We start from the raw sequence: 72,089 nt of genomic DNA, 5'->3' as shown, positions 1-72,089 counted from the left end.
GTTATAAAAGATACGTGTTAGGGTATCAAACCACTGTGTTAAAAGTCAACATGTTTCGGAGGTCAAAGCCCCCTTCTTCAGGACAAGGGTGAAAGCACTTATCCTCGCCTTACTCACATGTAAGATGTAAAAGTGAAAAAATAAAAATTACCACAATGTGTAATGTTCCTCACAATGTTTTATATGTAAGTGAGTGTAGTTGCGCCCAATTGGCGTAAGAACCTGTGAAAACAAAATCATAGATAAACATACAGGTCTCAAAATCACAGTTTTAAAGGAGAAGAATAATGCTTCTCTAAAGAAAACATCAGGTAGCACCCAAAAAATTAATTGGAACCTGAAACAAAAATAAGAAAAAAAAGGACACTACAAACATACACACACGCAAACCAACACAGCTCTCTGCTCAGATGGAATGAGAGCAGAACAGCAAGGACAGAGAGATCTTACTTTAAGTTCCCAAATACAGGACTTCATGAGCCTTTAACGTATATTGGGGAATCCTTCCTTTCTACTCAGAAACCTAAAAGATCAATATCAGGGTTTTAGTAGAGGAACTTAATCAGCAGAGTGCCAAAACTATAATATGGAACTGCTTCTCATGGTGATCTTATAACTCACGGTTACAGCAACAGCTAATCGCCTGCCTTCCCTCAACGCGGCTCCGATGAAGTGAGCTGCTAAAGGGCTAGGGCCTTTTTATATGCTTGCCTGTGGGTAATTAGTGGGAATTGATTGAATAATGCAAGCCGGTATATGCCCAAATACGGAGAGAAATCTCCTCGCGTCCGGTAAAACGCTAGCGCCATACGCTGATCCCATGCGCATGCGCACAGTAATGCCCGATGGACGCATGCGCGACTGATTCAGCAAACGCGCCTGCGCAGACGGAGACGCTTCGTGAACAACACGAAGCTGACGATGTTATTACAAACGCCTGGGAATGAGTGGCGATCGGGATAGAAATGTCCCGGGGCATGAATCCATGAGCCCAGGAAACATTTATAAGGCACAGAGGTGATTTTTGGTCTAAGCCCCAATAAAAAGAAATAAAATAAAACGGGCGCCCTTAACTGCAGGAGTAAACCAGGTGAATTATGGAGGTGTACCTATAGTTTGACAAGCTACTCTCACGGATGGGTGGAATATATAATAAATCAGAGGGAGCACTAGACCAACTCATGAAGGGGTACAACATATGCCACATTCTGCTGATGAATAGAACCATATAAGTCCAGTAACAAGCATGTGACCATGTGTATACTGCATACAAAAAACGTTTTCACCTGAGAAGGTTCCATGGAATGGAATCATTCAGTCCAGTGGTGTCGGTTCCCAACCGAAACACCCACCGTTGTTCTTTTTCAAGGAGACCAATCTCTGAGGGTAATTGTTCAATTATTGTCCACTGTAGCTCATTCACACAGTGTTGACTTTCAATGTAATGGGTTGACATTTTAGTAGTTTGTTTTCTGCACCTGATGTTACTCTTGTGTTCGTTCAGCCTGACCCTGACAGGTCTGGTGGTCATGCCCACATATTCCTTTCCACATGGGCAGGTGATTAAATAAACTACATTTTTACTATTACAGTTAGTAAAAGCACGCTGTTCCCATGTAGTCCCATTGGTAAAAGTGAGCGCCTGTGTCTTTTTGGTGAGGTGGCAGTTATTGCAGTTACCACATGGGTAATGCCCATGTATGCCTTGTAACCTCGTCTGATCCTTGACAGGAGGAGGTGGTCGAGTATGAACGAGCATATCCCTCAAATTCCTACCCCTTCTGTGTGCAAAGAGAGGTTTCTCCAAAGTTAAGCCACCACTTGTTAAACTGCGCCAATGTTTGTGGACCAATTTCGTCACTTGGTTGCTGACTGGACTGTATGTGGTGACACAAACAGTCCTGTTTGCGGCATCCTCCCTACGCGGATTGTCCTCCAAAAGGGCATCTCGGTTATTGTTTCTTGCTCTGGTAAAGGCTTTGCGGATCACAGTTTCCGGATATTTTCTCTGTCTAAGTTTTTCACTCAGATCCTTGGCTTGAGTCTTGTATCTGGCCACATCAGTACAGTTCCGCCGTAGGCGTAAGAACTGCCCATAAGGAAGGTTCTCTCTCAGATGACGAGGATGAAAACTGTCAAATCTAAGGAGACAATTCTTAGCCGTGGGTTTGAAGTGTGTTTCCGTTTTTAGTATGCCGGCTTCGTGGTAGATATTTAAATCCAAAAACACCATGTTGGTATTGGATGCCTGGAAAGTGAATTTCAAAAAGGCATTCTGATTGTTGAGCCAGTCAATGAAATCAGTTATCATGGTTGCATCTCCATCCCAGATAACCAGGATATCATCTATATACCTTCGCCACGTGCGAATCCTCGCCCTGTGGGGATTGTTGGGGTGCAAGATTTTCGTGGATTCCAAATGGTGGACATACAGTCCAGCCAAGCTCGGGGCAAAAGTACTGCCCATACTGGTCCCATGCTTCTGCCAGAATAGGGTGCCCTCATACTCGAAAAAATTCTTTGTGAGTGCCAGAGAGATGCACTCCATCACTACATTTCGTGGGGTGTGATATTCCCAGTTTGTAGAGTACAGTACCTCTTCAATGATTAGGATGGTTTCATCATGGGGGAGACTCGTATAGAGGCTCTCCACATCCAGGCTTAACAACATCTGGGAAGTTGGGTCAAAAGGCTGATCATTCAGCAGTTGTAATACTGCTTTAGTGTCTCGTAAATAGGTGTCAGTTGCCTGTACAAGGGGTCTCAAGAAAGCATCCGCAAACTTGGATAAAGGTTCCAGGATAGATGAAATTCCCGAAACAATGGGGCGACCGGGTGGGTTCGCCAGGTTCTTGTGCACCTTCGGGATGGTATAAAAGTAAGGGATGCGAGGGTTCCTCTGGGTCAGAAATTCGGACTCCTTTTTCGTAATCCAGTCATGTGTAAGTGCCTCTTCCACCATACCACCTATGTGAACTCTTAGAGATTCAGTGGGATCCTCCGTCAGGATCTGGTAGTTCCTATTGTCCGAAAGAAGCCGCCTGCATTCTTGGTCATAGGCTGCGGTTGTTTGGATAACCACTGCGCCCCCCTTATCTGCTGGCTTTATAATCAGGTTTTTGTTCATCCTCAGTTCCTTAATGGCCTCATTTTCTATTCTGCTCATATTCTGAAAGACCCTCTGTCTGGTTTCCAGTCCTTTCAATTCCAGCATCATTGCTTTTTCGAAGGCCAATACTTCCACAGGAAGTTGATTATCCAGTGGAGTAAATGTAGATTTGGGTTTTAGACCAGTATCGGAAGTCTCTGTTGGTAGGTCCTTATCTTTAAAGAATGCCCGTAGTTTTATAGTTCTTATGAACTCCTGCATTTCCTTATGTAGTAGGAAAATGTCTGGTCTATTGGTGGGAACATAACCCAGGCCTTTATTCAGTACCTCTTTTTGCAAATCTGTCAGGGGCCACGGGGTTATATTGATGACTAAGTCCCCCTGTGGCTTGTCGACGCCTGATTGGCTGCCATGCTCCTGGTTACGACCCGCGGGTCTGCCTCCTCTGCGGGCTGCCAATTCACATTGTTGCCCTTCTTGTTCCGCCCTCTGCGGGATCCCTGGCCCCAAGATAAAAAAGGTTGTTGATTTTGGGGTGCACTGGTTTGCTCTGGGACCCACTGGGGGTACATTGGTCCCATTTGAGGTGGGACAAACTGATACTGCGGGTATTGAAAAGGAGGTTGATAAGGGTTATATTGTGGGCCTTGGAAACCACGCCATCCTCTCTGACGTGGGAATTGGGCTCTTTGTTGACGAAAGCCGCCTCTTTGTTTTCTCTGTTGAAAGCCTCCCGATTTGTTGCTAGAGTTACTGCCATCCGAGTTGACACTATCTGTATCACTCATATTGTCCTTCATGACATAATCTGCACGAGTATACGGGTAGGCTCTCTCAGGGGTAAAGCGGTCTTTGTCTTTTTTCAGTTTGTTGAATTTGCTTTGTTTTAAGCCCGCCTCAAATTCTTTCATCTGTTGGTTCAATTCCTCTAAGCCCTTTTTGAGATCCGCTGGTGAAATAAAAGCCTTAAGCTGTACTTCAAGTCTTTGGATCTCTGCTTTCAGTTCAACTGATTTCCTTGCTGCTGTCTGGACTATAAGTACTAACCAATCCCTGGTGCAGTGCCAAGAGATAAGTGACCATGCCTTCTTAAAAACAAGGTCGTCTTGGAAGATAAACGGTTCAATTTTGACCAATAGACCTTGTGGGGCCATCTTATTTCTCAGGTATTCTCTCATCAGTAAGCCGTGAAGGGCCGTCCTGATTTGAATCTTGCGGGTGTTCATTAGTTCATCCCAATCAGCTACAGCGGGCCCTGGATCGCTACTACTAAGGCCTTCAAAGGGTTTATCATCTGCGAGAATGCGGTCAATATCATCCTCAGTAAAAGTCAGTCCGTGTTCATCCTCCATGTTGGCAGATGAGGAGGACGGGAAGGTATTTCAAAGGTAAAGTGGTTGCGTGTGAAAAATTTGCGTGTAGGTCCAGAGGGGAAGGGGACTCCCACAGCTGTACGCTGTCTATAAACAAATTTTAACAGGAGGGGGGAGAGAGAGAGAGTCAGTGGATTCAGTCTCCCAAGTCATGTAAATAAACAAAGTGGAATCCACTCGGGTGATAGTGATCCCTAGAGTGATGGGGAACACACAGTGTTGTTTAAATGCCCCTCACACACCAACAGGCCCCTTGGTGTCATGCTTCATCATCGGGGCCTTCGCACCCCTCTACGGGATGCGGCGTGCTACGACTCGCGAATACGCAGGAGCACTTGAAGTGAACTATGTGTGGGGGTGTGTGTTATATACCAAGATGTGAGTGAGGTGAGGTGAAAAAAGTGGTTAAAAAATACCTGGCACGTGGGAAGAAAAAAACTTTATTAAATCCCCGGCTGGTATTGTTAAAATTAAAGTGCAGGGCGTGGTTATAAAAGATACGTGCTAGGGTATCAAACCACTGTGTTAAAAGTCAACATGTTTCGGAGGTCAAAGCCCCCTTCTTCAGGACAAGGGTGAAAGCACTTATCCTCGCCTTACTCACATGTAAGATGTAAAAGTGAAAAAATAAAAATTACCACAATGTGTAATGTTCCTCACAATGTTTTATATGTAAGTGAGTGTAGTTGCGCCCAATTGGCGTAAGAACCTGTGAAAACAAAATCATAGATAAACATACAGGTCTCAAAATCACAGTTTTAAAGGAGAAGAATAATGCTTCTCTAAAGAAAACATCAGGTAGCACCCAAAAAATTAATTGGAACCTGAAACAAAAATAAGAAAAAAAAGGACACTACAAACATACACACACGCAAACCAACACAGCTCTCTGCTCAGATGGAATGAGAGCAGAACAGCAAGGACAGAGAGATCTTACTTTAAGTTCCCAAATACAGGACTTCATGAGCCTTTAACGTATATTGGGGAATCCTTCCTTTCTACTCAGAAACCTAAAAGATCAATATCAGGGTTTTAGTAGAGGAATTAATCAGCAGAGTGCCAAAACTATAATATGGAACTGCTTCTCATGGTGATCTTATAACTCACGGTTACAGCAACAGCTAATCGCCTGCCTTCCCTCAACGCGGCTCCGATGAAGTGAGCTGCTAAAGGGCTAGGGCCTTTTTATATGCTTGCCTGTGGGTAATTAGTGGGAATTGATTGAATAATGCAAGCCGGTATGGTGGTATGGTGGTATGGTGGAAGAGGCACTTACACATGACTGGATTACGAAAAAGGAGTCCGAATTTCTGACCCAGAGGAACCCTCGCATCCCTTACTTTTATACCATCCCGAAGGTGCACAAGAACCTGGCGAACCCACCCGGTCGCCCCACTGTTTCGGGAATTTCATCTATCCTGGAACCTTTATCCAAGTTTGCGGATGCTTTCTTGAGACCCCTTGTACAGGCAACTGACACCTATTTACGAGACACTAAAGCAGTATTACAACTGCTGAATGATCAGCCTTTTGACCCAACTTCCCAGATGTTGTTAAGCCTGGATGTGGAGAGCCTCTATACGAGTCTCCCCCATGATGAAACCATCCTAATCATTGAAGAGGTACTGTACTCTACAAACTGGGAATATCACACCCCACGAAATGTAGTGATGGAGTGCATCTCTCTGGCACTCACAAAGAATTTTTTCGAGTATGAGGGCACCCTATTCTGGCAGAAGCATGGGACCAGTATGGGCAGTACTTTTGCCCCGAGCTTGGCTGGACTGTATGTCCACCATTTGGAATCCACGAAAATCTTGCACCCCAACAATCCCCACAGGGCGAGGATTTGCACGTGGCGAAGGTATATAGATGATATCCTGGTTATCTGGGATGGAGATGCAACCATGATAACTGATTTCATTGACTGGCTCAACAATCAGAATGCCTTTTTGAAATTCACTTTCCAGGCATCCAATACCAACATGGTGTTTTTGGATTTAAATATCTACCACGAAGCCGGCATACTAAAAACGGAAACACACTTCAAACCCACGGCTAAGAATTGTCTCCTTAGATTTGACAGTTTTCATCCTCGTCATCTGAGAGAGAACCTTCCTTATGGGCAGTTCTTACGCCTACGGCGGAACTGTACTGATGTGGCCAGATACAAGACTCAAGCCAAGGATCTGAGTGAAAAACTTAGACAGAGAAAATATCCGGAAACTGTGATCCGCAAAGCCTTTACCAGAGCAAGAAACAATAACCGAGATGCCCTTTTGGAGGACAATCCGCGTAGGGAGGATGCCGCAAACAGGACTGTTTGTGTCACCACATACAGTCCAGTCAGCAACCAAGTGACGAAATTGGTCCACAAACATTGGCGCACTTTAACAAGTGGTGGCTTAACTTTGGAGAAACCTCTCTTTGCACACAGAAGGGGTAGGAATTTGAGGGATATGCTCGTTCATACTCGACCACCTCCTCCTGTCAAGGATCAGACGAGGTTACAAGGCATACATGGGCATTACCCATGTGGTAACTGCAATAACTGCCACCTCACCAAAAAGACACAGGCGCTCACTTTTACCAATGGGACTACATGGGAACAGCGTGCTTTTACTAACTGTAATAGTAAAAATGTAGTTTATTTAATCACCTGCCCATGTGGAAAGGAATATGTGGGCATGACCACCAGACCTGTCAGGGTCAGGCTGAACGAACACAAGAGTAACATCAGGTGCAGAAAACAAACTACTAAAATGTCAACCCATTACATTGAAAGTCAACACTGTGTGAATGAGCTACAGTGGACAATAATTGAACAATTACCCTCAGAGATTGGTCTCCTTGAAAAAGAACAACGGTGGGTGTTTCGGTTGGGAACCGACACCACTGGACTGAATGATTCCATTCCATGGAACCTTCTCAGGTGAAAACGTTTTTTGTATGCAGTATACACATGGTCACATGCTTGTTACTGGACTTATATGGTTCTATTCATCAGCAGAATGTGGCATATGTTGTACCCCTTCATGAGTTGGTCTAGTGCTCCCTCTGATTTATTATATATTCCACCCATCCGTGAGAGTAGCTTGTCAAACTATAGGTACACCTCCATAATTCACCTGGTTTACTCCTGCAGTTAAGGGCGCCCGTTTTATTTTATTTCTTTTTATTGGGGCTTAGACCAAAAATCACCTCTGTGCCTTATAAATGTTTCCTGGGCTCATGGATTCATGCCCCGGGACATTTCTATCCCGATCGCCACTCATTCCCAGGCGTTTGTAATAACATCGTCAGCTTCGTGTTGTTCACGAAGCGTCTCCGTCTGCGCAGGCGCGTTTGCTGAATCAGTCGCGCATGCGTCCATCGGGCATTACTGTGCGCATGCGCATGGGATCAGCGTATGGCGCTAGCGTTTTACCGGACGCGAGGAGATTTCTCTCCATATTTGGGCATATACCGGCTTGCATTATTCAATCAATTCCCACTAATTACCCACAGGCAAGCATATAAAAAGGCCCTAGCCCTTTAGCAGCTCACTTCATCGGAACCGCGTTGAGGGAAGGCAGGCGATTAGCTGTTGCTGTAACCGTGAGTTATAAGATCACCATGAGAAGCAGTTCCATATTATAGTTTTGGCACTCTGCTGATTAAGTTCCTCTACTAAAACCCTGATATTGATCTTTTAGGTTTCTGAGTAGAAAGGAAGGATTCCCCAATATACGTTAAAGGCTCATGAAGTCCTGTATTTGGGAACTTAAAGTAAGATATCTCTGTCCTTGCTGTTCTGCTCTCATTCCATCTGAGCAGAGAGCTGTGTTGGTTTGCGTGTGTGTATGTTTGTAGTGTCCTTTTTTTTCTTATTTTTGTTTCAGGTTCCAATTAATTTTTTGGGTGCTACCTGATGTTTTCTTTAGAGAAGCATTATTCTTCTCCTTTAAAACTGTGATTTTGAGACCTGTATGTTTATCTATGATTTTGTTTTCACAGGTTCTTACGCCAATTGGGCGCAACTACACTCACTTACATATAAAACATTGTGAGGAACATTACACATTGTGGTAATTTTTATTTTTTCACTTTTACATCTTACATGTGAGTAAGGCGAGGATAAGTGCTTTCACCCTTGTCCTGAAGAAGGGGGCTTTGACCTCCGAAACATGTTGACTTTTAACACAGTGGTTTGATACCCTAACACGTATCTTTTATAACCACGCCCTGCACTTTAATTTTAACAATACCAGCCGGGGATTTAATAAAGTTTTTTTCTTCCCACGTGCCAGGTATTTTTTAACCACTTTTTTCACCTCACCTCACTCACATCTTGGTATATAACACACACCCCCACACATAGTTCACTTCAAGTGCTCCTGCGTATTCGCGAGTCGTAGCACGCCGCATCCCGTAGAGGGGTGCGAAGGCCCCGATGATGAAGCATGACACCAAGGGGCCTGTTGGTGTGTGAGGGGCATTTAAACAACACTGTGTGTTCCCCATCACTCTAGGGATCACTATCACCCGAGTGGATTCCACTTTGTTTATTTACATGACTTGGGAGACTGAATCCACTGACTCTCTCTCTCTCCCCCCTCCTGTTAAAATTTGTTTATAGACAGCGTACAGCTGTGGGAGTCCCCTTCCCCTCTGGACCTACACGCAAATTTTTCACACGCAACCACTTTACCTTTGAAATACCTTCCCGTCCTCCTCATCTGCCAACATGGAGGATGAACACGGACTGACTTTTACTGAGGATGATATTGACCGCATTCTCGCAGATGATAAACCCTTTGAAGGCCTTAGTAGTAGCGATCCAGGGCCCGCTGTAGCTGATTGGGATGAACTAATGAACACCCGCAAGATTCAAATCAGGACGGCCCTTCACGGCTTACTGATGAGAGAATACCTGAGAAATAAGATGGCCCCACAAGGTCTATTGGTCAAAATTGAACCGTTTATCTTCCAAGACGACCTTGTTTTTAAGAAGGCATGGTCACTTATCTCTTGGCACTGCACCAGGGATTGGTTAGTACTTATAGTCCAGACAGCAGCAAGGAAATCAGTTGAACTGAAAGTAGAGATCCAAAGACTTGAAGTACAGCTTAAGGCTTTTATTTCACCAGCGGATCTCAAAAAGGGCTTAGAGGAATTGAACCAACAGATGAAAGAATTTGAGGCGGGCTTAAAACAAAGCAAATTCAACAAACTGAAAAAAGACAAAGACCGCTTTACCCCTGAGAGAGCCTACCCGTATACTCGTGCAGATTATGTCATGAAGGACAATATGAGTGATACAGATAGTGTCAACTCGGATGGCAGTAACTCTAGCAACAAATCGGGAGGCTTTCAACAGAGAAAACAAAGAGGCGGCTTTCGTCAACAAAGAGCCCAATTCCCACGTCAGAGAGGATGGCGTGGTTTCCAAGGCCCACAATATAACCCTTATCAACCTCCTTTTCAATACCCGCAGTATCAGTTTGTCCCACCTCAAATGGGACCAATGTACCCCCAGTGGGTCCCAGAGCAAACCAGTGCACCCCAAAATCAACAACCTTTTTTATCTTGGGGCCAGGGATCCCGCAGAGGGCGGAACAAGAAGGGCAACAATGTGAATTGGCAGCCCGCAGAGGAGGCAGACCCGCGGGTCGTAACCAGGAGCATGGCAGCCAATCAGGCGTCGACAAGCCACAGGGGGACTTAGTCATCAATATAACCCCGTGGCCCCTGACAGATTTGCAAAAAGAGGTACTGAATAAAGGCCTGGGTTATGTTCCCACCAATAGACCAGACATTTTCCTACTACATAAGGAAATGCAGGAGTTCATAAGAACTATAAAACTACGGGCATTCTTTAAAGATAAGGACCTACCAACAGAGACTTCCGATACTGGTCTAAAACCCAAATCTACATTTACTCCACTGGATAATCAACTTCCTGTGGAAGTATTGGCCTTCGAAAAAGCAATGATGCTGGAATTGAAAGGACTGGAAACCAGACAGAGGGTCTTTCAGAATATGAGCAGAATAGAAAATGAGGCCATTAAGGAACTGAGGATGAACAAAAACCTGATTATAAAGCCAGCAGATAAGGGGGGCGCAGTGGTTATCCAAACAACCGCAGCCTATGACCAAGAATGCAGGCGGCTTCTTTCGGACAATAGGAACTACCAGATCCTGACGGAAAATCCCACTGAATCTCTAAGAGTTCACATAGGTGGTATGGTGGAAGAGGCACTTACACATGACTGGATTACGAAAAAGGAGTCCGAATTTCTGACCCAGAGGAACCCTCGCATCCCTTACTTTTATACCATCCCGAAGGTGCACAAGAACCTGGCGAACCCACCCGGTCGCCCCATTGTTTCGGGAATTTCATCTATCCTGGAACCTTTATCCAAGTTTGCGGATGCTTTCTTGAGACCCCTTGTACAGGCAACTGACACCTATTTACGAGACACTAAAGCAGTATTACAACTGCTGAATGATCAGCCTTTTGACCCAACTTCCCAGATGTTGTTAAGCCTGGATGTGGAGAGCCTCTATACGAGTCTCCCCCATGATGAAACCATCCTAATCATTGAAGAGGTACTGTACTCTACAAACTGGGAATATCACACCCCACGAAATGTAGTGATGGAGTGCATCTCTCTGGCACTCACAAAGAATTTTTTCGAGTATGAGGGCACCCTATTCTGGCAGAAGCATGGGACCAGTATGGGCAGTACTTTTGCCCCGAGCTTGGCTGGACTGTATGTCCACCATTTGGAATCCACGAAAATCTTGCACCCCAACAATCCCCACAGGGCGAGGATTCGCACGTGGCGAAGGTATATAGATGATATCCTGGTTATCTGGGATGGAGATGCAACCATGATAACTGATTTCATTGACTGGCTCAACAATCAGAATGCCTTTTTGAAATTCACTTTCCAGGCATCCAATACCAACATGGTGTTTTTGGATTTAAATATCTACCACGAAGCCGGCATACTAAAAACGGAAACACACTTCAAACCCACGGCTAAGAATTGTCTCCTTAGATTTGACAGTTTTCATCCTCGTCATCTGAGAGAGAACCTTCCTTATGGGCAGTTCTTACGCCTACGGCGGAACTGTACTGATGTGGCCAGATACAAGACTCAAGCCAAGGATCTGAGTGAAAAACTTAGACAGAGAAAATATCCGGAAACTGTGATCCGCAAAGCCTTTACCAGAGCAAGAAACAATAACCGAGATGCCCTTTTGGAGGACAATCCGCGTAGGGAGGATGCCGCAAACAGGACTGTTTGTGTCACCACATACAGTCCAGTCAGCAACCAAGTGACGAAATTGGTCCACAAACATTGGCGCAGTTTAACAAGTGGTGGCTTAACTTTGGAGAAACCTCTCTTTGCACACAGAAGGGGTAGGAATTTGAGGGATATGCTCGTTCATACTCGACCACCTCCTCCTGTCAAGGATCAGACGAGGTTACAAGGCATACATGGGCATTACCCATGTGGTAACTGCAATAACTGCCACCTCACCAAAAAGACACAGGCGCTCACTTTTACCAATGGGACTACATGGGAACAGCGTGCTTTTACTAACTGTAATAGTAAAAATGTAGTTTATTTAATCACCTGCCCATGTGGAAAGGAATATGTGGGCATGACCACCAGACCTGTCAGGGTCAGGCTGAACGAACACAAGAGTAACATCAGGTGCAGAAAACAAACTACTAAAATGTCAACCCATTACATTGAAAGTCAACACTGTGTGAATGAGCTACAGTGGACAATAATTGAACAATTACCCTCAGAGATTGGTCTCCTTGAAAAAGAACAACGGTGGGTGTTTCGGTTGGGAACCGACACCACTGGACTGAATGATTCCATTCCATGGAACCTTCTCAGGTGAAAACGTTTTTTGTATGCAGTATACACATGGTCACATGCTTGTTACTGGACTTATATGGTTCTATTCATCAGCAGAATGTGGCATATGTTGTACCCCTTCATGAGTTGGTCTAGTGCTCCCTCTGATTTATTATATATTCCACCCATCCGTGAGAGTAGCTTGTCAAACTATAGGTACACCTCCATAATTCACCTGGTTTACTCCTGCAGTTAAGGGCGCCCGTTTTATTTTATTTCTTTTTATTGGGGCTTAGACCAAAAATCACCTCTGTGCCTTATAAATGTTTCCTGGGCTCATGGATTCATGCCCCGGGACATTTCTATCCCGATCGCCACTCATTCCCAGGCGTTTGTAATAACATCGTCAGCTTTGTGTTGTTCACGAAGCGTCTCCGTCTGCGCAGGCGCGTTTGCTGAATCAGTCGCGCATGCGTCCATCGGGCATTACTGTGCGCATGCGCATGGGATCAGCGTATGGCGCTAGCGTTTTACCGGACGCGAGGAGATTTCTCTCCGTATTTGGGCATATACCGGCTTGCATTATTCAATCAATTCCCACTAATTACCCACAGGCAAGCATATAAAAAGGCCCTAGCCCTTTAGCAGCTCACTTCATCGGAGCCGCGTTGAGGGAAGGCAGGCGATTAGCTGTTGCTGTAACCGTGAGTTATAAGATCACCATGAGAAGCAGTTCCATATTATAGTTTTGGCACTCTGCTGATTAAGTTCCTCTACTAAAACCCTGATATTGATCTTTTAGGTTTCTGAGTAGAAAGGAAGGATTCCCCAATATACGTTAAAGGCTCATGAAGTCCTGTATTTGGGAACTTAAAGTAAGATCTCTCTGTCCTTGCTGTTCTGCTCTCATTCCATCTGAGCAGAGAGCTGTGTTGGTTTGCGTGTGTGTATGTTTGTAGTGTCCTTTTTTTTCTTATTTTTGTTTCAGGTTCCAATTAATTTTTTGGGTGCTACCTGATGTTTTCTTTAGAGAAGCATTATTCTTCTCCTTTAAAACTGTGATTTTGAGACCTGTATGTTTATCTATGATTTTGTTTTCACAGGTTCTTACGCCAATTGGGCGCAACTACACTCACTTACATATAAAACATTGTGAGGAACATTACACATTGTGGTAATTTTTATTTTTTCACTTTTACATCTTACATGTGAGTAAGGCGAGGATAAGTGCTTTCACCCTTGTCCTGAAGAAGGGGGCTTTGACCTCCGAAACATGTTGACTTTTAACACAGTGGTTTGATACCCTAACACGTATCTTTTATAACCACGCCCTGCACTTTAATTTTAACAATACCAGCCGGGGATTTAATAAAGTTTTTTTCTTCCCACGTGCCAGGTATTTTTTAACCACTTTTTTCACCTCACCTCACTCACATCTTGGTATATAACACACACCCCCACACATAGTTCACTTCAAGTGCTCCTGCGTATTCGCGAGTCGTAGCACGCCGCATCCCGTAGAGGGGTGCGAAGGCCCCGATGATGAAGCATGACACCAAGGGGCCTGTTGGTGTGTGAGGGGCATTTAAACAACACTGTGTGTTCCCCATCACTCTAGGGATCACTATCACCTATGTATTATGCCACCCATGGGAGCCCATGCAAACTGTGTCTGCAGAGCTGCCATTGCAGTCTGCGTGAAATGGTGCTTGCACCTTTAACATTGGATATAAGGTGCCCTTATATCCCGGTCACTGCACTTTTAACCTATAAGTCACCCCTAAGGTAGTCCCTTCAGTCCAAGGGCAGGGTGCTTGGATCTAAGTGAGTGGGTACCCCTGCATGAGCAGAGGTACCCCTACAACCCCATACTGCATGCTCTAGCAAGTTGTGATGTCTAACTACATAATGGCTGCCCCAAATCTGGTCATGTTTGGTATCAAACATGTTGGAATCCTGCCACAACACCGATTTCAGCATTAGTTGCATGATGCCATGTACTGGGGTCTCCTTAGAGGACCTCCCAATACCTACCTGTGTAGCCTTACAGGGTCTAACTGCCAGCCCGCGCTGCTGCCGACCCAAGACAGTGTTCTGCCCCCCTGTTGATGAGCTAAACTCGGGCAGGGGAAGCTGAACACAAGTTTTACTGTGAAAGCGAGGTGTGACCACCTCTCCTTTAGAATGAGCTAGGATGGGGCGCTTCTGTGCGCCACCAGACTGCATTGAAGGGCACATTTGCTGCCCTCCTTGCATAAACCAGTATTGACCAGTTCAGGAGCCCTTGGCTCCTGCTCTGGCACAAAGTTACACAAAGGACAGGTAGTGTCCACCCCCTGCCCAGCTTCTCCCTTGGGAGGTGCCCCAAGCTCCTTTAGGTGGCCATATGATTCTGCCATGTTGAATATTGGCCCTTGGGAGCATCTGACTGGCTAGGCCAGCTGACTAGCGTTTCTGACCCCCTCTGATAGGTGGGTCACTACAGAAGAGGTCCTTCCGATTTCAGGGTTACTTAAAGGCTCCCCTGAGGGTAAGTCCTTAGATTTGTCCTGACAATAGCTTCAAGATCCGACTGCCTGTCGTCTGAAGACTGTCCAAAGACTCTTCTGTTGGTGGACACTGGAACTCTGCTGTTCTTCAAGATAGGACCAAAGACAAGACTGCTTCAGTGGGAATATTCCTGCTCCATTTTCATCCCTGTGCTTCTTCAAGTTCTGCAACTCTATGGCCGTGCATCCTCCAAGTCACCAAGGACTCAGCCTTGCATCCCAGCCAGAAAGAATCTCCCTTGAAGCGAAGGAGCCACTTCCTCGAATCCGCAGGCACCTCTACAACGACTGGTTTGCTCACCCTGTTGTCTCACAGACATCACCCGCCTCCTCAACCCAGGTGGTGGTTTGTTGGTTCTGCAGAGGTCTGACCAGTCTTCCCTTCAAGTGGAGTGACTGCAATCCCTCTCCATCCGACATGAACCGCCTTCCTGTGGCCCGCATCTGTTTGCTGTTGCTAAGGCTTGTTGAGTCTCTTCACAAAAGATCTTCAAGCTATAAGAGGCCCCAGTCTCCAGCATCGCACAGCTCCAAGAACGACGTCCTCCCTGCATCCTCTGCATCCTGGGCCTTAATATCCTGTGTGCTGTTGAGGCTTCCTTGCTACTCCCTGTGCCTGGTACCAGAGGGTCCTCGAGGCGGCTCCATCGTTTCCTGCTGGCTCTCCTGCATGTTGAGGGCCGGCCCTGACCTACCCCTGCTGGGTTAGTCCTACAGACCTTGCTGGTCTGCAACGCAGCATCTTCACCCGCCATCAGTTGTTTGCATCTGCAAGGCTTGTTGGTGATCCTGTCAGCCAATGACCTACCTGCACTTGTCGACCAGCGTGGGGCAGCTTGTAGAAGGCTCCTGTGTTCCTGCATCTTCACCTGGGCTCCACAGCTGCTGCTTCAACCTCACCGTGCTACAGCAAGAACCAAAGACAAGGGCTGGTATTGTGCTCCTGTGCCTGCTGGTCTCTTCTGGGTGGTTTAGACTCTGTACCCACTGCTTTCACCTTCTTCTCATCTGGATTCCACGCCCTGGTTCCACCGGCCCGGTACACAAGACTCTGTAGCTGCTGAAGTTCCACAAACCTTCATTGGTGTCTACGGCCAGTTCCAATACCACTTCATCCCTATGCACCTGGGCTCCCTGGTATAGGTTTCCTGATTCCTGGGGTTTTGAGGGGTGGCTCTCCAACCTTCCTTGATCCAAGTGGTTCCTTCAGGGTCCCTTGGTAAGGGTCCTAGAACTGTAAAACTCAAACTGCGATTTAACCTGTGTTATCCTATGACCGTTCGACCCGGTGTAACCCCTCTGCACCCGAGCACCTTGGGGTCCCTGGCGACTGACCTTGGGTGGCTCCGTGTTTCCCTTGGGGTCCTCCATCCTTGGGTACTAGTCCTGTTTTGGTGCTTATCTCACATCCCACTATTTTAGTATGTGGTTTGGCCCCCTGGTTGGGCTCTATGCGTTTTCCTAGGCTACTTACCTATGTCTGAAGTATTTCTTGTGTGTAATTGATATCTCTGGGTAGGAGATATACCACGTTAGTGTATAGTGTATTCTTATAGATACAACGTTTTTTTTATACTTACATGATATGGTTCTTTCTTGTGTGAAAAGCTTACTGACTGACCATAGTGGTGAATGCACCTGCTTTACATCCTCCAGGATAAGCCTTGGCTGCTCTCCACAGCCACCCCTTGAGAGCTCTGGTTTTCAGGGACCTCAACACTACCGCCGAGGGGTTCCCTGAACTCAGTGCCCTGAGGCTTCACAAAGGACGACACTGTAAACCGAGCCAGCCTCCTGCGATTAGTAACTAGGTTTGTTTCTAGGGAATCCACAACAAGGGTCCACCTGAGAGGGGGGGGGGGGGGGGGGGGGTGGCAGGGTGACTCTGTTTGACTCCTTAGAGCTGCTTTTGATTCTAACATGGGAATGATTCGACTCCCAACTTATTGACGCTGTTAAACTCGACTTCCCAGACAATGCGTCAATGTAGAAGTTATGATGTCATTAATAAGTCATTGATATATTTTGAAAATGACGTGTCGGATATGTACTGTATCTTTAAGGAGATATATTTGCATACACACCAATAAAACATGGTTTAAAACAAAGGGTGGACAGGAACTCAGTATGGTGCCCTTTCTGCCAAGGTAAAACCTCAAAATGAACCCTAGAACCCATGCCCGCCAACCCTATGTGGGAACCTGTAGGAAGAGGTCGACCTACAGAAAAAACAATGGGAAACCCAAGGTGCCTGGAACACCAAGGGGGCAGATCCCTCCCTTCTGTCCTGCACCAGGTCAGGCCAGGTTGCTGCTGGGTCTCAGGGGGCATTGATCACCGAGGCATGAAGTTACCTGTGTACCTTTACAGTGATTGTAGAGCGCCTAGACATAGGTTCAGACATCACGAGGAGCCATGGTGTGGTTAGAGTGGAAACAGCCTGTGAAAATTGTATACTAAAGCTTGAAATCATGCATCCATAACTCACCTTTGCCAATTCACCATTGCAACCAATTGGAGAGAACACCGACCCAGTTTACAAGGATGGGTAGGTACCAAAGTCATCATAGCTGCAACTTTTCCCTTGTACTCGTGTTCCCCATCACTGGGATATATTACCAAGCATCAAAGAGAAAAGGGTGTTGGAAAGCAACATCAGTCCACCATACGCGAAAGCAAACGTAGGAATATTTTGTCCAAATCAGGCATCATTTCTTAAGAATGTGTCTCTCACATGACAATGACAGTGTGTATGAAGGGTGGACATGCAGCTGTTTATCTATGTCCTTGCCTGGAAAATGGCATGGATGCCACAGCAGCACGCATACACTCCCCAGATGTGCAATCTGTGCAGCGGAACCAGTGGCAAGCATGGGCAAATGACCCGTCTTGCAATGATGACTTTCAGAGCTATTCTCCCCTCCACTGCACTCTTCTCCACTGCACTCTACAGCATTCTAGTCTAGGCTGCACCGATCTACTCTGCACAATTCCACTCTACACCACTGTACTCTATGACACACTGCAACACTGCACTCTACGCCACTGCACTCTTTGCCAATACACACTGCACCAATACACTTTACTCTGTAACACTCAACTCTATGCCCCTGCACTCTATGGCAATCCACTGTACGCTACTCTAATCTACTCCACCACCGCACTCTATGCCACTCTATTCAACTGCACTCTGCCCTGCACCACTCCGTTCTACACCACTTCACTCTACTCTGAAAGAATTTACTCTACGTCACTGCGCTCTGTGCCACTCTACTCAACTAAGAGCAGCTCCACTCTGTACCACTACACTCTACGCCACTCTACTCTTAATCACTGCACTCTACTCTGCATCACTATACTCTATGTCCCTGCACTGTATGCCACTGCACTCTGTCACTGCACTCTACGCCACTCTACTCTTAACCACTGCACTCTACGCAAATGCATTCTACACAACTGCACTCTATGTCACTGCACTCTAAGCCACTACATTCTACTCTGCATCATTATACTGTACACCACTGCTCTCCACTGCAATTCTACTCCACTTTACACCACTGCACTCTGACACTCTACTCTGTGAAACTGCACCCCCTGCCACTGAACTTTACGCCACTCTACTCTGCACTACTCCATTCCATTCCACTGTACTCTGTCACTGCACTCTACACCACTGCACTCTACTCTGCATCACTATACCCAGTGCCACTGCTCTCTACGGCACTCTACTCCACTATACACCATTTACGATACTTCTACTAAAGCAGTTCAAACTGTTTAAGCCCCATTCACTGTCAAGATCAGATCTCTTCTCACAGAAAATGCAGACAGCTTCTAACAGTATGCTGGAACGCTTGCTTTTATTACTTAGTTGTGTAAAGAAGATGCCTTAGCCTTAGAAGGTTTGTGGTATTTCCTATTTCTGCCTCAGTACCTTTTGCACTCTGTAGGCATTATCAGATTGATTTTTCAACTTAATCTATTTGGTCATTATGATCAAATTCTAAATGTTGGATTAAATATTGAACATTAAAAATAAAGTTAATATACAAGAGTTATGCTATATTTCACTACTAAACAGTCAACCACAAGTGCAATTACCTTGCAGACAACAGGGTCATGATTTGAACGGTGCAGCAGGTGCAGTAGCACCGGGTCCACAAGTTGTCAGAACTCCTCTAAACACATAATATTGCTATATTTGACTACTAAACCGGCAGTCACAATTGCAATTATCTTGCAGTTAAAAGGGACATGACTTGAATGGTGCAGCAGGTGCGGTTGCACCAGACCCAAAAGTTGTCAGAACTCCTCTAAGCACCTAATATTGCTATATTTTACAAGTAAACAGCCAGTCACAAGTGCAGGTATCTAGCAGGCGCTAGGGTTAGGATTTCGAAAGTGCAGCAGGTGCAGTGGAACCGGGATCAAAAGATACAGGCACCGCACTAAACACTATTTATTGCTATATTTTACTATTAAATAGGCAGTCTCAAGTGCAGTTATCTTTCAGGCACTGGGGGCATGGTTTGAATGGTGCAGCAGGTGCAGTAGCACCAGGACCAAAAGCTCTAGGCACCTCGCTAAACACCTAATATTTATATATTGTACTACTAAACAGGCAGTCACAAGTGCATTTACCTTACAGACAGCAGGGTCATGATTTGAATGGTGCAGCAGGTGCAGTGGCACCAGGCCCACAGTTGCCAGAACACCTTTAAACACCTAATATTGCTATATTTTCCTATTATACAGGCAGACACGATTGCAGTTATCTTGCAGTTAAAAGGGGCTTGATTTGAATGGTGCAGCAGGTGCAGCGGCACCGGGCCCACAAGCTCTAGGGACCCCACTAAACACAGAATATTGCTACATTTTACTACTAAACGAGACAGTCACAAGTGCAGTTACCTAGCGGGCACTAGGGCCATGATTTCAATGGTGCTGCAGGTGCCGTGGCACAAGGCCCAAAAAATGTCAGAACTCCTCTAAAAACCAAATATTGCTATATTTAACTACTAAATAAGCAGCCACATTGCAGTTACCTTGCAGGCACTAGGGTCATGTTTTCAATGGCGCAGCAGGTGCAGTGACACCAGGGCCCAAAGTTCTAGAAACCCTCCTAAACACCAAATATTGCAATATTTTACTACTAAACAGGCAGTCACAAGTGCAGTTACCTTACAGGCAATAGGGTCATGATTTGAATGGTGCAGTAGGTGCAGTGGTACAGGGCCCAAAAGTTGTTATAACTCCTCTAAACACCAAATATTTATATATTTTACTACTAAACAGGCAGTCACATGTGCAGTTACCTTGCAGGCACTAGGTGTATGATTTGAATTGTGCAACAGGTGCAGTGGCACCAGTACCAAAAGTTGTTAGAACTCCTTTAGACACGTAATATTGCTATTACATGAATTAATTCTATTATTTCGCTCTTTCGTTTTATTTTTCAAAATGTTGCCGTAACTTACCTGCACTGTACCACAAGTAACAGCACAATATATTGCCTTTTTTGTACATAAACAAGTCATAACACTTTAACAGACTTTCTGTAACTTATATGGTACATCTACTCAGCAAGCTCCAACTTACAACAACAAAAACTGCTTATTATTAATCACGTTGGCGAAACCTAATGCATTTACCAATGTTTGTTTTTAATTGGTTTCACTTCAAGAATTGTAGGAAATTCTGAGACTTTCCCCTGTCAGCTCCAAATGTCAATGAACTAAGATGAGCCCCGGGGTGCAGACAGACGGACAAGACTCCGTCACGCGTTTGCCCCGGAGGGAGGGCGGCTGGGTGCTGCCACCTCGAAGGCGGCTCTAAGCACCCTGCCCTGGGCACGTGAGGGTGGCAGGGTCTCAGTGAAAGGGGCGCCCTTGGTACACGTCGCTGCGGTGGTTTTCTGAGAATACCCAATACCCGATGCATTCACCGAGGTGCCACTTAGTCGTCAGCTCGGGGGCTAATCCCTCAGGCTCTGCCCGGATGCCAAAGTCTTTACAAATTAGAAATTGTATCCCTTCATCCGAGCCTGTGCCCCGGAGACACGGCTGGCACGCCCGGCCTCCCTTGAACGTCTCCTCCGGCATCCGCGGAACATTCTGCCCCACCTGACCCGCGAGGCTGCGCCGCGCCCCGAGGAGGCCAAAGCGCCCCGTCGGCGCTTTGTGGCGGGATGTATACACTGAGTGACAGCATTTATAGTTATTAATACCGTTAATTACAAAGTGGAATCTGGTCCCCGTGAAGGGATAATGGGTCGCAGGGCCCGCGCTTTCCATACATAGCGCCCAGCTGTTGCCCCATCGCGCCCAGGGCGCTATATAAAAGGGCGGCTGCCTTACAGGGCGCACCGCGCTCCGGTGGGTAAGTGGCTTTTATCTTTTCGGGTCTTGCTACGCTAACACCACAGATTAACTGTTGTGCGTAAAAAGCAACTAAACCACTAACCATGTCAGATCACGGGACTAACTAGGGACAACCTGGGTGCCGGGTCTAAGGGGGCTCCAAGGGGCACTTCTGGGAGGGAGGAGGCTGTAAGAGACTGTAAGAGGCTGTAAAAGGCTGCAATAGCCTGTAAGAGGCTGTGCAGGCTGTAATAGGCTGTAGGGGGCTGTAATAGGCTATAAGAGTCTGTATGAGGCTGTAGTAACCTGTAAGAAGCTGTAACAAGCTATAAGAGGTCGTAATAGGCGACAGGAGGCTGTGATAGGCTGTAGGAGACTGCAATAGGCTGTAAGAGTCTGTAAAAGGTTAAAATAGTCTGTAATAGGCTGTAATAGGCTGCAGTATGCTGTATGGGGCTGTGATAGGCTACAACAGACTGTAGGAGGCTGTACGTGGATGTAACGGATCATTGTTCCATTCAAAGTCGCCCGACTCTTCCTAGAAGCCGATCACAGCGACCTCGAAGGAGGAAGAGAGAACCGAGGAGAATCGTCTGGAATACACCTGGAGTGATGAGAGGAGGGCGAGAGAGAGAGAGAGAGGGGAGGGAGAGAGAGAGAGAGAGAGGAGGGAGAGAGAAAGAGAGAGGGAGAGAGAGAGGAGGGAGAGAGAGAGAGAGAGAGAGAGAGGGAGAGAGAGAGAGGGGGAGAGAGGAGGGAGAGAGGGGAGAGAGAGAGAGAGAAAGAGAGAGGAGAAAGAGAGAGAGAGGCGGAGAGAGAAAGAGGAGAGAGAGAGAGAGAGAGAGAGAGAGAGAGAGAGAGGGGGAGAGGAGGGAGAGAGGGGAGAGAGAGAGAAAGAGAGAGGAGAAAGAGAGAGAGAGAGGCGGAGAGAGAAAGAGGAGAGAGAGAGAGAGAGAGAGGAGAGAGGAGAGAGAGAGCGAGCGAGAGAGAGAGAGAGAGAGAGGGGGGGGAGAGAGGAGGGAGAGAGGGGAGGGAGAGAGAGAGAGAAAGAGAGAGGAGAAAAAGAGAGAGAGAGGCGGAGAGAGAAAGAGGAGAGAGAGAGAGAGAGGAGAGAGAGAGAGAGGGGGGGGGAGAGGAGGGAGAGAGGGGAGGGAGAGAGAGAGAGAAAGAGAGAGGAGAAAGAGAGAGCGAGAGAGGGGGAGAGAGGAGGGAGAGAGAGAGAGGCGAGGGATAGAGAGGCAAAACATTTCAAGTAAAACAAAGCAAACAAAATAAAAAATTACAGATTTTTGCACACAATGCATCTATGATATAATTCATTTAATGTGTGATGGTGATAATTCAGTGTACCGCTGAGATGTAAAATAGTTTTCTATGCATTGCAATGCAAGCACTCTATAGAATGCAAAATGATAAAGCAAGCAGTAAGTTCCAGGATGTGAGAAGGTAATACTCCTATGTGACTGAGCTAAAGGTCACTCTATGTCTATTTGAAAGAAATAACTATATGTTTGATACAGCAGCTCTGTCAAAGCAGAGTTACCAAGTCCCTCCCCTACATCAATGCCACGGTTTGACATATTGCATGCTCTTCTGTGGCTTAAAAAGATTTGAGGGGTTTAAGCAGTTAAAAAGGAAACACTGTTAATACTTTAAAATGCACCCTGCTTCTTGGCGCATGCTGTCAGGGACTGAAAGTGTTTGCATAAATAAATGTGTTATGCACTGAGGTACCTGAGGTACCAGGTTCAGAAGACACTGCGGGGCATATTTACAAGCCCCTTTCGCCACCACAACGTCAGTATCAGTGACATTGTGATGGCAATAGGGGCCTCGCCTTATTTACAAGGCAGCGTTAAGCCATTTAATTATATTCACAAATAGACACACGCCTCTGAACCCCCCTCCAACCTAAAGCGCCCCAGGGAGAGCCCACTGTGTGCAACTTTCATGCCACACAGTGAAGGACGGGCCGGATGAGTGGGGCCCTTCATCCGCCTTTAAAAAGGACACTCAGTGTCTTCTTTACCTCTCTGATAGGTCCGGTACTTCAGCAGATACAGCGTTCCAGGAGGATGTACTCTGAACCAATCAGTGAATCCCTTTCCTCTGTCTCCCCCGGTTGATTCATTCATATATTAGAAATGTGTCCTCCTGATGGGAGCGCCTGTCCCACGGCACTGCTCACGGCCTGTTTTTTGGTCTCTCTTCTTAGGGATTGGAGATCTTGGCAGTTCCTCCTGGGTAGCTGCAGATGTAAGTAATACTCATCCGTACTCTGGTAATTACAGACCATGGTCACTGTCACAGGAAGCAGCCACTCTGTGAATTGCTGGCCTGGGGTGGCCCACTGTGAAACGTCGCTGCATGCTGAGCTTACCCCACCAGGGACTCTTGTTTGAATCATGAATCCTCCCGGTGACTGCTTTGAGCGCCTTGTGGCACCAGTTGGAGACCCCAGCGGGTGGGGTTGGCGCGCTGGTCCTTCACGGTTCATTAGCTGTCCATCTCCACACCACAGTGGCAAGTGTGATGATGCGGCCTATGGTCTGTTCAGAATCCAAGGGTGTGTGCCAGAGTCACCATTGGTCTATATGTTGTGGGGGCCCCTCAATGCCAGAGGTGCAGGTGGGAGGTGAGCAGTGGGGCTCAGTGCTCTGTGAAAGAGAGGTCACTGATAGTCGAGCAGTAGAGGGCCTAGTGTGCCGGATGTATCATTGGCGGGTGGGCAGTGGGGCGCAGCGCTCTGTGCAAGTGATGTTACTGACAGTCAAGTAGCAGTGGTCCTGGTGTTCCAGAAGTATCATTGGTGGGTGGGCAGTGGGCACATGCTCTGTGAGTGGCAACCAATGCAGGGTGGTCAAAGCTGGCCAAGCAGGACCACACCTCAGGAGATTTAGCACTAAACATGCTGCGGCATTTTGGACTCTAACTTCTGAAGTCTCCCTTTGGTAACCCCTAGATATAAGACATTGAAGTAGTCTAGTGCGAGGTAACTGATGCCTATACAATGATTTTCCTGGCAGAGAGCAGAAGAGCATCAAAGATCTTCCTTAACATTTTCAAGGTGTTAAAACACTTCCCTGCCACCGCGGCTATCTGATGATCTAAAGATAATGCCAGGCCGAGCTAGACTCCCAGATTCTTAACTTTTTCTTCGGGACTGGGATAGAACCCGTTACACCAGTACCTATTACATCGGGCCACCAGGCTGCTGTCCAAATGGAGGGGGGTCTTCCCCACAATAAGACCCTCAGTTTTATTAGCATTTAGTCTAAGGCAATTATTGGTCATCCATTAGTAGGCGGACCTGGTGTTCCAGATGCGCCATTAATGAGTCAGCAGTGGGAAGCAGTGCTCTGTGGAAGAGATGGCACTGATAGTCGAGTAAACACAAGAAGATGATGGACGGAGCGCTGAAACTTTTCAGACACTCACCCCCAGTCACAGATCTGGGTTGATTCCATCATTGTTCTTTAGCTCACTTCGCCACTCCAGTTCAGACATGGCCATATGGAAATCAGTCTTGACCCTGTGCCTCATGGGAACAGTCCAGCCCAAACTGTCAAGCCAGGTCTTCTCCTACTTAGCAGCCAAAACCTGGAATTCCCTCTCCACCCACCTCCGCCTCACTCAAAACCACCTAGCCTTCAGAAAACAGCTTAAAACCTGGATATTCGATAAGTAAACCTCCCCCCCTTCCTCAAGTGCCTTGAGACCCTCTGGGTATGTAGTGCGCTATATAAATTATGACTTGACTTGTACCAGAAACAAGGCTCCTGGGACCGGTTTCAGGGTAACACCCCTCATCAGCCTTGCTAGCTTGAATCCAGTAGCAAAGTGAGCAAGGGACCCACGTCAGGGCATACCCTGCCAACTTAGGGCAAACAAAGCAAACACAAGGAGATGATGGATGGAACACTGACATTTTTCAGACACTCATCCCAATCACAGATCTGGGTTGAATTCATCATCGTTCATTAGCTCACTTTGCTACCCCAGTTCAGACCCAGCCATATGCAAATCAGTCATGACCCTGTGCCTCATGGGAACAGTCCAGCCCGAATTGCCAAGCCAGGTCTTCCTTTGACCGGAAACAAGCATCCTGGGACCGGTTTCAGGGTAACACTCATCATCAGAGAATAATGGATTTAACCCAGATCTCTTGACTGGGATGAGTGTTTGATTTGATCTGCATTTCGGCCATCATCTGTGAGTCTTTTACTGATAGCCTAGTAGCAGGGAGTCTGGTGTTCCAGATGTGTCATTACCAGTTGAGCAGTGGGCACAGTGCTCTGTGCAAGAGGAGTTACTGATAATCGAGGAGCAGGGGTCCTGGTGTTCCAGATGTGTCGTTAGTGGTTGAGCAGTGGGTGTGTGCAGTGTGCCAGAGACACCACTGGTGAGTGAGCAGAAGAGCTGCACTGTGCCAGATGTATTGGCAAGTGAGTAGCAGGCAGACAGTATGCCAATGTGGCCTGGTTGTAGAGTAGCAGTGGGTGCGGTATGCCAGAAGCACCATTAGCCACCATTATTTACTCATTCAGCGGGGATTCAGTATGCCAGGGATGTCACTGGTTGTTGAGTAGGATGAAGTGCAGTATTCTAGAGGTGGCATTGGCTGTTGAGTAGGAGGGAGTGCAGTACGCCTAGGATGTGATTGGCTGTTGAGTAGGGGGGAGTGCAGTACGCCAGAGGTGCCATTGATTGCAGGGTTTTGCAGTACGCTAGAGGCGCCATTGGTGAGTAATAGGTGGCGAGGGGCGGTGTAGTACACTAGGATCGCCATTGGTGGGTGAATAGTAGGTGTCAAGTACGCCTGAGACACCACTGGTGAGCAGCAGGGGTGTACAGTGTGCCTTTGCCGTTGATTAACGGGGGCTGCCTGAGGTACCTCTGGTGATGCAGTAATGTTACGTTTCAATATTGCTTCAAGTAGAAGTAGCTGCAGTTACGGGCTGCTTAAAAAAGCTCTTGGTGGTCACCGAGCAAGGCAGGTGGAAATTCCAAGGGGCCACAAACTCTAGATCTGGAGGTGGCACAAGGGTTATGGATGGTAAGAAAGAGGTGAGGGTCTTGAACATGAAGGGGGCAGAGATGAGTGCATCAGGTGGGGGAGTCAAGGAGTGGCAGATGTGGGTGGGTGGGTGGGCGAGGATGTGCAGGCACTTGACTCAAAGAGTGAAGACATTGTGGAGGGACCAGTGGAACACACTGGGCCACCCTACCCGATGCGTGGAGGCGGGGGCTGGCCAACATCTGCAAGGGGTTGTATGTCAATACAATGTGGTGTTTACACCGCACTACCATTACAACGCTGGTTTTACAACGCAAGTCATTACCACGACTTGTGCTGTAGGGTGCTGGACTTAGGAATAGTAATATTTACTATTCCAACACCAGCCTACGTACAGTAGGGAAGGTGTTGGAATAGTAAATCTACTATTCCTTAGCCTAGAGCGCTCTCCAGTGCAAGTCGTGGTAACGACTTGCGTTGTAAAACCAGCGTTGTAATGGTAGTGCTACTGAAATACCACTGGCAGCAATGAAAAACACATGGTGTGATGCAATATGCAAGCCAACATCACACATATTGTAATCCGAGGGACTGCTTTTAATACCAATAAACTAAATTACTGCTGATATAAGACTGTTTCCAAGAAGTTGTTAGTGCAAAGAAGCCCTCTGCCTGCTGACTGTGGCCTGAGCAGATCAGCGCATGGCTGTGCAGACAGAGGACTCCACATCCTCCTGGTGAGAACCCTAGGATTGTGGGGGTCATTCCTATGTCCCCAGGCAGAGAATGCTCTCACCTCCAGCCCTCCTCCACTTCCCCAGAAGTGGACCATTTTAGTTTTTCTGAAATAAACCGCCAAATCCCAGAATGCAACATTGTGACCACAGGGCCAGTGCTTAATTTGTGAAAAACATAAGTGCCAGGGCTCTGGTCAGGAGGTCACTGCAACTTGCACCACACATTGCCACTGCTATCCTGCCAATAAAAGAAGCAACTCAACTACTGTGACAATTCAATGCCCCTAAGGTTATAACATTGGCTTGTGCTGCAGGTAATACTAATTGTTTCTGTATATTGAATTAATCATTGACTGTTGTTGTGGTCATTTCTAAACTAGCCAGACAGCGCCACCATGTGGCAGATTGTCACAAGCACTAGTGTTGGAAATTAAGTGCCTGCGCTGAGGCCCGGAAACCACCCGCTCAAATGAAGCACTGCCACAGGCGTCAGAACTTGAGGGACTGACTGGCCAGTCTGTCTTCTTTTCCAGTAACCAGCAAAGATGTCGTCGGACGCAGAAATGGCCGTGTTTGGGGAGGCTGCGCTATACTTGCGCAAGTCTGAAAAGGAGCGCCTGGAAGCTCAGAACAGGCCGTTCGATGCCAAGAACTCGTGCTTCGTGACAGACCCCAAGGAGCTGTATGTGAAAGGACTGATCACAGCCAGAGAGACAGGCAAAGTCACTGTGAAGACAGACGATGGACGGGTAAGTAGTACCGCTGCCCACACATACCTGTAAACACGCCCCACGCAAGGCAGCCGGTGGTGCGGACACAGGCCGGGCATCAAAAGAAACATTCACATATTGTGATTCTAATCTCTCCCCAATGCTCTATTCTGGTGATGGCCAATTGGGCAATTTTTTTACAGCAAATTTGTGGGAAGTGGTGTAAAGCCCACAGGGCCAGTGTCATAATGGAAAATAAGATGACATTTTAAAGTATCTTTACCAGCGTTTTCTAGATTGTGTTCTGCATAATTCTGAGGAAAATTGTAACTATTAGGAAACCTGTCAGCCTAGGTATAGAAACTGCTTATATTGGCACAAACCAGCCACCCCCAGCCCGCACTGGCCCTTTCAGCCAGGTTGTCGTTGAAAGGACCGGCCAGTCTTCAAGTGCAGGTAGAGCACCCTTTTGACTAGTACTGCCAAGTCCTGGGCACTCACATACAAGAGTAATTAGAACAATTCACTAAATGTAAGTCCCGGGGAAAAATCAATTAAAAAAAATCGCAGATGAGATGTTTCTTATTTCTTTTAATTTTCTTAGCGTTGTCAATCAATCCGCATAGAACAACCAGCCGACACGTGTTTCGTCAGGGTAAGGTGGACCCCTGACTCTTCAGGGCTGAGCTGGTGTAAGCAAGGGGGTGTAATCGAGATACTGTGATAATTCCAACCCGGCAGGTCTATACTGGCGGGTGTGCGGGAATTTGCCCAATTTGTGGGGTTATCTGAGCCCAGGGTTGCGGGATATCTATGGAGCCACGGCAATGCACATGAGTGTGTGTTCCAAGTATTAAATTTGGGTATGATGGTGAGCTGTATTCCCAGGCATTCACGTCAAATCCACGTGAGAAAGGGAAGGTATACAACGGAGACACGGATATGTGTCAAAGTTAGTGGAATAATACAGGAAATGTCCTCCGTGGCCCACCATCTTTCTCTGGAGGCGACCCACGGAAGACATTGTACCCAAATGTATTACTTGGAACACACACTTGTGTGCATTACCGTGGCTTCATATGAATCCCGCAACCCTGGGCTCAGATAACCCCACAGATTGGGCAAATTCCCGCACACCCGCCAGTATAGACCTGCCGGGTTGGAATTATCACAGTATCTCGATTACACCCCCTTGCTTACACCAGCTCAGCCCTGAAGAGTCAGGGGTCCACCTTACCCTGACGAAACACGTGTCGGCTGGTTGTTCTATGCGGATTGATTGACAACGCTAAGAAAATTAAAAGAAATAAGAAACATCTCATCTGCGATTTTCTTTAATGGATTTTTCCCAGGGACTTACATTTAGTGAATTTTTCTAATTTTTCTTGTATGTGAGTGCCCAGGACTTGGCAGTACGATATTGTTGTGGGATTTTCCCACACAAACACAGGGGTTACAAGGGTCTCCCCTACCTGGCCAGCACCATATCTACTTAGAACGTCATTAACACACACGCAAATTTAGCTGAGCGCTACAACTTCCTACCTACTGAAAAACCTCTCTTGTGAATACATCCTTTTGACTAGTGCAGACCCTGGGCTACTTGTGCTGTACAATCCTACTTAAAAGCCAGTGTCCAGTGCCACTTTGCAGATAACCGACCTGCTTAGAAGTGCCAGTACTGTGCCACTGAAAGAAAGACAGAAATGCCACCACTGGCTTACTGAGAATCAATCAATCAATAGATTTGTAAAGCACTACTTGTCTCCCATGAGGGTATCCAGGTGCTGGCTAAAGACAGAAGTGTCAATACTAGCCTGCTCAGAAGTTCCAGTACTGGGCCACTGAAAGTAAGACAGAAGTGCCAGCACTGGCTAGCTTGGAAGTGCCTTAGACAGAAGCACCAGTACTAGCCCGCTCAGACGTGCCTGTATTGGGCTATTGAAAGTAGGATAGAAGTGCCAGCACTGGCTCGCTTAGAAGTGCCTTAGACAGAAGCACCAGTACTAGCCCGCTCAGACGTGCCTGTATTGGGCTATTGAAAGTAGGATAGAAGTGCCAGCACTGGCTCGCTTAGAAGTGCCTTAGACAGAAGCACCAGTACTAGCCCGCTCAGACGTGCCTGTATCGGGCTATTGAAAGTAGGACAGAAGTGCCAGCACTGGCTAGCTTAGAAGTGCCTTAGACAAAAGCGCCAGTACTAGCCCTCTCAGACGTGCCTGTATTGGGCTATTGAAAGTAGGATAGAAGTGCCAGTACTGGCTAACTTAGAAGTCCCTTAGACAGAAGTGCCAGTACTAGCCCGCTCAGATGTGCCTGTATCAGGCAATTGAAAGTAGGATAGAAGTGCCAGTACTGGCTAACTTAGAAGTCCCTTAGACAGAAGTGCCAGTACTAGCCCACTCAGATGTGCCTGTATCAGGCAATTGAAAGTAGGACAGAAGTGCTAGCACTGGCTAGCTTAGAAATCCTGTATATTTAACATTGTGGCGGGCGGTGCTGTATTCAGCACCCGCCACAATGTTAAATGGGCATGTTGTGCATTTGCATGCACAGCGTGACAGGCACTGCGCGGTGCCTGCCACCTTGTGCATGCAAATGTCGGGGGGGTACCATGGGCACTCCCCAAGTGCAGCCACCCACCCCCAACCCCCTGGGGGCCTGCAACGGCCCCCAAAGGCATTCTCCGCATGTCTTTCCATGGTGGAGTCTCCGCAATGGAAAGGCATGAGACCACCATCATCATATTGCAGGCCTTTTCCGCCCGGTAGTCAATTGGGCGGATTGCCTACTGGTGGAAAACTGGCGGACGGTCTTTCCGTCCGCCTGGGTCCCACTGCAATCGTAATATGGCGGGGGGAATGGTAGGCGAGCAGACAGAAATGGCGGGCGGATCGCCACCACCATACGGGCGGTGGCGATCCACCAGCCATTCTAATGGGCCCCTAAGATACTGAGGGTATACCCTTGGAGCAAGTGTGACTGTAGGGAAGCAGGTACCCCGTCTGAGCCAATGGGGCTTGCTTAAGAACCTTACTTAGGCTCATGAATATATACAGGTAGGAGAGCCTTATGTCTCCTCACATTCACTACTCTCTTAAAATTAGATAAAAGTAGGTAGGGAGTTATAGGTGCACTGAAGAAGGCCGAGTAACCTTCTTGGCCTGGTTAAATTGTCCGAAACATGTTGGCATATTAAGGATGCCGGAACCACTGCATTCCTGAAAGGCATCAATATCTTCGCTTTGATCATGGTATCGGTATATAAAGGTATTTGGATACATTTGTGACCATTTTGATCTTGACTGGACCTCCAGAAATGCCCAGAAAAAAATGAATATCTAAAACTCCCAAAAGCGGATGAGCCTGCCCTAGTGGTGCTGTCCTACCAGGGTGAGAAAAAATGCCAATGATGAAGCATGCCACCATTTGGTGGGTGAGACGTTTTTTCTTAATATTTTTAATATTCCTGTCGGATGTGGCACTAAACCTAGTCAGGAACAAATCCTCGGGCTTTTGCATTTTGTTTTGGTGTGATTAGTTGTACTTCATGGGAGGATAGGTGAAAGCCGTATTGCCTCTCGCGCTCTCTTTTAAGGACATGTCAGTACTCTCCTGTCAATAGTAAAGCAGCCCTTCTGAGACAGGTCCCTACTAGTCCATTATGTCAATAGCAAAGCAGCCCTTCTGACAGGTGTTAGTATGAACACAATGGAAGTTAAGCAGTCTGGTTGAGATGTCAGTACTGTCCAAAGACAAGTAAACCAGTCCTACTGAGAGGTGTCAGTAGCATTCTATTAAATGTAAAACAGATCTGCAGAAATATGTAAATACTGTCCCTTTAAAACTGTAAAGCTGCCCAGCTAAAAGGTGTTAGTAGGCTAAGAAAAGTTGAGCAGCCCTGCTAAGTTGTGAGTAGTATCTCACTATAATTAGACATCCCTGCTGAGTGGTGGTAGTCCTAGTCCAATAAAAGTTAAATAGCCATACAGAGACATGCCAGTACTATGATAATAAAAGTTAAGCAGTCATATAGACACACGCCAGTACTATCCTAATAAATGTTAAGTAGTCCTATAAAGATGTGTCAGCCCTATCCTAATAAGTGTAAGGCAGCGAAACAGAGACGTGTCAGTACTTTCTCAATAATACGTACGCAGAATTATAGGGAATCTTTATTACTGTCCTACGAAATGTAAGGCAGCCGTAACAAGACTTGTCAGTACTATCCTAATAAATGTAGGGCAGCCATAAAAAGATGTGTCAGCCCTATCCTAATAAATGTAAGGCAAACATAAACAGACGTGTCAGTACTTTCTTAATAATAGGTAAACAGAAATCTAGAGAAGCGTGAATATTGTCCTAATACATGTAAGACAGCGATAAAGAGATGTGTCCGTACTATACTAATAAATGTAAGGAAAGCCATACAGAGACGTGTCCGTACTATACTAATAAATGTAAGGAAAGCCATACAGAGACGTGTCCGTACTATACTAATAAATGCAAGGAAAGCCATAAAGAGATGTATCCTAATAAATGTAAGGCAGCCATACAAAGATATGTCAGTACTATCCTAATACATTTTAAGCAGTCCTATAGAAATGTGTCAGCCCTATCCTAATAAATATAAGGCAGACATAAACAGACGTGTCAGTACTTTCTTAATAATAGGTCAACAGAAATATAGAGAAGCGTGATTAGTGACCTAATACATGTAAGACAGAGATATAGAGACGTGTCAGTAATATCCTAATAAATGTAAGGCAGCATACAGAGACGTGTCAGTACTATCCTAATACCTTTTAAGCAGTCCTATAGAGACGTGTCAGTAATATCCTAATAAATGTAAGGCAGCCATACAGAGACGTGTTAGTACTATCCTAATACTTTTTAAGCAGTCCTATAGGGATGTGGCAGTCCTATCCTAATAAATGTAAGGCAGCCATACAGAGATGTGTTAGTACTTTCATAAAAGTAGGTAAGTAATAACACAGAGATGCGTGATTACTGTCCTAACAAATGTAAAGCAGTCCCGCTCAGATGTGCTGTTACCATCTCAGTGAAAGTTTAGCAGCTCTGTGGGTTGGGGTTAGTTCTATTAGATTAAAAATAAAGCTGACCGCCTGAGTCATGCCAGTGCTAATCCATTCCAGGGTAAAGCAGCCCTGCTGAGTCATGTCGGTGCTAACCCATTCCAGGGAAAATCAGCCCTGCTGAGTCATATTAGTTCTAGTCGATTCCAGGGCAGGGGAAAACAGCCCTGCTGAGTCATGTCAGTACTAGTTCATTCCAGGGGAAAGCAGCACTGCTGACTCATGTCAGTGCTAGCCCATTTCAGGGGAAAGCATCCCTGCTGACTCAGGTCAGTGCTAGCCCATTCCAGGGTGAGGCAGGCCTGCTGAGTCATTTCAGTGCTAACCTATTCCAGGTTAAAGCAGCTCTGTTGAGTCCTGTCTGTGGTAAAGTATTAAAACGCAACACAGATGAGACATGTCTGCACTATACGGTCAAAAGTAAAGCAGACTTGCTGACAACTGTCTGCACTATCCATTTAAAGCTAAAGGAGCACTGTTGGGGTGCTCCGATGGCACCCTTGACAGGTGAGGAACGGAGATGCTCCGGGCCTGATACTACTGCTTATTGTAAGTCCTGTTGCTCGGTGCCTCAATATACGGTCCCCTAAAGCCTGCACTTATGTCATCGTTATCTCTTCTCCTCATTTTATAGACTGTAACTGTGAAGGATGATCAAGTCTTCCCACAAAATCCTCCCAAGTTCGACAAGATCGAAGACATGGCCATGATGACTCATCTGAATGAAGCCTCCGTGCTGTATAACCTCGCCGAGCGATACGCAGCCTGGATGATCTACGTAAGTGTTCCATTAGATTCAATAACTGGGTTGTATGATGGCCCCCCACATGCATTTCCCACACACATCTTCACACCAAGTCAGTAACCCGACTGCGACTTTACCACACAGTCCTTTACGACATGTCATTACAACGACTTGCCCTAGGGGGCGCTGGACTTTGGAATAGTATAATTTACTGATTCAACTCCAGTTGGTGTATTAGTAGAGAAGGCATTGGACTTAAAATCCAACACCAGTCCAACAACGTGTCCCCTAAAGCAAGTCATTATAATGAATTGCACAGTATAGGAATGCGGGGTAATGTTGCTGTCGGGGTACAGGCTGCAGTGTAAAGTCACATCGCAGTACTGACTTCGGTGTAAAGGATATTTTCCAATAACTGCGGCCTAAACCCCACAGCCAAAACCTACCCCAAAAAGCTGGAAAAGCAATTTAAACTAACCAGCATGACCAGGTGAGGCCCCTCTGATAATGCACAGGTGATGGCATGTTGTGAGATCTTAAATAGCTGCATGTAAGCCTGTCGCTTGAAGAAACAGAGCATACTACGGACACACACTCTGCATCTACAACCTACAGGACAGCAGCGTCTTTGACAAGAAGTTCTGATTGTGTGTGTGTTCTGCAGAGGCCTGAAAGAAGACAAGGACATGCTCTAGGAGAGGAGACACCAGCAGAAAATAGTTTAGGATGGAAAGTCAACAATGAAACACAAAGTCCTCAGAAAACTATTAACTGCTTGAGAGATGAGGAAGAATCCAACAGGAGAGGTCTCACCCCTCCCCCCTGCTCCATCCAGTGAAGGAGCCCAGAGGTACCTTAAACTAGAAGGAATTCAACGAGATTGGGGCTTTACCATGAAAGAAAGAAACACACACACAGAAACGTACACACACACACACACACACTTGCTTCACTCTCTGGAGAACTACTCTACAAGGCCCCCATTTTCCATTTATTGTTGTTAAAGTTGCAACAGAAACTTGTGAACTAGCTTTCAGTAGCCTTCACAGTGTAAATCAAGTGCCCCCAGCCATTTCTGGTAAAATACAGGTGAGTTAGTATATTTAGGTCTTTGGCAAGTGAATCATTTGGTTTATGCTACAATCATAATTTGTAGAGCTTTTTAGGTGCACATGGGGGATTTTGCAAACTATGAAGTCCCCGCTAAAGAGAACTACTCTTTGGGCCACCTGTGGGACTAATTTCTCATCAATAATTTAGCATTGATGGCACTGATTTTTTCTTAATTGGCTGCTTTTACTCCAGACCTACTCCGGACTCTTCTGTGCAACCGTGAACCCCTATAAGTGGCTGCCGGTGTACAACCCTGAAGTCGTTGTTGGCTACAGAGGCAAGAAGCGCCAAGAAGCCCCACCTCACATCTTCTCCATCTCTGATAACGCCTATCAGTTCATGTTGACAGGTAACGTCGTCCTATTGTCTCTGCTTCTTCCATTTTGTAGCTCTCATAACATGCAACCTTCTATTGAAACCCTTACTAAATCTCATTTCTTTTATGGCATATCGTGAAAACCAGTCTGTCCTGATCACGTGAGTACAACAGAATCACATCTTGAACCGGCTCCACGTATGTAAGTAGGAGCGATGTTACAACTGATGTTCCTGATCCGACTCAATCCTCTGTCTTCTTTCCCTTTAGCGGAGAATCTGGTGCAGGGAAGACCGTGAACACCAAGCGTGTCATCCAGTACTTTGCGACAATCGCAGTGTCTGGAGAGAAGAAAAAGGACTCCCCCGCCATGGCCAACAAGATGCAGGTTTGTAAATTCAATGTATCTTCTCTTGGGCTGTGCATAACATGACATCTGTCAGAGGAGTGTCTTCACATTGAGACCTTGCTCCTCACAGGGAACTCTGGAAGATCAAATCATCCAGGCTAACCCGCTGCTGGAAGCCTTCGGTAATGCCAAGACCGTGAGGAATGACAACTCATCTCGCTTTGTAAGACTTCCAACTTCATGTATTTCTTTAACCTTTCTCATTTTTGAAGATAAATTTACTCTCTTTGTCTCAATAACAGTCTGGTTTCACCAAAGCCTTTATTTCCTTTCTAGGGCAAATTTATCCGAATTCACTTCGGAACCACAGGAAAACTGGCTTCTGCAGATATTGAAACATGTAAGACTTGCAGAACGAACAGTCTAAGATGTAAGCGACAATTGAAATCATTTGTTATTTACAAATTATAACCAAAGTCCACTTTTTACAGACCTGCTGGAAAAGTCCAGAGTCACATTCCAGCTGTCAGCAGAGAGGAGCTACCACATCTTCTACCAGATCATGACCAACAAGAAGCCAGAACTCATTGGTAAAACTGACTTTTGTTTTAATAATACAAACATTTTGTGCACAGAGAGCATAAATTAATCTATCGTCATCTTTCTGTGGAAGAGGACCCTTGTTTGCATGCCATCAGGGCTGGGCGTAGTTTGTGGAGTTGTGCTATGTGGAACTCTGCGAAGTTACAAAAAACTCTGTGAGTGGTGGAGTGCAGTGCGAACTGCAGTTTGTGCTAATATTCCTGCCGCTCGAGTAGAAATTCTACCCGAGCTGCGGCTTGCACTCGTAAACTTACCGTTCGCGATCACGGACATACCGTTCGCGAGCAAGGAAAAAACTTCGCTGCACATCGCGAAACTGAGTTTTCTGCACGCCGCGAGCTCAGCTGAGTGCGGAGTGCAGAAAACTCTGCAAACTCTGTGACCGGAGCGAAGTTCACCACCCAGGCCTACTCTACATCTAAGGTATATTTAAGCATTACCCCTTTTCAACTTCACCAAACAGATTTTTTTCCTCCAACTCAGAAATGCTCCTGATTACCACAAACCCCTACGACTTCCCGTCCATCAGCCAGGGAGAGATTGTGGTGAAGAGCATTGATGATTCCGAGGAGCTGATGGCCACCGATGTGAGTGGTAGAAGACAAACTTGCAAACATCTCAAGGACAATTCCATAATGTCTCTAATATCTCTTCAACAAATGTATCTTGCTCTTCACACCTACAGGGTGCCATCGATATCCTGGGGTTCAACCAAGATGAGAAGATCGGCATCTACAAGATGACGGGAGCGGTCATGCACCACGGAAACATGAAGTTCAAGCAGAAGCAGCGTGAGGAGCAGGCCGAGCCCGACGGCACAGAAGGTATTGAAGGAAGAGTTTGAAAAAAAACAGCCCTTATTGCGACAGGTAGCAATAGACTACTAGATGCACAAGACATTGACTGAAGTGCAGAGTATCATCTTAAAGATTGGGTGTAGTACCTTTAGATGTCTTAAATAGTACTATTTAAATCATCAAAGTATTTATTATCTGCACAATCATGCGGGCCACTTACCACCAAGAATAATAGTGCTTGTATTTAAGTTACAGTATAATACTCAAGCAGTCAACGCTGCCAGGCATTTTGTAGATTAATTTCCTATATGTTTTTTAAAACTCTTCATTTCTATGTGTTTGGAGGATTCACCCTGACTACCTATTGCTTGATGTCTCCTGAATTCTACTATGAGGAGCATTCCATGGTGGGCTGATACAGCGGTCTTGGGAAGTGGTGCACAGATTGTATGCTGAATATCTTGGTCTGGTGGAGAGTCTTTTCCTCTCACCAGAAGGTGCATCAAGATCCCTTAGAACAGCCCCACACTGGAGGGTCATGGGGAGGGGGTGGGTATACTGGGGTCTCCTGAAAAACCTTACAGAGTTAGCTAGAGAAATACTAGTCCTATTCTGAGCAGTGAATGCCTTTGTACTGCTGACTACATAGTACCAAACTGGTGTATAGTGCTGCGTGTGCATGATGCATAGATCAAGAAACGGTAGCTCCCATGCACGACCTCAGGAACTGTAACTCCTGTGCATGGTGCAAGCCCTAAGGAAGTGTAGCTGTTCTGCATGCCCCAAGGACCTGTAGCTCCTGTGCGTGCCCCAAGGAACTGTAGCTCCTGTGTCAGAGCCAAGACATGTCCTGTACAACCCACCCGCAGAGGACACCGATAAGCTACTAAGAGTGCTGTGTTGTGGGTGAACATTACCACCACCACTAAACCTCAGACACGTCTACTGCCCAATGGTATTTCCCATCCGTTTACATGAAATGCACCTTTACATAAAATCTGGTCTGTACACTGTGTCTCTCACTGTCTCACTATACAAATGCACGCAATGAAGATAATAGGAATATTCTGGCGAAATATCTTTTCTGAACTATTGTTATAATGTGCAGTTGCTGACAAGATTGCATACCTGATGGGTCTGAACTCAGCGGACCTGCTCAAGGCGCTGTGCTACCCAAGAGTCAAGGTCGGCAACGAATACGTCACGAAGGGGCAAAATGTCCAACAGGTACCAAAGACAGATATTGTTTTTTAACAATTTATATTGAATTTATTACTACACTGTAAAATAGGACTAGAAATAAGGGAATTAACTAACCAGTATATAACTTTGTCTGCGATAGGTCTATAACGCCATCGGCGCCCTCTGCAAGTCTGTCTATGAGAAGCTCTTCTTGTGGATGGTTCTTCGAATCAACCAACAGTTGGACACCAAACAAGCCAGGCAGTACTTCATCGGTGTCCTGGATATTGCAGGCTTTGAGATCTTTGATGTAAGTACTTTTCGTAGACACTATAATCGAGTTGTGGGAATGTTTAGTAACATAATCACACTAAGCAAACCTGTGTCGTTTAGTTCAACAGCTTGGAGCAGCTGTGCATCAACTTCACCAATGAGAAACTGCAACAGTTCTTCAACCACCACATGTTCGTCTTGGAACAAGAGGAATACAAGAAGGAAGGCATTGAATGGGAATTTATTGACTTTGGAATGGATCTGGCTGCCTGCATTGAGCTTATAGAGAAGGTGGGTCACTTTCTGAGTGAATGCTAAATCTTTCTGCAAATGCCCACGATGATTAGAAAATAAGGTCCCGATTTAGGGGTGGGTGGTAATGGAGAACCACCACAATTTGTTGCGTGTCCAGCCCCCCACCGTTTGTATCTCTGGCCTCATTCAGAGGTTTGCTGATGGTGGAGTGGTTGCATGCTCCGCGGCTGGGAAACCCCTCACATGGAGTTAAAAGGTCGGCCATCTTTGGTGTGGGCTTCCTGATGCCTAGCTCACCACTGTTTCCTGTCTCAAACTACTCTGCATAGAAGGGTGCTCCTGGCTATGAAAAATGCTGACTTGGCCTTTGTGTACTGGAAGAAAACTCCAAGTGTGTCATGGACATTGTTTTTTCTTTATCAAAAGACAAACCCACTGCGAAATATTGCGACTAGTCTGCTATGTCGACAGGGCACATTGGACCTGCGACCAATGTCATCTCTAGTGGTGGAGGCGGGACCTACGTTGGTGAAAAATCACTGCTGACCCAATGGTAAACTTTAAATGGGGTGGACTTGCTGTGAATGGGTTAGTGGAGGTGTTGCCTCTGGCTCCCTGGCTCTTTACTGGCCACAGATCTCTAAGAAAGCTTCTGAATCAACCTGATCTACATCTCACTTCCTTTTGCAGCCCATGGGAATCTTCTCCATCCTTGAAGAGGAGTGCATGTTTCCTAAAGCTACAGACACGTCCTTCAAGAACAAGCTCTACGACCAGCATCTGGGCAAGTGCAAGAACTTTGAGAAACCTAAGCCAAGCAAAGGAAAGGCTGAAGCTCACTTCTCCTTGTTGCATTACGCCGGTACTGTGGATTACAACATCAGCGGCTGGCTGGACAAGAACAAGGGCCCACTGAATGAGACAGTCATTCAGCTGTATCAGAAGTCCTCAGTTAAGCTGCTGGCCTTCCTCTACAGCACCTACACAGTGGCAGGAGATGCAGGTAGGGATAAAGCTGCTTCTTTACATACAAAGACATTAACACATGCAAATGACGCTCTTTAATGCTATGTCACTGATGCCCCAAGTGCCCATGTTTCTTTCTTTCAATTCACAGATGCTGGAGCTGCAAAGGGCGGGAAAAAGAAGAAAGGCTCATCCTTCCAGACCGTCTCTGCTTTGTTCAGAGTAAGATACCCCAAATGCAAAATAAAAGTCTAAGGGCCCGATGTAGGTCGGTCGGTAACGGCCGAAAATCGGTATTTTCGGCCGTTACCGACCGGTATTCAAGGATTGGCATGTAGGGGCACAATTTTACAGAATCGGTAAATTTACAGATTCGGTAAATTTACAGATTCTGTAAAATACTGAATCAGTATTTTTACCGATTCGGTAAATCTCAGATGTAGGTGGGACTCTTCTGAGTCCCAAAGGCCCTACAAAATCGGTATTTTACCACACAATCCTATTGTGTGGTAAAATACAGAATTCAGGTGTGCATGCACATGTGTGCATGCACACCTAGCCATGTGACAGACAGACATGCCCTTAGGGCATGTCTGTGTGCCATATGGTGCACATGCCTATTTGTGGGGTGCCAGAGGGTGTCAAAGTGACACCCCCTACACCCTTGAAAAATTCGTTATTTACAGATTCTGTAAATACAGAATCGGTATTTCCCATTGATTTCTATGGGCTTCAAAGCCCATAGGAATCAATAGGAAATACCGATTCTGTATTTACAGAATCAGTAAATACCGATTGTTACAGATTCGGTATTTCCACATCTGGAAATACCTACATATCCACCCTTTAGATTTACCGATTTTTAATTACCGAATCGGTAAAATTCGGTAATTAAAAATCGGTAAATCTAATTTACCTACATCTGGCCCTAAGTTACTTTGCACACAGTGGACCCGATTCACAGAACTAACTTAAGACAAAATTCTAAACTTACTACCATTTTGGTATTCACAGAAGGCACTTACTCATTTTGGTATTCACAGAAGTTAGGACTCCTAACTTTAATGTTAATGTTAATGTTAATGTAAGCCGAACTTTTTGAGCGCACGGCTACCCCAAAGGGTGTCCCGGCGCTTTAGCAAAGAGGCCCAGAGAAACAGGAAAGCCAAAGGCATACACACTACAGTTACCGCGGGTTACTTGGTGAAGAGCAGAGTCTTCAACTCCTTCCTGAAAGCCAGAAGGTTGTTCTCTTTCCGAAGGGAAAGTGGGAGCTCGTTCCACAAGCAGGCTGTCACGTGTTGGAAGGAGCGACCTCCCATCCGGACACGTTTGACCACAGGCACCTCCATTTTGGCCAGGTCCGCCGACCGCAATGACCTCCGTGGCACATAGAAAGCAGTACGCTTCCTCAGATAGTTAGGACCAATCGCATGGAGAGCTTTAAACGCCAGAGTGAGGAGTTTAAATCTGATTCTCCCAGAGATTGGCAGCCAGTGCAGCCTAGCCAGGAGCGCTGAGGCGCTGGCTCTCCTGGGCAGGCCGTAGATGGCTCTGGCCGCCGAATTCTGAACAATCTGCAGTCTGGATAACAGATACTTAGGTAGGCCTGCAAAGAGCGCATTTGCATAGTCCAGGCGGGATCCCACAAGCGCCTGGACTACATTCCTACGGTACTGCAGTGAAAGCAGAGGAAGAAATTTCCTAAGCATCTTGTGGATGCTGAAACATTTCCCTGCTAATCCGTGGATGTGTGGACGAAAGGAAAGATCATCGTCAAACACCACTCCGAGATTTTTTACCTGAGTAGATGGTTTCTCTGGGGGGAACATGTCCTGGGGCCACCATGTCTTCCAGCCCGGGTCTGGGGCACAGCCGAAAAAGAGCAGCTCAGACTTGTCTGAGTTGCATTTCAGGCTGTGCCGCTGAAACCACGTAAAGACTGCACTCAGACAGTCCTTAATTCTGCCGCCGTTGAAGACCTCTCCCTTCCTGCAGGTGAACAAGAGCTGGGTGTCATCAGCGTATGAGATGACCCGGGCCCCAAACGCCTCCGCTACCTCCGCTAGAGGGGCCATATATATGTTGAAAATGGTGGGGCTCAAGATAGAACCTTGAGGCACCCCCACCTCCAGCGAAGGCATTTCGGCCGAGAACGGCGGAGCCCAGATCACCTGTCGGCGGTCGGCAAGAAAGGATTGAAACCAGTCCAGCACCGTCCCTCGCAGACCAATCTCCCTGAGTCTTGAGAGGAGACCTGCGTGTGGGACGGTGTCGAACGCCGCCGATAGGTCCAACATGACTAACATCGCCTTTCCCCCATGATCGAGCGTCTCCCTGATGGCGTCGGTAACCTCTACCAGAGCGGTCTCCGTGCTGTAGTTCGCACGAAAGCCGGACTGGGAGTCATGCAGCAGTTTGTTGTTCTCAATGAAGGTGGACAGAGTATGCTGAACATGTTTCTCCAACACCTTCGCCAGAGCAGGGAGGAGGGAGATCGGTCTGTAGTTAGCCCATTGCAGGGGGTCGAGCAGAGGCTTCTTAATCAACGGCAGAATGAGTGCGTGTTTCCACTGTCGTGGAACCACCCCTGAGCTCAATGATAGGACTCCTAAATGCCTTCTGTGAATACCGAAAGTCTTAAAGTTAGGATTTTTCTCGGTTTAGGAATAGTAAAGTTAGGACTCCTAACTTTAGGACTCCTAAATGCCTTTTGTGAATACTGAAAGTCTTAAAGTTGGGATTTTTCTCAGTTTAGGAGTAGTAAAGTTAGGACTCCTAACTTCTGTGAATACCAAAATGAGTAAGAGTCTTCTGTGAATACCAAAATGGTAGTAAGTTTAGGATTTTGTCTTAAGTTAGTTCTGTGAATCAGGCCCAGTATGTATTACATCTACTACAATTCATCTGTGTCAGATCTGATGACACTTGCTGCCAGACTGATAGTAGTATCTCCTGTTCATACTTGGAACGTTTTTAAATTGCTACAAATCCACCTACAGATTCAGGGTATTAAGAGTTTAAAACATTTCTAATGTTCTTTTTAACAGGAAAACCTGAACAAGCTGATGACTAACCTGAGGAGCACTCACCCCCACTTTGTTCGGTGTCTGATTCCAAATGAGACAAAAACACCAGGTACAGTATCTGAAACACACGTGATATGTTGAAGAATCACAAACTCAACATAGGATGTAGAAACTGACTTTAGCTCACTTATTTCCATATACAGGTGTCATGGACAATCATCTCCTGATCCACCAGCTGAGATGTAACGGTGTCTTGGAAGGCATCAGAATTTGCCGAAAGGGATTTCCAAGCAGGATCCTTTATGGTGATTTCAAGCAAAGGTAATATTCAAAGACTACGGGCCCGATTCACAGAACTAACTTAAGACAAAATCCTAAACTTACTACTTTTGGTATTCACAGAAGTTAGGATTTGGTCTTAAGTTTGTCTTAAGACAGACTTAAGACAGACTTAAGACAAAATCCTAACTTAAGTCTGTCTTAAGACAAACTTAAGACAAAATCCTAACTTCAGTGAATACCAAAAGTAGTAAATTTAGGATTTTGTCTTAAGTTAGTTCTGTGAATCGGGCCCTACATCCACACAAACCGTGTGCGGAGACATTTTAGCCATGTTTCATCACAGAAAGCAAGCACAAAAGAAGCTGTACACCTCCTAGAGGCTAGCGCTCTAGGACATTCTAGCCCAGTGTTGTCACTGGCTGCCTTCTACCCTCCTTGTTCCTGTAGCACCACCAGCAGGACATCTTAAGATTCTAAAATATGGATACACCCTAACTAAGAAAAAATCTTTTGGTGGCACTATGACAGCATATATATAAAATACTAATGTATTCCTATCAATTTACAAGATAAGCAGAATGAGAGAACTAAATTATTGTGTAAGGCAAAGACAAAAACAACAATCATTTGTTTTGTGTCACTAGTCTCCTGGATTTTGAATCCACTCACAATGCTCATTATTTAGGACACAGTTCATGAAATGAAAATCATTGATAAGACTACCTATTTAAGAACTATAAAATATATATTTGCCATTGTCTGTATTTTTACCCAGGAACCACTATTTTTTATTTCTTTTAGGTACAAGATTTTGAATGCCAGTGCTATACCTGAAGGACAATTTATAGACAGCAAGAAGGCCTGTGAGAAACTGTTGGGATCCATTGATATTGATCATACTCAATATAAATTTGGCCACACTAAGGTAAAACAGCAATTTATGTCCACAAAGACATCATTTTAAATGGAAGAATTTGTTTATTGCTCAACTTTTAGTATGATGTGAGATCACGTCCTCTGGTGCCCATGATACTAATAATACACGCATGTCACTTTGATAGAAAATGTTTAAGGTAAACCTATTTGCTCCATCTTCCTGCATTTAAAGTTCACAGACTTTGACGTGAGAGTATTTTTATTCAGTAGCATAATATTCAGGAAACTTAAAAAAGGTTGAAGAATGAGCCTATTTTAAAAAAAAATAGTTTAAACTGAATTTATTTTTACCATATCTCTTACCTTTTTTAACTTTTCAAACATTAGGAGAGACATATTTGTAAAACACTTACGCATTTCTTCTGCAGCATAAGTTAATAACCCATATATGTTTCTCAAAATCTACACAATGCAAATTGGTACAAAAGAAACAGAACATTGATAGGCATATCTAAAAATAATAATATTGAGGGATTTCATGATTGACCTTTTTTATTGATTTTGTCACCAGTGTTGCATGCCCTGATTATAGAATTCCAGAAATTAAGTTCAACATTGTATTTATTCGTTTGTTGTTTATTAATAAGTTATCGATCTGCGCAATACAATAGTAGGAATTAGCATATATGCAAATAATGATGTAAGAATTATCAAATTCATTTATTTGTCAAAGCATTTAACGTAATAGTCATGTCAATAGTAATTTAAAATGCAAGTTAAATAAATCCATTATTTCCATCGACACTAAAACTATTTACCTATGTTATTTTCAATCCCAGACCTGATCGAACACAGTGATATTGTAATACAATTATAAATATTCAGATAAAAACATGCCCTTTTCAGTGGAGATGAATAAAACAAGTATCACAACAGGGAGGAATGAAAAAGTACAGTCAAATGGCTTTCCTTTTCAACAAGGTGTAGGATACATTACAGTTCGCTGACATGGAGTCACTCTTTTGTGCTACAACGAAATGCTTTAAAAAATAATGTGTTGTTTCATTCATGAAAGTTATAATGGTTTTAATTGAGGGATTCCATATGGCAGACCTAATGTCTCTTGTGATAGCTGTTTTTATGCAGAGGCAGGACACCAAGCCAACAAGCATAATTTTAGTTTCATATCAAATCAGGTGTAAGGCGTCAGCAAGAGTTGAGCACAAATCATGCTTCGTTTCAAAATAACATCTCCCAGTGGGATGAATTTAAAATAGGACTTATATGGCGTGAATTTACTGGTTTGGCAAGTCCATCTAAAGAACTGCCAATGAATTTACCCACCATTTTTTTTTTTTTAACATCGTTTTTATTGCATCACCAATATAAATGTACAGACAGTAAAGTCAAAGTGCAATCAGAAACATAGCAAGAAAACACAGTGATTGTCGACCCCCGTACTGAGTGGCACGTCCCCATACCGAGGACAGTTCAGCCTCCATCCATAAAACAGTCCTTGCTGTATCTTACATTGTCTGACGTCATTACTGCAAAAGAAAAGGTGGGTTGCTTTTGTGGTTTTCACCCCTCCCCCACCCCAACAAACATCGACCCCCAACAACCCAACAATTTCAACAACCCCGCCCCCGTGGTCGCGCTGTACAAAATCACTATTGGAAAGAGAGTCTGGTGTGGCGTCGGAAGTTCATGCATTCACTAAGGTGTGTCCCCCGGTAAGGTGACGGGGTTGGCTGTACCCAATTCCTGCAATTCCTCATGCTCCTCGTCGGCGGCCATGAATTTACCCACCATGTTATAGCAGCCCTAGTCAGTCATGCAGATCAGTGTTTTCCTTTCATAGATAATTTAAAATATGGTCTTTGAAATTAGTCAATCTTGGCTTGGGGTAGATAGAACATATGTGTTAAAAAAAGAAAAATGTAAATGTAAAGTTTTCTTATCATTTTTTAAGAGCAGGGGGCACTGCCTGCTCTGAAAAAACATTTTCGCTACCATACCTCAAGGGGAAGTGTCCCTTGGGGACTCCTTCCCATTTGCGATTGGGTTACCACCTACTTGAAATAGGTAGTAAAATGTGAATGTTTTGACTGCATTTCGGCCAAAAACATTCTTACAAACCCCTGCGATTCGGTATTCGGAAGGGACGCCCTAAACACGTCTCTTCCTAATACCGAATCAGTAGGTATTTGCAATTTCAAAGTCCGATTCAGTAACATGTTACCAAATCGTAAATTGGAATTCATACACACCATAATGCATTTTACCAGTCACAAATGGCCCATTCTGTTAATCTGGCCTTTTGCGACCGGTAAAATGCATGATACATATGGCCCGCTATCTTTTAGCTGTATTTCCTGCATGTGTTAGCTGTTAGCTCAGTGTGGATGCAGTTGACACCCAGTTAGCTTTTATCTCTTTTATTTCCCCCAAAATTATATTTAATAAGTATTCATTGGCTGTATTTTGAGATGAATTATTTGTATTTTGCAATTATTCTTATGAGCACTGTGTCTGCCCACAGGGAGTTCTTGACTTGCCAGAGATTTTGTATCTAAGGGTGATTTATCTATAGTCTCTGTTTTTCTAGAGTATACAAAATATGTGCAGTGGCGGCAACAGCGCTATGCAATTCTCCGCAATTCATTGCCCGTTAACCTGGGAGCTCAGTAATATCTGTTTGTTTATCATTGTCTTTAACTTTATCTTTATCCTTATTTGTCTAAAATATCCTTGCCATTAACTATTATATGCACATTCTTGCACTGTCTTTAAACCTTTCTATATTCATTATTGTCTCATGTTGTGGCTCTCTGTTAGAGGATCCAAGTGCAATGTATGACTTGATAGAACATTTGATAGATTTTCCACAGGCATTTATTGTGGCAGGTTTTTTCATCTTCCTACAATCAATTCAACTAAATGCCAATAAGGCTCCTTAAAAATCCAATGAAAACAAAAGTTGCCATGGCAAAACAATCACAAATAAAGAGCTGGGGCTAACGATCCTTGGAGTGAAGAAAATAGTCACAAAATACGATATACGTTTTTTGAAGAGATTTGTATCCACTTTCCATATTGATTATTTTCTGTACACAAGAGACTTACAAAATGAACAGGTTACATATATACCCAATTGCTTTACAAACCATAAAGCAATACAATTGGAGATTTCATTATACTCCAGTAACAATTCCGGGCCCGATTCACAGAACTAACTTAAGATAAAATCCTAAACTAACTACTCTTGGTATTCACAGAAGTTAGGATTTTGTCTTAAGTTTGTCTTAAGACAGACTTAAGTTAGGATTTTGTCTTAAGTCTGTCTTAAGCCAAACTTTAGACAAAATCCTAACTTCTGAGAATACCAAAAGTAGTAAATGTAGGATTTTGTCTTAAGTTAGTTCTGTGAATCGGCCCTTCCATGTTTAAATGGCAATTAGAATTTGTTAAATGAAATAATGGATAATTATATGAAAAGTTGTTGGTTTCAACTGTATGGAGATTTAATGTGACTGTAAATATTCACATGATATTAACATATGAATCTGCAGAAAATCATGAAATCAGAAATAACAATGTCTCCTTTCAAAGGTTCACACTATTTGACTTGGAGCAGTTTGTCAGAATTATTTGTGGCCACAAAAACATATATCTTTACAGCCAGGTTGAACTATTCCAAACGGGATTAGTAGAATCTTCTGCTCCTTTGTGATAACCTTCTGAATCACTGTGCTAGACTAAACACATGGATGAAAGTCTCACATTTAAATACCCTACTTACTCATAGATTTGTGTTTCAAAGTTTAGTTAATTAGTTATAACAGTAAAACATGTTTTCGCTCTAAACTGCTTGTTTCCAGTTACACTCTTGGTGCACACAGGACACATAGACCGCCACACCTTGAGCAATATAACAGTACATAAAACATGTGAACATGAGCCTTTTTATGATGCAGGCAGTGACATCGTTACCAAAAGCCATTAAACCAATATTTCCAAAATGTATTCCATCCCCACGTCACAGTCCTTACTTTTTCCTCTTTGACAGTGTCAGGCCACTCATCAGACATTCATTCTCTCTGCTCTACATTTCTTTTTTCAATTAAATATATTTCTTTCTGAAGATGATGGGAGTATGCTTTTCAAATAGAATTCATTTCCTCATTCACTCATCCTCTTGATGCGTTTAGAAGTGTTGATCCTTCGGTTCAAGTAGTATCTAATTATATTTATATACATTTAGAAGAATCTACAAGGTGGGAAGTTGGAGCCAGATCAGCTGTGCCCTATAGGCAATGAATATTAAGATCCACTAATGCTATATCACAGACAGAGCCAGTGGCTAAGGTATCAGCTTGAAGTCTTGACACTCATTTAGAAGTTGGCAGAATTCTAGCAGAGAATAAAATATGTCCTGTAGCTGAATTACCAAATGTTTTGTCCAGTCCTCAGCATGTACACATCAGACACGATTACTGAGTGGAGTGCCATTGATTAAGTGACAGTGACACAACTCTGCAATTTCTGGTTGTTTCCAGTAGAAAATGTTGTAAGGATACAGGAATGGCAGGTGCCAACCATTTTACTGCTAGCTATTCTGCATATTATCTCTATATCCTTCAAACATGCAGTTAATGCATTTACCACTGAATTTTTCAGGAATTTCTTAATCAGGCTCAACATACATTTAATTTTCTTTAAGTTTCTACTACAGCATGAAATATACATATTTAACATTCTTAATCTCAGCAAATGTAAGGGAACTTTCTAAAATGGATCATATTATCAGATGAGCTCTTCATGTAAAAAGTATTTGATATGTTTTAATCTACATCGTTTAATTTCCTGAAGCAATGCTTATTTGTATGGTTTAAATGATGAAACTGAAAGTTGCTTCTCATTTAATATAACTCTATAAACCAGGTTATCTAGAAGCTATCCAGCGTATAGCATGAAGTGTGTAACAGCGCCTGAAGAAGAAGTTATTTACCTTTTACTTACCATTGGTAACACTCTTTCTGGTAGATACGCTAGCTAGCACCAGATTCCTCACATTTAGAGTATTCCCCAGGTGCAAGGCTGATTTTGGAAACTTTTTATTCAAGTTCTCCTGCACACCACTAAGTGGCGGGATGTGACTCAGTGTAGGCTTTGTTCCGCCCTACAAATTATGTAGTGGTGCTGTATATAAGCCCCACCTCTGCGTGCCGACATCAGTTTCTTGCTTGACTCTTTCCGTGCCCTCAGATGGGGAGCGGAAGGCAACTGTCAGTACCAGACTGCAGATCCCTAATTTGGGACCTTTTTAGATGTTGAAAGGAGGCTACTCTATACAACTTGAAGGTGGAAGGGCAGTGAGGAATCTATGATTAATGTCCACCAAAAAGAGTGTCACCAAGGGTAAGTAACTTGTTCTTCTGAGGGATACTTCTAAGCGCAGATTCCTCACCTTTAGAATAGATCCCAAACAGTAGCACCCAAAGGTGGAGGGTCTATGGAGTGGGATCAGACCAGAAAATCCTGCATGACCAAATGGGCAACATGCCTTCCCCTGGACCTGGCTGTCAGAGGAGTAGTGCTTCATGAACTTATTCAATGATGCCCATGTCACAGCCTGACAGATATTGAAGACAGGCCTTCCCCATGCCAACGCAGCCGTGGTAGCCTTAGACCTGGTGGAATTCGCTCTTAGAACTTCAGAAGCTGCTTTTTGTCCGGTGCATCACACAATTTAATGCAGACCCTATCCACTTCAACAGAGTCCTTTCCTGTGCGGCCTTTCCCTTCCTCACCTAGAAAGCTGATCGTCCAGCTGATGGTCCTTGGTGCGAGTATTGTAAAAACTACGCTCTTTTGGGTACTAACCGACGGAGGTGAGGAAAAAACACGAAGGGAGTGTGATGGGCTACCCAATTTGGAAATATGTCACAACTTTCAGCCAGAAGGCCTCCACAGTCCTCAGCACTGGTTTGTGTGGGGAAAAGGTAGTAGAGGGTCGAGCCAGGAGTTCATGCATTTGACAATCAGAAGTGATTGCAATGAGGAAGACAGTCTTCATTGCCAAAAGAGGCAACAAGCAGCTGTGCATCAGCTCATAAGGTGTGCACAAGAGGAATGTCAAAACCCAGTTAAGGTCCCGCTGCGCTGTCACAAACAGTTTAGGGTGCCTGTGGTGACCTGTGTTTTGCCTGCCAGATCCATGTCCGGAGGCAGGGGAGACTGGCCTGTATGCCAACCACCTGGAGCAGCCTTACAATTTCCCGAACTGGTGAGAAAATTGTTTTGCAGGAGCGGAAAGACACACAGATCATGTTGCGATTCAATTATCCTTAAAGCTTTCTATGGCAGAATTTACCTTTTCAATGAATAAGCATAAGCCATCAGAAGGCATATCCATAAAGGAGTCCTGTATGTCTCCTGAGAAATCTGTGGATTGCACTCACACATGACTCCTTGACACCACCCAGGTGCCAACTTTTTTCATCCCAGAGATTCAGTGGCATCAAAGGCCAGCACAAATCATGTATTTAGCTGCATCTTGGTCGTCTGGAATGGTCTGAACCAAGGAGGCCCTAAGTTGTTCTACGACTGCTCTGAAGGTCTCTTTGGCCATGTCACAGAGGGTGTTTGTATACCGGCCCAATAAAAAAACAGCATTGGCCAACATCAGTGCCAGGCTAGCCGAAAGAAACATTTGTTTTCCAAATGCCTAAATCATCTATGACTCCCTGTCCGAAGGGAGAAGCGGTGGTGGGTGGCCGTAGGGAATTAATTTGTGTTCTCCTTACTGTTGGAAGCCTGGACTACCAGTCTCTCTGGAATAGGATGCTGTGCAATAAAATCAGGGTCGCCAAGATATGGTTTATGATGTTTGGCTACCTGCGTATGTATTGGCAGACAAGAAAAGGGCTAAGTCTAAGTGCCGATTAGGTGTCTGTGAGGGTTTCACTGAACAGAAGCAAGGGCTCAGATGAGGTTGGTCCAGGTTGCAAAATGTCTGTAAGGACATCTGTCTTCGCTTCAAAGGAAGGCAGTTGTGAGCCCAGAAGCTAAGCCACCTGTTGAGTTACCACAGCAAAGGAGGCACTCTACCAAGTTCATGAGGACCAAAATGCATATTCAACTCAATGTCAGGAGATGTATTGAGCCCACTATCCTCCTGAAAGTCCATGTAAAGACTATCATAATCATAATGGGGCAGTAAATCATCCCCATCTCCACCATTGTTATCTTCATGTGGTTTCAAGCTTCGGTTAGAATCGATGCAAAAAAAAACAACGGAGCTTCTGAGGGTGCCTCGGAAGTCGTGGAATCGTAGAATCAGACTCCGGTTATGCGGGGACTGGGTGTGCTGTAGTGTATTCAGAGCGTGACCTCAGTCAGGATTGATCTGACACCGGTTCAGGGTCAGAAATCAGAGGTGATACTAGATTCTCCTCCAGCCTCAGTAGTGTTGGCACGGGCATCAATGAAGGAGGGACTGACGTGGGTGTCGGAGCCGAGCTGGAAGCTTGTCAAGGAGTTGGTGTGGATCCCATGATGAGTTCAAGGGGTTCACTTGGTGCTAAGGATGGATCCATCAGCAGTGACTCAAATGGTGGCCGCTGCACATCCTTAGGGCCCAAAGGCACAACAGAGGGAGCCAGAAGAGTGCCATAGATTTGCAGCATGGCCTACTTAAAGGCCTCGACCTGCTGCAGCATCACCGGGGAATTCAGGGCACATCAGCATCAACTGCGGAAGCAACTTCTCAGTTGGAGACAGGGAGCAAAATCAGTCGACACCTTTACTCACTTTCAAATTCTCGTTTGAGAAAAAGTGTGGTGGTATGGAGTTTTCACCTTCATATGGTCCCTCTTGGACTCATACTTACCCGAGGACTTCAACAGCAAAGAAGACTTCTCATGGGAGCGTCCTTGGGAGTAGGAGCAAGTCTGGGCCTTCAACTTGAAGCGAGTGTGGGACTTGCATGAGACGCATGATTACTTCTTGGTTTGGCAGTGTACAGCTGTATGGTGCTGAATGACCTGAGCCCAAACACCAAAAACACACCTTGTATGGGTTCATGACCGACATCTGTTTTCTGCAGTTATAGCATGGTTTGAAGACAGTAGTTTTAGGAAGGGACATCTTCTCTTGTACACTGGACTTCGGCTTAGGAGTCGTTGAACGACTTATGAAAGTGGAAGCTGAGCTCTGGATGCACGTTCAAAGATGCAGAAAGAAAGGAACTAATGTTGGGAAGCAGGGGTTGGGCTTATATACAGCTCTGCTTTGTCACATCTGGGGTGGAACTAAGCCTACAAGAAGTCGCACAGTATCACCTAACAGCGTGTGGGAGCACTGCTATGAAACATTTCTGGATCCAGTTGACACCTGAGGCATATGTTCTAAAGGTGAGGAATCTGTAGTTAGTAGTATTCATCAGAAGGTTCTAATAGCATTCCTGCTTTAAAAAAAGGATTCCAGTAAAAACAGTGAGGCATATTATCAAGGGGGTTTATCTCCGCTTTTTTGGCTTTAAAAGCCAAGGAAGCGGAGATAAAATTATCTCCCTATTACCTAGCTGTCGCTAACACCAGTTAGCGACAGCTAGTAGGAGATAGCGATCATCTTGGGCCCCACTTTGCATGTCAGTGATATTTATCACTAATGACATGCAAAGTGGGCGTGCCAAGATGTTAGCGACTGAAAACAGTCGCTAACATCGCTATCTCCTATTACCAACGTTTGGAGATATTCGCGCTAAGCGCGAATATCTCCAAAAGCTAACACCTGCCCTGAGCAGTTCTTAGCCATGTTATCCAATGGGAGGTGGATAACATGGCTAAGAGCATTCGCTCGGAAATGCATGAATATCACTGACTTTTCAGCGATATTCATGCATTGCGGCGATTTTTATCGCATTTGCGATAAACCTTGGTAATACCAAGGTTTATTTGCGGTAAAAATCGCCGCAGCTCAGCAGTAAATGTTTATCTCCAACCAAGCAATAGCGATAATTATCGCTATTGCTTGGTAATATGCCCCAGTGTTTTCTATAAGGAATTCTTATTACAGATGGCACATGTACAGAGTTCAATTATTGGTACCAAAATGCTCTCGATGATGCTCTAGCAAGCGTCACAGGGAAACCTGATCCCTCTTAAAATGGTGTTAGAAAGGTAATGTGTGTTGTGGAGATTTTCATTTTAATTTCACGAGTATGCTTCTGTACTTTGGGATCCTTGATCGGTTCCTCATCTACCAGCTCCCATAGCAATGCTAATGAAAAATCTCCTAATAACGTTAAAATGTACCTCAATATAAAATCACAATGTGAAAGTATCAGAGGAAAATACACTTAGCAATTTTTCACTTACATTGAAGGTGTTCTTCAAAGCTGGTCTCCTGGGTACCCTAGAAGAGATGAGGGATGAAAAGCTGGCCGAGCTCATCACCCGCACACAGGCGCTTTGCAGAGGTTTCCTTATGAGAGTGGAATTCAAGAAGATGATGGACAGAAGGTGCTGCATAGGATCAAGAGGCAATAAAATTGATATTCATCAATGACATACACCATCTGCAATGCTCACCAATGTTGTATTATTTTCCCTTCAATAGAGAAGCTCTGTTCACCATCCAGTACAATGTTCGGTCATTTATGAATGTCAAAACCTGGCCGTGGATGAAACTTTACTTTAAGATTAAGCCTCTTCTGAAGAGTGCTGAGACAGAAAAGGAAATGGCGAACATGAAAGAAGAATTTGGTAAAACAAAGGAAGCGTTGGAAAAATCTGAAGCAAAAAAGAAGGAACTGGAGGAGAAAATGGTTGCTTTACTGCAAGAGAAGAACGATCTTCTCCTTCAATGCCAGTCGGTAAGAGAAGAGGCAGGCACGTAGGGCCCAATTCACAGAACTAACTTAAGACAAAATCCTAAACTTACTACCATTTTGGTATTCACAGAAGGCACTTACTCATTTTGGTATTCACAGAAGGCAATTACTCATTTCGGTATTCACAGAAGTTAGGAGTCCTAACTTTAGGATTCCTAAATGCCTTCTGTGAATACCGAAAGTCTTAAAGTTAGGATTTTTCTCAGTTTAGAAGTCCTAAAGTTAGGATTCCTAACTTTACTACTCCTAAACTGAGAAAAATCCTAATTTTAAGACTTTCAGTATTCACAGAAGGTATTTAGGAGTCCTAAAGTTAGGAGTCCGAACTTTACTACTCCTAAACTGAGGAAAATCCTAATTTTAAGACTTTCAGTATTCACAGAAGGTATTTAGGAGTCCTAAAGTAGAAGTCCTAACTTTACTACTCCTAAACTGAGAAAAATCCTAACCTTAAGACTTTCGGTATTCACAGAAGGCATTTAGGAGTCCTAAAGTTAGGACTCCTAACTTCTGTGAATACCGAAATGAGTAAGAGCTTTCTGTGAATACCAAAATGAGTAAGTGTCTTCTGTGAATACCAAAATGGTAGTAAGTTTAGGATTTTGTCTTAAGTTAGTTCTGTGAATCGGGCCTGTAGTATACAAAATATATAATAAGCATAAATAGCTATTATACATGTATGTAAATGTAATTCATCTGATTGCATACAGGAAACTGAAAGCCTAGCAGATGCAGAAGAAAGATGTGAAGGTCTCATCAAAAACAAAATCCAACTGGAAGCTAAAATCAAAGAAATGGCTGAAAGACTTGAAGATGAGGAGGAAAGTAATGCTGAGCTAACAGCCAAGAAGAGGAAACTGGAGGATGAATGCTCTGAGCTGAAGAAAGACATTGATGACCTTGAGCTGACTCTCGCCAAAGTAGAGAAGGAAAAGCATGCCACGGAGAATAAGGTATGTGGTAACAGCAATTTCTCAAATCATCTTCTTAACATTTGCAATATTGAAAATATGCTAAACCTTTTTGAATATTATCGAAAAATCTTTCTTGAACTTCAATTTTCAGGTTAAAAACCTTACAGAGGAAATGGCGTCACTTGAAGACAATGTTACGAAGATTACAAAGGAGAAGAAAGCCCTCCAGGAAGCCCACCAGCAGACCATGGATGACCTCCAGGCAGAAGAAGACAAGGTCAATGCACTTACAAAAGCCAAAACCAAACTGGAACAGCAAGTGGATGATGTAAGTTCTCGAGATATGTTTGACATTCTGCTTGATTAGCAAAAGGTTGCTTGAGAAATGTATCAAGTGGACTTGATTTTACATTTCCAGCTTGAAGGCTCCTTGGAACAAGAGAAGAAACTTCGCATGGACCTGGAGAGGGCCAAGAGGAAGCTTGAAGGTGACCTGAAGCTGTCCCAGGAAACTGTGATGGATCTTGAGAATGATAAACAGCAAGCTGATGAAAAGCTAAAGAAGTAAGTATCAATTTGAAAAACTAAAGGAAATGTGTAACTGACTTTAAAAAATAATAAACAATTAGATAACATTAAATACTTTATTAGGCCAGTAAATAAAGGACCAATCTCACATTAAAATAACAGCTGCCTTTACTGGATGGCGGACACTTGTGTCCAGGGAGGAATGCTAGCCAGAGTTTGATTCCACAGAGGCCTCTGTCCCTGAGGCTCTGGAGTCACTTACACTTCCTAGAAAAGAGAAGTGGAACCTCCCTTTCACCCGCAATGACAGCGTTTATTAAGGTCCGACCAGCACCAGGGTAAGTCTCAAAAAGATGCTATAGTACCTCTTGCTAACATCACATGGTGTAACACCAGTAGAAGACCAACCTCTGGTCAGGGAAGCATCATTGGTCTGGGGCATCCTGGGTATATCATTGAGAACAGCAGATACACTGCCACAATGTGGTCCACACCAGCCCTCAAGCCCTCTTCTGAAATCAATGCGGCTATACTGGCTTTTATGCATTGAAGTCTCAGTAGCTTTCTGGATGACTTGCACTCTTATTTCAAACACATTTCACTTGATAAATTACTGTCACAAAAATCGAATAATTCTGGGTCTCAATTTAGAAGTTGAAAACCTGGGACAAGGCGAAATAGTTGGGAAGAAAAGGAAGCTGTCCGCAGTCATTTATTTATTCTCATTGGACGGAATCTTCTCCTACTGGCGGCCGGCCTTTACCTCCACTTGTCCATTGTTATAAGAGGTGTAACTCCTTGTAATTCTTAAAAAACACAAAACTGTTCCATGGACAGCACCATATTTCCAGTCAGTCTTACCTCTTTACATTTTTAACTTAGGAAAGAATTTGAAATCAACCAACTACAGAGCAAGATTGATGATGAACAAACTCTGGGAGTCCAGTTGCAGAAAAAAATCAAAGAATTGCAGGTACTTTTCCAGAAATTTTGAGGTTTATGAATACATTTTTAAAAAGTTGAAGATAGTTTGATTAGAACATGAGAACATTTATGCATATCTTTATTTCAGGCTCGTATTGAAGAACTTGAGGAGGAAATTGAAGCAGAGCGGGCAGCTCGGGCAAAGGTTGAGAAACAGAGGTCCGATCTCTCCAGGGAACTTGAAGAAATCAGTGAAAGACTGGAAGAAGCTGGTGGAGCCACTTCAGCCCAGATTGAAATGAACAAGAAGCGTGAAGCAGAGTTCCAGAAACTGAGACGAGACCTGGAAGAGTCCACACTACAGCATGAAGCTACTGCTGCTGCTCTTCGCAAGAAGCACGCTGACAGTGTTGCAGAACTTGGGGAACAGATCGACAATCTGCAGCGGGTCAAGCAAAAGCTGGAGAAAGAAAAGAGTGAATACAAGATGGAAATCGATGACCTTGCCAGCAACATGGAGAATGTATCCAAATCCAAGGTAAAAAGAAAATTCTGTTAAGCAGATCCATTGTTCCTCAGCATAGCTATCTTATCAGTACATCGGAGTCATCCCTTTCAATTCTGTTCAACAGGCCAATCTTGAAAAGACGAGCCGGCTTCTGGAGGACCAACTCAGTGAGCTTAAGTCAAAGAATGATGAACATCAGCGAATAATCAATGATCTCACAACCCAGAGGGCTCGCTTCCAAACCGAGAACGGTAGGCCGACACCGCCTTTTTGTACAATGTCTCTGAAATATCAAGAAATACAAAAAATGATCAAATGAATATTCAGAATAGTGGGTATTTAATTAAGTGGTTCTTATTTTCTGAGCAGCATTCATTACAAATGACTAATCCATCCTCTTGTTCCACCCTTTCTTAGTTTAGGACACACGACAAAGGCTAAAAAATAGGGAGGTGGTAAAGCTGCGAAAATGGTCTGAATGATATGTGGCTCAACCTAAATCAGAGAGAGAGATTTGAGACTAAGAACTCAGTCAAGAAGCTAAAAAAAAGTTGCTGAAGAGTGCTGAGACCCAGGGAGAAGAGAATGAAGGACTTAGAGCAAGACGGGGAACTCAATAGCTCATCTTGCGGAAGCGCCTTTCTGCAGTGTGAAGTCAAAATCTGTGAGACAGTGGTGTTTGCTTCGCTGCCAACAATCAGGACGTAATCAGCGGTCCTGGAAAAAAACTAAACTGGCACATGTAAACTCAATATCCCATAGAATCCCTTTCATCTGAAAGGTCAGTATCTTGGTTGAAAATCAAAGACAGCAAACAACATAGTTTATGGACACATGTTTGAGCGACTGTGGAAATCTCCATCAACAGGGCTTGCCAAGCTTTGGACTTTGTCCTCACATTCTACCTCTCCTGCGGGGCAATTACTGAGAATACCAGTCTAACTTTTGAGCTGGTCATAGTCTTCTGGGAGCTAGCATGCCTGCTAATCCAGATGAAAAGCTTGTGCTTCTATCACACCGGCACTGGAAGAATGTGCTGAGTTCTAGGATGCTAAAAATGCAAAACGTCATGTTCTGCCAGTGTCAACTTTACTTGCTGCTTGCTTCCTTCTCCTCGCTAATCACTATCTGCTCAACACATGTGCAGGGGTCATTTTGATTCTTGATTTTACTTTCTGAGAAGAGTTGAGAAGACTGGTTTGGCATGTCCAAAACCATCACCAAAAAATATACATTCAAGTCACAGAGGTTATTCTATGTCTCATTGGAGTGTACTCCACCTGAATCCCTTTGAGCAGATCACTCAGCTTCACCGCTTCCACAAATAACCTAGGTAACATAGGGAGGGTTGATTTTCAAACCAACCTCCTAGTGCTTATAGCACATCCATCACCATTACTCCATGAAGGAGAGGTCCCTATAGAAGTCCTATAAAAAGAAGTGGGGGGACTGGACAAGTAAGACAATATGCAAATGACCTCATGACATCACGTGCTGACCGTGTCCCGGTCACGTTCAACATATTTCTGCGGAGCCCAGCTTCTTGGCAGGGGGGACGGCGTCCACCCTGTGAAAAGAGTGGGGGACACTGTGTACCTGCGTGTACCCCCGACTCGAGCCCTGCCTATACTGCTGTAGTCAGAAACAGAGAATCAGATTTACATCAAAGAAATTAACATACTCAGCTTCAAATCTGGGGAGATTCCCGGGGGGTCAACTAAAAAAAAACTAGGGGACAAGTTTCGAATATGACCTTTCTTGACGCAAACCATTAGAAAGACTTTGTCAGGACTATGGCCTTCTGAAGAAGCAGAGACAGAATATTTAAAAGGGTCAGATCAAAGCCGTCAAAAATAGCTTCATGATTTTGTGCAACACGCATACGGTTTTCTGGAGGAAAGTCCCATCTACTTCTGGATGTTAGCTGCCTACCACTAGTCCTCGATAAATCTAACCTCCAATATGAAGTTCTGTGCTGAGCACACATTGAATTAATATTTTTAGTCCAATGAATTTGAGAAAGTCTTTCAGTATTGTTCGAAGTTCCGATTCTTTATTCAGGTATCCAGTATTCTCAATTCAATCAGGTAGTATTCCAAGATACAGCTTGATGCAATTGTACAACCACAAAAAACAGCCAACATGTGTTTCATAGTGTGTTGTAACACACAAATTACTTTTTCAGGGCTGATAAATTCTCCAGTTCATTATATTATTCAATCTTGATAGACCGCCGTAATAAGAACGAGAGTATTTTAAATCCTTCTAACTTGCTAAAAAAATCCTTGCAAGTAAGGTAGGTGTACGACGTTTGTAAGACTATTTTCAATGCATTAAGCCTTCGACTTACTTAGGACGTGAACAGTACAGCACGGAGTATAAGCCAGATAGCGCCAACACAAGCAAAGAAGTAAATGTGTAGATAGTATATAGCTGTAGGTTAGATCATGAGTTCATGACCTGCAAGGATTCCACCGTGCAGGAAATCCCTCCAGTTGTCGTGCACGACACACGACGAAACACGTGTTGGCTGTTTTTTGTGATTCTACCATTGCATCATTAATTTAATGTGTGCTCGGGGTATACTTTTTGGTTCTGTTATATCCCCTATGCTGTGTGGATTCATGAGGTTGAATTGGTGACCAAGCCCTCTCCCCATGGAGCACCAATCTTTACTAATTCTTGTACCTTTACACTCCTTGCTGCGACAGTTGAGCGCCCAGTCCTTTTGTCTCTTGCCTGGTTACCAATCAGTATTTTAGATTTCAAATATGAAGTTGCTGAGACTTAATACAACAATCAAAGGGGAGGAGTGAGAGCCATGGAGGACAGACTCTGCAGACTCCATTTGCTTCAATTTCCAAAAACCTCTCTTATTCACTAAGGGACTTCGCAAACCATAAAATAATTCAGAAAGAGTTCAAAGCCTTTGACTCGGCTAACACAGTATAGGACCACTCCCTCCTTCTAGTCTGGGATCTGAACCCCTCACCATCGATGCCGGCTTGTAACACTGCAATGTCGCCCCTTCGTTCCACAGCCCAACTGCAGTAAATGCCGGCCATAGAATTCAGTGATCTTCTGGATCTAGGGATTGTTTGCTGTTGCCCAATGATCCCACCTTTGAAACAGCTCCCTAGGAAGGAAGTAAGCAACTTCACGCGGAATGCATCTGCAAAACATCAGACTTGACGCCCTTACTAATGCACCAGGGAGCAGCCGTCAATCGTTGTGCATCTGCAAGATCCATAATGAGCATAAGAAAACAAAAGTCACCTTTTACTTAAGCTGAACAAGAAAACAGAATGGTCAGACCACACCTTGATTGCCACCTGGCCAGTTTTTTTCTAGCGCTTGCATTTGTGTTGGACAACTGTTGGCCTTGAGGATTTTAGGCTTGCGCTTCTCTGTTGAAAACTTAGCGATGAATTTCCTTAAAATGTACGAGTTTTCCACACAATCACAAACTCATGTTAGTGAATTTAGGGTTATATTGCATTGGAGTTTAACTTACCTAGGGGAAAACCTTTAAATGTGAGCTACATGTAAGTCAACTTTTACTGTAAATTTCAATCCTCCCATGAGCGCTGCTAACAGCAAATATGCAGCGCTCTTTCAGTAGGAAGACAAGCCCAGATGTTCCATCATATTGTATCCTGTCTTCTTTTGTTATTATTTTATCTTCACCGAAGTCTATGAAAAAGAAGCTCTGTGATAAGCAACTTGATATACATTGGTTATTCAATACGCTTCAAGTCGATGAGTTGTGCCTATACCTGGAGTACATGATTACGGAAGAGTGTGGAAGTGTCAGAAAAACAAACAACTGCAAAAATAACATAAATATTAAAAATGATTTTAAACCACTTTGCACTTACACTCTTTACAAAACCTGGAACATATTTAATGTCTGCTGGAAGAAAAATTACGTATGCTTCCCGTTACTTTCAGGTGAGCTGTCCCGTCACCTTGAAGAGAAAGAGTCGTTGGTTTCTCAGCTGTCGAGAGGAAAACAAGTGTTCACTCAACAAACCGAAGAACTGAAGAGGCAGCTTGAAGAAGAGACAAAGGTAAGATGTGTTCCTCTCATGCATCCTGAATTTACAGTTTGGTCCTCTGTAGACTAGAGCTAGCTACAGATGTATGTAAAATATGATTTCTAATGTTCCCTTGATCAGATTATAGATTTACTGCCATATGAGTAGGGCCACAATGCATGAAAACAGAAGCTACTTACCTGTAGCAGTGTTTATCCAGCATGGGTAACCTCCCCATTGTCATACACTCAAGAATTCTTCTTGTAGGCGGGGAGGATCCAAAAACTGTTTCCGAAATGTTTCTAGTATAGGTTTTAGCGCACATCCTTGCCTACAGGTCTATCTAGATACGTAGCAAGAAACTACTACATACTTCACCCAGAGGAATGTACCAATTATCTCACCTAAACTATAAGGGCCCGATTCACAGAACTAACTTAAGACAAAATCCTAAACTTACTACTTTTGGTATTCACAGGAGTTAGGATTTTGTCTTAAGTTTGTCTTAAGACAGACTTAAGACAAAATCCTAACTTAAGTCTGTGTTAAGTCTGTCTTATGTCTGTCTTAAGACAAAATTAAGACAAAATCCTAACTTCTGTGAATACCAAAAGTAGTAAGTTTAGGATTTTGTCTTAAGTTAGTTCTGTGAATCGGGCCCATAGTGTTTGTTTGATACTCTAAGCTTCTTAAGCAGCTGCAGCAAGAAAGATCAGGAAAGGTTCTTTAGAGAAACCCATGCCAGAGAATAATAGGTTAACGGTTGTGACTTTTCACTCTCCAACAACAGATAATGCACAGACTAGTCTTCACAATACATACCAAGTAGTTACAAGTACGTGAGGGCGGCAAATGAGTAATCCGTCTACTTCCCGCTGAGAAGATTTCGCAAAGAGAACTACGTCAACTGTGTATTTGCGATAAATCTGATTTAGTGCATCAGGTGATTAAATATGCCCATTGATGTCTGCAGAAAGTGTGAGAAACCACAAAGCAGTTTAAAATTAAAAAGTGATGTTTCCCAGTCGTGCTATCTTGGATTCTCCACCCTCCATCTCTTGGTGATATGACTCCTGTGGTCTATAATCCACAATGGAAGAGGCTACGCTTCACTTATATGGAGCGATTTTCACTGGAGAAGAGAAACTTGTCCCCAGAGGCGTGGCACAAGCCTTACCTTTCCCAGACAAATCTACAATACCTTCAGTTCTCTCTCCTTTGCAGATTCAGGCCCCATATTCATACGGATTGTACAGATCTCTGTTGGGTGGCAGAGCCTTTGACCATGCATTGAATTGCTTGTTCGCTACCCTTGCCATTCTCACTTGCACAGATGCTCCATGAATGGAAGCCAGGGATAGCCAGTGCTACCCGTGGCTTGCCCCTTGGTACCAATAGAGCTTCCCATGCTACCCCTGGCCGCAGAGATCATGAAGGCATGATCCCTGCGGATCATACCTTCATGATTTAAACATGGCTCCAGGGCCTTGTTTACTTCCAGTTGTTTCCACTTCTTCCCTTTTTCCTGCCCCTCAGGCTGTTCAAAGTATTGCCAGGCCACAGGATCAACTGTTTGCCGGCACTGGGATCAATGTGTGTGCTGCGTCACTTCCGGCATCCCTGGCATTTGGGTGAATTAATGTCCACAGTAAAATCTCATAAATTCAGGACCACATGTGGTGGGACTCAGGAACCCAGAGGCTAGACTAACTTTAGTTAGGAACAAACAAATCCTGCCAGACCCCTGCAGATAGAGGAATACAATTGTACGCGCGTATGTAACATAAAATACAAATAGATATAAACGGTGGCCGTCAAACACCCGTCCTAAACTAACAGTTACTCTGTGCATGCATCAATAGATCTACCTCCTCTCTTCTACCAAGGAGGGTGTTTAGACCATCATGGTAGATCTGGAAGTAAATCTCCATTTAGAAAATTAGGTTTCTGCTCGGCTTTACTGCTACAAATAGACTTCAGTGGGTGAAAATGGGGAATAACACTCAAACCCACACATCTGTACATTATCACCCATACAATTATCACAAACCTTTTTTCATTGGGAAGGGGAGATCTTTTTTAACAGGTTATGGGCCTGATTAAAAACTTGGTGTACAGGTTACTCTGTCACAACGGTGACGGATATCCGGTCCACCGAAATATAAATCCCATAGTATGTGATCGGACCAGACTAAATATCCATCAAGACTTTTGCTAAATATATATTTATTTGTTTGTAGGCCAAGAACGCCCTGGCACACGCCTTGCAGTCCTCTCGACATGACTGTGATCTGCTCCGTGAACAATATGAGGAGGAACAGGAAGCCAAGGCTGAGCTCCAGCGCGCTCTGTCCAAAGCCAACGGGGAAGTTGCCCAATGGAGGACCAAGTATGAAACCGATGCCATCCAGCGCACAGAAGAACTGGAAGAGGCCAAGTATGTCATGTCCAGTAAATGATCAATGCTGCTACATGAGCCATTAAATGCATGAAAATAGTCAGACTCAATGTTTCTCCAAATTTTACAGGAAAAAGCTTGTTCAGAGACTGCAGGATGCTGAGGAGCAGGTTGAGGCGGTGAACTCAAAGTGTGCATCTCTGGAAAAGACCAAGCAGAGACTACAAGGTGAAGTGGAGGACCTCATGATCGACGTCGAGAGAGCGAATAGTGCAGCCGCAGCTCTAGACAAGAAACAGAAGAACTTTGATAAGGTAATTGCTATGCTACACTTACAATTCTTAATACAGACAGATACAACTTAGTGATCACATATCAATGGAATTCATATACAATGAAGACAAAACCACTTTTCACCGAAATGTAGGTCCATTCTGAACTGTAAGTATAGGACACATTGTAAATTCACCTGCCAGAGAGCTAAATGAAAAACTATAAATGGCATTATTCTATCTCCTATAATTTAGTAGGATTGTGCAGGGCATCAAAAAGAAAACAGTGTGATTATCCATCGGCAAGCCTCCAAAATTGTATGGTCTTCGAATAAACATCTCCAAATAGATCAACAAAAAGTATACCATGTTTGCAAATGTTTTAATTATGTGATTATAGATAACAGATTTGAGGTAAAATCTGAATTACTAAAGCTTGATGAAAAATGTTGATCTTTAATCATATGGCCTGGTGATTGGAAAACCTTACCACTAACAATGGCAACATATGCAAATATTGAGGACAGAAGATATTGTGAATAAAAACATAGAAAAATGATAGTGAAATACAAATAACTTATATGGAAAAGAAGCATATTTTATTGCAGGATCCCAGATACAAACCAAATTACAAAGCTCCTGGTTATGTTTAGGCAGTGTCCACGTGGTCCTCTTTCATTCGTTTTTCATGTTCGTATCCCTGTCTGGTTTGATACTTTCAGCCCAAAAGTGCGGTGTATCTCTTGCTAGTCTTCAAACCAGCTAGACTCTTCTGATAATGCCCAAAGATATCAATGCACTGTCTCTCACTCACTTCTGAAGACATATACCTTGTATTAATCTTGAGCTTGTAAAGTTGGATAGGGTCTGGAGAATGATAAGAAGAAATCCTTCATCTCTGTTCTCCTCCACTGACTCACATTAAAATATGACATCGGTGGTCAAATTTTCTCTGTGTGCGCAGATAGAAGTTCTGGCCATTGAAACAGCGATCACTAACACTCTTTGTGAACAGGTCCTGGCGGAATGGAAGCAGAAGTACGAGGAAGGGCAGGCCGAGCTGGAGGCAACTCAGAAGGATGCCCGATCCTTGAGCACCGAGCTCTTCAAGATGAAGAATGCTTACGAGGAATCCCTGGACCATCTTGAAACCCTAAAACGTGAAAACAAGAACCTTCAGCGTAAGTTTCAAAACAGGGTTTTCCCCGGGACTGGTAAAGTGCCTTTCAAGCAGCGTATAATAGAAACAATGCCTTGTGACGTCACTTTAATGACATCACAGGAACTCCTAACAAGAACTTGGTATCTGCTACCACCATGCTATTATATGCATTTATTTAAATACCAAAGACTATGAGTGGATATAACTGATTTTTATAAACAATTGTATCCTGATTTTGTGTGATTAATGGTCTTCCATAAATAGAAGCACTTGCCCAGGTGTAACTCTTTCCTAACTGTTCACACAGAGGAGATCTCAGATCTCACTGAACAGGTTGCAGAGGTTGGAAAATCCTTACATGAACTGGAGAAAGCCAAGAAGCAGGTTGAGCAAGAAAAGTCTGACTTTCAGACTGCCCTGGAGGAGGCTGAGGTATGTAAACAATGATTTTTCAATAGCAGGCTCGGTGAGTTCCAGTGTGACAGTAGTGCAGTGATATTATCCATCTGGAAATGGCCTCTTATCTCCTCCTTTCTTTGTAACAAAGGGTTCATTAGAACATGAGGAAGCCAAGATCCTGCGCATTCAGCTTGAGCTGAGCCAGGTGAGGTCAGATGTGGACAGGAAAGTGGCTGAAAAGGATGAGGAAATTGAACAGCTGAAGAGGAACAGCTAGAGGGCCTTAGAAAGCATGCAGAGCACACTGGACTCTGAGATCAGAAGCAGGAATGATGCTCTGAGGCTGAAGAAGAAAATGGAAGGAGATCTGAATGAATTAGAGGTTCAGCTCAGCCACGCCAACCGCCAGGCTGCAGAAGCACAGAAGCAACTGAGGAACGTACAGGGTCAACTCAAGGTACATATAACTGCATCAGCTCAAACTGTACTTATCATTGTATCCTGCTCTCCAATTGAAAGATAACTAATGCATAATGTTGCCTTGCTCTCAAGGATGCAATACTTCATCTTGATGATGCTGTTAGAGGACAAGAGGAGTTGAAGGAACAGGTGGCTGCCATTGAACGCAGAAACAACCTGCAGCAGGCGGAACTGGATGAAATGAGGGCTGCTCTAGAACAGACAGAAAGAGCTCGCAAAGTTGCTGAACAGGAACTTCTTGATGTCAGTGAACGCGTCCAACTTCTTCATTCTCAGGTAGACCTCTTTCATGAAACAATGGGAAATAATAAACTGCTTATGAACAAAATTGTCTAATGTGTGCTTTGGATGTCTTTGTTTGTAGAATACCAGCCTTATAAACACCAAGAAGAAGCTTGAGAGTGACAATTCCCAGCTCCAGGGTGAAGCCGAGGAAGCCATCCAGGAAGCCAGGAATGCTGAGGAAAAAGCTAAGAAGGCCATCACTGATGTAAGTACTATAGCTTAGCTAAAGAAAGTGTGATGTAGAACATGATATATGCTTTCATTTCATACACATTTTTTGCAACAAAAAACACTCTTCTGTTATTGATGGATCTTGCATGACTTTAACTTCTATCTCTGATGGATGACTCTTGCTTTGTGCCTCTAAAGATATACAGTTTTGCCTCTCTCTGTGTCATAATATTTTCGAAGTGGTACAGACTAAGCCCAGGCAGTGAACACCATTTGGCTCGTGGAGTTTGCAGAGTTTTCTGCACTCCAGGCTCCGTGGAGTAAGCAGAGTTTCCAAAAACTCTGTTCCATGTAGCAGAGTTTTTTCCCTCACTCATGCTCTCCACCATCAAGTTGGTGAGCGCAAGCGAGGGAAATACACCTCCCTGTAATATTTTTGCTTGCTCGTGCTCCCCAATGCCAAGTAGGTCATCCTGAGCAAGAAAAATCCACCTCCCAGTGAGATTTATCAATGCGGGCGGTCGTATTTCTCAGCGTGGGCAATCATGACTGCTCGCATTGAGAAACATTCTGTTTGTGTTGAGAAAGTTGCCGCTCGGGTAGCAAATCTACTCGAGTGGCAGAAAAGAAGCAGCACCCTCTTGAGCATGATGCTGTTTGCGTTGATTTTCCAGCGCAGGACAAACACCCGGTGCTGAACATCAACACGAACAGTATTTACCAAGTACACTCCGCCACTCGTGGAACTCCGTGTGGCACGGCCAAGTATTTTGGTCACGTCGGTTGTTCTGCGTTGCGGAACTCTGCAAACTCCGCCCAGGCTTAGTACAGACCTACAACTTCACCTGTTGGATGAGGTTACAGGATAATTATAAATCATATACTTTTCATTTTATTAAGGCTTCTATGATGGCTGAGGAGCTCAAGAAGGAACAGGATACGAGCGCCCATCTTGAGAGGATGAAGAAGAACCTGGAGCAGACCGTGAAGGACCTGCAGCATCGCCTGGATGAGGCCGAACAGCTCGCGATGAAAGGAGGGAAGAAGCAGCTCCAGAAACTGGAGAGCAGAGTGAGTTAACACCTGAGTATTGAGATTTAAATACGTTCAGCTGCGAGGCCGTGCCATTACTGAAATGATTGACTTTCATAGGTCCACGAGCTTGAAAATGAGCTTGATGCTGAACAAAAACGAGGAGCAGAGACCGTGAAGAGTGTTCGCAAGTACGAGAGACGGTTCAAAGAACTGTCCTATCAGGTACCAATTTGGTCAAGCTAACCGTTTTTTCTGACATGAAACACCTTTTCCACACGATGAGCTGAAAGTTATCACTTTATTAACCTCAGCAATTAATTCTATAATTTGTGCTATTTTTGTACAGAGTGAAGAAGATAAAAAAGTTGTTGCAAGACTTCAAGATCTGGTGGACAAACTGCAGTTGAAAGTCAAAGCCTATAAGCGGCAGGCAGAGGAATATGTAAGTACCAATACTAATGACTGTGGAACATAAACCCCATTGTGCTGCTTCCAGACAAGAGCATCATCTTCAGGTCTTTCCAGGAAAATATAGAGTCACTCTAATGCCGTCTTCTTGCCTCCTGAAAACCAGGCCTCACTGGTTATCTTCAGCTGTGTGCTTAGTGACTTGGGAAAAAGTTTGTTTCTTTCTAAGGATGAAAAAGTGAATTAATTTTGGATATTATATTGGGTTGTCTTGGGTCAGCAAGTCTGTAGGTTCATTCCACTTTCATAGACTTTTTATCTATTCTTGTACGTCTCTCACATGGCACAAGCATCATGTGGAACTCATATGTGAGGTTCTTAAATGATGAAAGACCAAATTCATGGAACATGGTTGGCCTGTAAAGATACAGCACCACACAATGTGAATGTATCTTGCAGATAGAACCAATCATAGACAATACAAAAAAAGGAGTTAAGGCATTTACAAATGCTCCTTATCAAGTAACTGGGCATTTATAGTGGTCGGGTGGCTGGCTGTGCCAATCACAAGACCTTGAGCTGAAGGCACTTGGTGATAAAGAGCGAATAAACATATCGGTCCAACATTTCCTATTATTTGCTGCAGGAGGAGCAGGCAAACGGCCACCTGTCCAGATTCCGAAAAGTGCAGCATGAGCTTGAGGAAGCAGAGGAGAGAGCCGACATTGCTGAAACGCAAGTCAATAAACTGCGTGTTAAGAGCCGCGATATCGGAAGCAAGGTAACAATAGTATTAATACCATTCTATAATTAATGCTTTTTCAGTGACTAATATTGATTTCTCAGGTAATGATTCCTTGATGTAGAAGGCGTTTGAGAGTAAGATTAAGGCCCGACTTTGAGGTTAGCGGTGTGAGAGTTGGGCGGCAGGCCACTGCGCCACTCCCACACCGCCAAACTCCACCACCGAATGCCTGCCGGATTACAAGTTGTAATCTGGATGGGCAGTCCTGCGGCAGCTGGTCCACTGAGTTGCCTTTCAAAGGATCATAGGAGAGACTTAGAAAGGCAGTGCTATGGGACTGCCACAGTGTGTTCCAGCATGGCATGGACTGCAAAGTCAATGGTGTGCAGGAACTGGGGGTGTAGAAAGACAGGGGGGCACTCCATGTGCCCCCTGCATTCATCCCCGTGCACTGAGGCACCAGGGGGCCCTGTAGGACCCCTTAGTTTTCTCACTGTCACCCTTTTCATGGCAGGCTCATCCCTATCAAAAGGAGGGCAGTGAAGAAATTCATAATATGCTTGGCGGTCTCATATTATGACATCAGGCAGCTGCAAAACCATTAGGGATTGTGGATCGCTGGCAGTAGCAGTGGTCCTATGGCGATCCCACTGCCAAGTCATAATACGTGGTTGGACCGCGCCACCGTGGATTTGGCCGTCCCTCTGACCGCCAAACTCATAATCCGTCCCTAAGCCACATCAGAATGCAGAAAGTAAGGGATGCTAATTTGCTTGACTTTGCAACAGAATACCTTGTCCGCCAAACTCTTGTTCTGCCTACCTCATTTAGAGATGGGTTTACTGTAGGGTTTCTGCTGGCAGAGACCCTGTTTGTTCAGTTGACGAAAGCTTACTTCGATGGACCGAGAGAGATGGGGTCATCATAGTAAAGTTATCACACAGCTTGCTCTACTTAGAGTAGAAGTTGTGATGCTTTTTTCTGTGGTTCACTCCCAGAAAAAGCCTTGCGGTGAAGGACTGAAATAAACAATAATGACCCCCACACTCTTGGAGAAATCTCTCGTGAAGTGGGGGTCATTGTGTTTTTTCATTATTCAGACACAAATTCTTGCTTAGGGAGTTTATTTCTGAAAAACTAAAAAAAGTTAAACATTTGGTGAATGGTTGTCAAAAACAATGGTGGTTGTCCACCAAACTGTTTGCACTTTGAAGGGAGCTGCCATGACTGCTGGGCTGGTGGACATCATTAAACTTGACAGACGGAGTACCCTTGAAATGGCGGAGGTGAAGTGTCCATCAGGTGAGGTGTCCATCAAACTTTAAAACAGCCCCAGAGTCTTCAAAGTGAAGCAACCACCAGAGGTTGATTTTGGGGCAGCATGAGTGGAAACATATGGACTTTTTTCCTTGGACTTCTGCTCAGTCATCAGTTACATGACACCTTCCTAATAAAGTAAATTGCCATACAATTAAGTTGAGATATTTAACCACAATGTACAGTAGTCATGTAGGACGTGTAGTCCAGAGACATCATCAAAGCACACAGAGGGCCAAGAAGTGTATAAGAGACCAACAAGTACTAACTCCTAATCCAATACTAATCACTTGGGCACTCAAATTCTATTTTCCCGGGTGGTGGGATAGAGCCTACCTCGGGAACGGTGGTCTGTCCCTATCACTCAAAAAAGCACTAGTTTGTTTAGGGTGTGGCATGCTTCATCACAGGGTTCCTCCTCACACGACAAACGGAAGTCTGTGGTGTGGCCAATAACTCTCCCGCAGGAGTGCTTTGGACGGAAAGTCCCTATGTGGGCAAAGCGCGAGGGAGATAGTGCAGAGTGCAATCACCCTCATTTGTATAGTTTATCACTTTGTTTACTTATTTATTGGTGGAGGGATGCAATTTAGGTCTGATTAATGCCTCCATGCCTATTAAAGGGTATTAGAAGGGCTGAAACATGCCAACTTTTCTCCTTTGATTGGGTTGAAAATCTTCCCTTTCATTTTAATCCTATCCCTTGTGGACATAATATTATATTTATAGTACCAATAACAGGCAGCTTTATTTCCATTTCTTCATCGTTGCACCACTTAGCCACACCTCCTCCACTATACCACACCTCTACCCCTAAATCATTTCTACTACACAAGGCAATACATTTGTTATCAGTCAAAATCCCTCCACTAGGCCATACTTCCCCCACAGAATTGCTCCTTCCCTATTACTCTGCATGTGCATACCTCCAGCACTAGGTCTCGCCTCTTGCACTAGGCCACACTTCATCCTCTAGATCATTACATTTACACTAAGAGACACTTCTGGCCGTCCACTTTGCTACGACTCCACCGAAAAAGATGACAGATCCAACATAAGACAACATCACTGCTATTAGACCCCACCTCTGACACCACACTACACCTAAACCACTAGACCTCACTTAGACTATTCCTAGAACATGAGGTCACAATGACATAAATGCTCTTGCCTCGTACTCTGGAAACTGAAGATGAGAGAAATGAGGATTATAAAAAAAATTTAAACTGTAAGCTAAGGTAGGTTCTGAACTTGTGATTCTTGGTCTGATCAAAAAACATTAACTGAAAAACTCATCAAGGTAGTGTTCTTGGTGGTTAAAGGTTGGTGGATTCTGGCTTCCTGTTACCTACTTTTGCAAGGGGAGGCCATTCTTCAAAAGCAGAGACACCTTCTCAATTCAGAAGGTGCAGGTGGGCAGGTCTGGGAATATTACCAATGAGAATCTAGTTATGTTATCTTATGCTATGTTACATCGATATTTAAAGCACAACTAATAACCCTACAATATCTAGGCGCTGAAGAAGGTGTGAGGGTCGTCTGCAGAGTCTTATTTGAAGAGCCAGGTCTTCAGCCTTTTACGTAATTCCAGAAGCGAGGAGGAGGCCCTTGTGTGTATTGGGAGGTTGTTCCATATTTTGAGTGTGAAGTATGAGAAGACCAGCCCTCCTGTTCTCTACTGCTGCGGATACGGTGTCTGAATGTATGAGACAGAGTGAGGCAGAGCGGAGGTGTCTGGTGGGCTGGTGAAGTGGAGCCGGGAGTTGAGGTGTGCCGGTCCAGTGGTGTGCAGCGCCTTGTATGCATTCGTGTTTCAGCAGCCGGTGAAGATCTCTGAGGTGAGGTGTGCTGCGGGTGTGCCAGAAGAGGTCCAGGACGAGTCAGGCAGCTGCGTTCTGGATGGTCTGTAGTCGGTGGAGAAGGTGATTGGGTATTCCGGCATAGAGTGCGTTGCCGTAGTCAAGTCTACTGGTGCTCAGGGCTTGAGCAATTGCACGTCTGGCACGCTTTTTTAGGATGTGTCTCATTAACACAGCTTTCTGTTTCTACTACTTTTCAGAAACCGGAGAGTGAAGAGTAAGCCCCAGATCTACGTGAAGCGACGTGAAGACACGTGCGGAAGGCACATGGCCTCCATTGTAACTAGTAGTCATATAGACGTTATACTGTATGAGTTGAAATAAAGTGCATAATATACCCTGAAAAACTGTGGCCGTTCTTGATCGCACATGGGCACTAAAGGAAACTATGAAATACTTTCCATTCATCACCTCGGAATGACCAACAACAACAATCAAGCTGCGATTCTGATAAAAGAATGACATAAAAGGGGTTAGAGGTTAAGTAAAGATAGGCAAGGGGCAATCTATCTATCTATCTATCTATCTATCTATCTATCTATCTATCTATCTATCTATCTATCTATCTATCGATCTATTGGTCTATCGATCTGTCTGTCTGTTTGTCTGTCTGTCTGACTGTCTATGTATTTAATATTACACCTAGATAGATAAATAAATAGATAGATTGCCCCTTGCCTATCTTTACTTAACCTCTAACTGCTTTTATGTCATTCTTTTATTTACAGGGGGAAATGCCCCCTCTGCCCCCTTAAGTTCTCTGTTACATATACATATTCCCCTTCTAATTCCCTTACTTATTACTTTCTGTTCTTAAATTGTTTCTTTAACCATAACCCCTAAACTTTACCTATCCACTTTCAAATGTTACTGGCTGTAGACGGGGCGGGGAGGGCACAGTCTGGTTAGGCCCAATTCGCTGATGGTGGTATAATATCATACCCACACTGGGTAACGGGCTCTAAGGAGTTACCGCGAGCGGTCGCTTCTTCTTTATTTATAACCTCAGGCCGTGACTGGCTCTCAGGATGCGTGCTGTGCTACAATGTATTGTAGAGGCCGGGTGGCACTCCACATTGGTCATGGTTATTTTGTAATCCTGATTTTATTTCACATTTCTTTATTCTCTGAAATTTTTTATTAGTATTTTT

General features: G+C 44.4%; 1 pseudogene across 1 annotated transcript; it reads left to right on the top strand.

Moving 5' to 3' along the window:
* The first annotated feature begins 27,544 nt into the window (after window positions 1-27,544).
* On the top strand, window positions 27,545-71,275 carry LOC147684417 (myosin-4-like; annotated as a pseudogene). The gene is made up of 39 exons (XR_015300644.1): window positions 27,545-27,755; window positions 33,447-33,590; window positions 34,863-35,019; window positions 35,120-35,147; window positions 35,257-35,374; window positions 35,466-35,558; window positions 35,672-35,735; window positions 35,827-35,925; window positions 36,422-36,525; window positions 36,624-36,762; window positions 37,844-37,962; window positions 38,078-38,227; window positions 38,311-38,481; window positions 39,136-39,448; window positions 39,563-39,633; window positions 42,462-42,549; window positions 42,644-42,761; window positions 43,524-43,647; window positions 52,989-53,125; window positions 53,223-53,478; window positions 54,207-54,449; window positions 54,562-54,738; window positions 54,829-54,974; window positions 55,821-55,911; window positions 56,011-56,400; window positions 56,495-56,621; window positions 60,322-60,440; window positions 62,648-62,844; window positions 62,936-63,119; window positions 64,093-64,258; window positions 64,547-64,671; window positions 64,787-65,095; window positions 65,191-65,394; window positions 65,483-65,608; window positions 66,475-66,645; window positions 66,727-66,831; window positions 66,956-67,051; window positions 67,664-67,798; window positions 71,139-71,275. The product of XR_015300644.1 is annotated as a myosin-4-like (transcript).
* The last annotated feature ends 814 nt before the right edge of the window (window positions 71,276-72,089 follow it).

This window comes from Lissotriton vulgaris, chromosome 10 (genome assembly GCF_964263255.1).
Source record: "Lissotriton vulgaris chromosome 10, aLisVul1.2, whole genome shotgun sequence".
Classification (NCBI taxonomy): Eukaryota; Metazoa; Chordata; class Amphibia; order Caudata; family Salamandridae; genus Lissotriton; species Lissotriton vulgaris.
Note: the sequence above shows the minus strand (reverse complement) of the source record. Positions and strands in the feature narration are given on the sequence as shown.